The sequence below is a fragment of the Fistularia commersonii genome, chromosome 7 (assembly GCF_037954325.1).
Source record: "Fistularia commersonii isolate RoL2024-O1a breed Wild chromosome 7, RoL_Fcom_v1.0, whole genome shotgun sequence".
NCBI classification, from domain to species: Eukaryota; Metazoa; Chordata; class Actinopteri; order Syngnathiformes; family Fistulariidae; genus Fistularia; species Fistularia commersonii.
The window spans coordinates 3,690,066-3,761,344 of NC_141290.1; the positions used below are offsets into that span (position 1 = coordinate 3,690,066).

Below are 71,279 nucleotides of genomic sequence, written 5' to 3' on the forward strand. Positions count from 1 at the left end.
AATGGCTGAAGTGACCTCCCTGGCAGAAACATGGCGGAATAGGATTTAAGTTGCGCCGCGGTCGCCCTTGCCAACTGACTATATAAAGTACCACGCAGATCAATCTTTTATTTCATCCACTCACATTTTTCTAATAAAAGTCTAAACTTAGAGGCTCCATAAAGGAAGTGGCCGGTGTGACGTCACCCCGCTGATTTGTGGACTTTGACGGATGGATGTATTAAATCTGGGGGAGCCAAGTGTCGACGCCGATGTTTCTCGTGCCAAATTCCGGAACTACAACTACGGCGTCCGATGAGTCGATCCAGAAATGCAAAGTCTCCATAAATGCGGGCTGGTCGGGTAGCCGTCGGAGGCTAACCAAGAGGCTAGCGGCAAAGCAGGAAAGTTTTCTTTCCGTCACCTGACAATCAGGGGCCAATCACAGAGGTGAATATAGGCCCCGCCCCCAATGTGGACCAATCACAGGAAACCTGAACCTAATTGTTAGTGCCGTCTTACATTTCGGAGCATTTTTAACGGGGAAATGTAAAATTTGTTGTTGACCCAAATGTTGAGTTGTTGTTTGGGGGGGTTTTGATTCATACATTCATTTATATATCCGTTCATTATCTATATTGCTAATCCTGCTACATAGAGAGACATACCCTCTCATTTGGACGTTTGGACGATGCAGGGTCTCCAATAAACCTCCTCCATGTTTTTGGACTTTGGGAGGAACCTGGAGAACATGGGAACCCCCCCGTAGGAATCCAACTGGTAACCCAATTGCTACGCTATGAGGTGGAAGCGCTTACCGCCGCCGTACTTCCCATGTTTCGGAGAACGAATTTTTTTTTTCGGCCGACCAACGAAGCCACGGATCGAGGAAGTGACAAAAAAAAAAAAAAGATTGATCGTCGATTGCGACTGTGGATCACGATTTTGCTGGAAAACCACGCGACACACCTCGGGGAGGGGTGACTCAGGCCGGAGCCCCGTCACCGAGCCGGAAAGAAGCCCCCGCCCCCCCTCCCCCTTCGAAAGTACCTTAAGGAAACTTGGCTCCTCTCTTTGGAGTCATTTCAGATTCAATCGCACTTGATCAACTTGGACGGCGTCCTGCGGTATTTATAGAAACGTTAAACGTTATGCGGTTCTGAAGCCTGGAGACGGTCCAGGCCAACGGGTTTTTTTTTTTTTTTTTTTTTTTTCAGCCTCTGCGGCAAAGCGTGGCGTTTTCCGCTCAAAAAAAAAAAAAAAGGCGGCGCTGTAAGACGCTCGGGCCCTTAAAAGCATACCTTGTCACCGTCACATCATTTTGATTTTTAGAGGCACATTGTCTTCTTCTCTGTTTGCTCTCTTGTTCCACCTCTCTCCAAAAAGTACTCAACATCCATTCAAGAGCAACCGCCCCCTCCATCGGAAATTACCGCCAACCCCTGACCCGTGAACCTCTTCTCTCCTGTTACATCCGCGCAATCGAGACCACCGGTTAATGGCCTTCGGGGCAACGATTAATCTGATGTGCTTGTATTTTTTTTTTTTTTTTTTAAACCGGCCAGAAATGTGACGAAATCTCCCGAAACGCTAAAACGCAGTCGACAGTGTCCTTCACTCGTGGGAGCCGTTGTTGTCGCTGGATGGATCCCGGAGCTGGAGAGGCCATTAAGCAGCTCGGTGAATACATTACCGCCGAGCTTCCGGGTGTCGCGACCGACGCCCACGCCGGCGTCTGGTCGCAGCCGGACAGCCCTCTGTGCAAGGAACACTTTGGCCGAACCGCTGCTCGCTTGTTTTAATCACGTCAGGAACCAGAGGGATGCAACACGTTTTGGAGATAAAGTCAGACCCAGATGGTTTGGATGTCAAGGATGCCCAGGTCGGAACCGCCGTGAGCCATAGAGGAGGTTTATGGATGGAGGAAGAGGATTAGCTGTGGTGACCCTCGAAGGGAGCAGCCAAAAGAAGAAGAGGCACCAAATCACAAATAAGCTGTCATACAACGTCTACTGAAACATCTACGCCCGATATCTACAGAAACCTCGACCCGTGACGGGCAGTCAGTAGAGGCAGGAGAGGCCCGGGCCTCACCTGTCATCATGGAAAGAAAAAAATGCAAAATGAAAAAATAAATTTAATGGTTATATTTATTCAGTGATTTGTACTATAAAGTTATTTTCCACTTACCTTCACCATTTTTTTTTTTCGAAAGCGCTGAAAAAAAAATTCACGTTTACCTTTGAAATACGAAGAGACTTGCGGTGACACGGCAACTGCACAATGTTTATGCTAACTGTGCTGCCATGCTATGCACTGAGACCGTATTGCTGTCTCTGTGTATGTCACGATTAAAATTTCCAAACATTTTTATTATATGAACTAAATTTCCAAAGCTGATTTAGCTGATTTGTATAATGTTTTTCGTCAACAACTGTAACATGTTTCTTGTAATCATAAACCGACTGTGAAGAGACATTAGGTGAGGCACGCAGTGACGGTGCCTCACGGTAGGGGGCACCGCTGATCCCAGGAATCCTTCTTACTACTCGGCTACAGAATGATAGAATTAGCAATAGCAAGCTACAGTGAACAGTTAGCAAGTCAAGTGCAGCCATCCGGCTATTTTTTTGCCGATCTAATCCGGCTGTATAGCTCACAAATGGTGAGGGATGAATGTAAATCTCTTGGGCAGCTTCTCAACTTTTTGGCCCAGAAGGATCTCATCCAAACTGTTCCTGAGGCGACAAAGTTGCTCCGGCCGGCGGTCACCGTTCCGGTTACCACAGCATCGGTGGAGCGCTCATTCTCGGCACCGAAGAGACTCAAAACATACAGTCGGAACAGGACCGATCAAGGACGACTGTCTTCGCTGGAAGTGATTTCCATTGTGACAGAGAGACTTTTAAAACTGAAGAAAGATAAAGAAGACTTCTACAAGCAAGGTATCGATGCTTTCCTTCAAAAGGAGCGGCGCATGAACTTCATTTATAAGTAAAGGTAAGAGACGATAACGTTTTTTTACATGTGCTTTTTTTTTCTATGCTACAATTTGTTTATGTAAAGAATGCTGATATGATATTAAAAAAAAAAACACGTTACATTACATTACATTTCCATTTAGCAGACCCTTTTATCCAAATCATTACAAAAATAGCAATTCAATAACCAAAAATCCAAAGTACCAGTAGTTGTTATTCAGAAGTCACCACTCAAAACCATTCATTTCTTCTGTTTTTTTGTTTTTTTTGAAGGGGGGGTGGGGGGGGCTAACACATCAACTGCTGCCAATAAAATGGTGAATAAGTTACTCTGTCGAGTTCATATGTTTAGGAATCTGACTCGCCATGAACCTCACCCAGCTGGGGACTTTCTTGCTGTGAGGCGGAGGCGCTAACCGCTGCTAGCGTCATACCAAGCTTCTCTCTAGGTGTCTTTTTAAGTATTTGGTAGGACGTTCGGGGTGTGTATCCCCCGAATCACAGAAACCCAGCATTGCCCCGCGAGCAAGCGCTTGGCGATGGCAGCGCGGTTGCAGAAGCCTCGGATGGATCCAAGCTAAACGCCGGCGGCCTTCTGCCTGGACCAGTTTGGGTAGAAAGGGAGGGAATAGAAGCCAAAAGTGTGATAGTGACAGAGGGGGTTTGACGACTGGGACGGGCACAATGATATCTTTCTAGTAATAACAATAGCGCTAACGGCTACATGCTAATCGCTAACGTGATACATCGAATGTTTTAAACAGCCTCCTGCAGATTTAATTGACAGAATCTATCCCCCCCACCCCCGGCCTCCAGCCAGGGGTGACGCCGGACACTCGTGCAGCGCCACAGCCGAGCGTCACGATCAATACCGCCCGCCGCAATTAGCAGGCAGCCCAGACAGGCCCGACCGCAAAGGCGTTTCCTGGAAACGGGTGGTTGAATGCGCGGCGGACGGGCGCTGGAAGGGGAAGGGGTTGTACCTCTGATGACAAGCCATTCCCTGAGCGGACGCTTTTATTTATTTGTTTATTTATTTAACCATCAAAATGACATTTACTGCATTTTTGCATTAAATTGTGGGCTACAAGAGGGAGTTCCCCCTTGTCTACGGACGGGGTTAACTTTACAGGCCCTGGCAGGAGTTTGTGCATTTAGATGGGGCTATTTGTTCAAAATTATTATCAAAATTATATCAAAATCATGAATCATCTGTACTGTTTATCCTGCACTTAGGGATGCAGGGGGACTGGAGCCAATCACAGGTGACATTGGACGAGAGGCGGGGTTCACCCTGGACCAGTCATGGAGCCACATATGGAGACATACAACCATCCACCCTGTCATTCACGTCATAAATGGGCCAACAACCATTCAGTCATTCACGCGTCCAATGAACCTCCTGAGTTGTTGTTTTGGGAATTCAAATTCATTCATTTATTTATTCACTCTGTCACTCATTCATTCAGTATCCATATTGCTTGTCCTGACACATATATTGACAAACAATTAAAACATTAGCTTATTCTGACATATATAGAGACTTACAACCATTCACTCATCTGGAAAATTCAGGGTCTTCAATGAACTTTTTGGTTGTTTTTTTGGGGTTCAGATTAATTCATTTATTCATTCGTTCATTCATTCATTTATTCCTTCAACCATTCATTATCCACACACCTTCTGTCACATATAGAGACTTACAGCCATTCACTCATTCACACATCTGGACAATTCAGGGCCTCCAATGAACCGCCTGAGATGTTGTTTTTGGGATTAATTCATTCATTGTCCATATTGCATCATATATATTGTGATACAACCATTCACTCATTCACAGGTCTCCAATTTGGGGTCTCCAAAGAATTTTTTTTTTTTGGTGTTCAAATTCATTCATTCATTATCCATACCACTTATATAGACATACAGCCATTCACCCTCTCATTCACACATACGGACGTCTGGACGAATGCAGGGTCGGCAATGAACCTCCTCCTTGTTTTTGGATCGTGGAACCCAGAGAACCTCGAGGAACCTCCAACGGAGAACCTGAGACTCCAAACAGAAAGGCACCTGTCGGAATCCATCCTTCTTGCCGTGAGGCGGAGGCGCTAACCGCTGCTAGCGTCGCAACCTGATGAAACGCATCAAGTATTACAAACAGCGGGATTTCGTGCCGATTCAGACTGAGTATCACCCAAGAGGGCTCGCAGGATCGGATAAGTGTTATGTCAGCGAGATGTTCACTGAGCGGAAATTCACGGAAATCTGACTCCCGACGCGTCGCGTAACGAAAACGTTTCCCCCGAAGTGCGGAGCGTGACCGGGGGAACCACGACGACGACAACAACGATGACTCACAAATCGGAAGCCAGCCGAAAAAAAAAAAAAAAAAAAACCCTTCCTGACTTTGCTTTTATTTTTTTTTTTCCCATTTCCAGCATTCTTCTCCCACCACACAAGATCCAGTCCCGTTATTCTACAGCAATAATCCGGGGATGTTAGCAGCCGGCACGTCGGTCGCTACATGACAATGCTCTCATTTCTAAACGACTTCCTTCAAATTAATTTTTATTCCCGAACTGCTGTGTGTGCGATTAGTGCTTAAACCATCGCCCGAGAGCCAAAAGCAATGATTGGATGTCCGTTCCCCGTGATCAATGTTTCTTCGCTGACACTTGCAAGGGGAGGCGGGGTGGAGGGGATGACAAATGGCCGACGCTTCTGGTGCGATCATCAAAAGTCAAACATCTTCACGTTAGCGTATCGTCGTCGTCCCCCCCCCCCTCCGTCCTCCGACCCCCCGCCCCGATGAAGCGCTGTCATCCCCGCCGCCGATCAGATGAGAGCGAAGCCCCGTAAAAGCACATTAAGTGGATTTTTAAAGCGGAATCGGCACGGCGACGCGCAAAGCAAAATACTGTTAAATAGCGGAAAAATCTACTTCGCTATTACGAGATTGCTACGGCTAGCGAGGCGTGAGACGCGAGGTTCAGCCGGGGGTTAGCGGAGGATTAGCGCCAGTTAAAAACGGTGGTGTGTTTTAATTAACTCATTTGTTTGTTTGTTTCTCATGGGCGATGTTTTACTTGTGACTTGACATCACGCCCGGTTCCGGCCTCCGTCGGGTTCCAGGAGCCAGTCGGGGGTCAACGCATTTCCCCTTCCATGTAGCGAGTAATTGAATCTAGTCAGGACGGTTGATGTCCTGGATTTCTAATTCGAGCCCCATCGTGCCGAATCTGCGTCGAGAGTTACGTTCCCTGGTTCTCAGGTCCGATTAAAGGGTTGGCAGTTGTTTTGTTTTTGAAAATCGGTTTGCCTTCCATTCTGCGCATCTAGCCGCGATGCATCCGATCCAGCGCGCTTTTTTTTTTTTTTTTTTTTTTTTTTCCGGTTTAACCGTCATCCGAACACAGCGGAGCGGCAGAGATTATACATTTTAAGTGAAAAATCAACAAAACCAACGCGCGGAGACGTCGGTGTGGCTTCGTCTGGTGGAGTTAGCAAGGGGAAAGAGGCTAAAGCTAGCAGCAGAAGAAGAAGAAGCATCACTTCCTGTTCCCCTAAAGCAGGGGTCGGCAACCCGCAACACCCAAAGAGCCATTTGGACCCGGTTTCCTCGGAAAAGAAAACACTTGGAGCCGCAATTACTTTTTGACGTCTAAAATAAAGGTACCACTGTATATATTGCTTTTTATTACCTTTACACTTTGTATAAACAAGTGTGTAGTGTGTTGCTTCTGAAATTCACAAAGTATTACGGAAAAAAAATGAATTTTATTTATGTAATGAACTCATTTTGAGCTTTGGGCTTTCAGAGCGTTTAGCGGAGCCTTGACCTGAATTTCAAAAATAAATCGAGGAAAAAAATCACAGTGTCAGTAAACAATAAAAAATAAATATTTGCAAAATTATCTTCATAAATATTTATTTTACCTGGTTTATGGGACTTCTGCTCCTGAACTTCTGCGCACAGCATCTGCAATCGGGACTTTACCGGCTGGCGGGTATACTGGCTTCCGCCAGGGTGACGTTATTTTGAGCGGCGAAAAATAATAAGTATAATTTTATGTAATATTTCAAGATCACAATAATCTTCCAACTTGAAACTACAAGTTCAAAAAAGGAATTAAAACAAATGAAATACACTTCGATTGAATATTTATAATTTATTTTCCCAAGCCACTCGGAGCCGCAGTGTAAAGATGAGAGCCGACCCCTGCCCTAAAGCATACTTTATTAGATTTAATTTTTCTTTATTTTACAACCATTCTATATTTGGGGAAACTCTATCGCCTAATGCTTCATTGGACAGGTGGATTTGGTTTCTTGGGGATGCGTTTCCTTGCAACGACCGCCGAAAAAAATTATACATCCGAAAGACCCGGTAACTAGGTCGGTTTTGGACCATTAAAACATCTTTATGGGGGAATTTCGATTTCACGACTTCCTGTATTTTCTTATCCACTTCCTGTCAACTCTATTGAAATCCAGCTATTTTATTTTCAAACCCTCGTCTTCCTGTACATCCAGGTTTGTCTTCTGATCCTTACCCGTTTTCTCATGGTTATTTTTTTGTCTTACAACCATCATCCAAACATAGCAGAGCGTCATCGGCGCAGAGATTGTACATTTTAAGTTAAAAAATCTGACACCTAACTTGCACATACGCTGGTGCAGCACTGTTTGGCGGAGTTAGCAAGGGGAAAAAGGCTAAAGCTAGCAGCAGGAGAAGAAGAAGCATCACTTCCTGTTCAGCTTCTGATGCACACTTTATCAGATTTAATGTTTCTTTATTTTACGACCAACCTACATGTGGGAAAAACTACATCAATTATCGCCCAACATTTCATCGGAGTGATGGATTTCGTTTCTTGGGCGGCGGTGCGGGTGCGTTTCCTAGCAACAACCGGTGAGGAAAAATTAGAAAAACTCTAAACCCTGACAAAATAATGTGAAATTCCCCAACAGTTGAATCGCCATCTTACAGGGAAGATTATTCCTCACTCGGTTTCAGACCATCTTTTTCTTCACTTTCAGGACTTCCTGTATTCTCTTATCCACTTCCTGTCGGTTTTGGCTCCATTGAAACCCAGCTGTTTTATTTTCCATCCAACCAGGTTTGTCACGAAACTTCCTGGTCGCAAAGTTTTTCTTTTTTTCCCCCAAGGTCACAGGCACGACCTCGCGTCCGCTCCGCCGCCGTCCCCGAAAACAAATGAAACGCCATTTGGAGGATCTGGATCCCTGCAGGACGGGCGCCAAGGCGCGCTGACGCCGTTCCGACCTCTCACGGCGCCCCGAACATCAGACGGTGACACATTACATTACTTTTTCCTTTTAATTTTTCATTTTTTATACGTCTGTATCTCCGTTTTTTTAACGGAAAGCCAACTTACTCAGCCTTCTATTCATAGATGAGCGGAGGGTCCATCTATCCGGTGACTGATATTACTAAGTGCTCCTCAACCCCGCTGCTTTTTTCGCGAGAAAAAAAAAAAAAAAAAAAGCTTCTTCAGCCGTTCGCCCGACGAAATGCTGCATAGGCGCTTTCGTCAACGGCGGGCGAGTGACGCCGAGCGACTCTCACCGTCGCCCTCTTTCCCGGGCCGGGCTGGAGGGAAGCCAGTGACGACACACACACACACACACACACACACACACACACCTCATTTTTTCTCTGCTGGCTGTGTGACTGGACACCCCTGAACCGCCGTGGGATCACGCAGGCGCCGCTTTCCACGCCGTGACCGCCTCCTTCGCCCGTTAGCCTCGCCGCCGAGGTCCTCCAGACCGAGGAGGCTAAATTAAACCATTCTGGGCTACAAAGGCGTCGATTCAGAATCCTCGAACCCGCTGAGCGCCTGGGGGTTTTCCGTTTGCTCGGCCTCACCATATTTCACAGATCATGAGAAAATGCAATGGCCATGCATGGGCTGCAAAATCGAAAAAAAAAAAGCAAAACATACAAAAAAATCATCAAAGATGGCTTCAAATTAGAGGAAATTAGAGAAAAAAAATTAAATCAATATGTGGTATCATGTGATAAAGAAACAATACAATAGTACGAAAAGGGAGTGAGAAGTAATACAAATGAAGCAAGAAATTAATAAATTCATTTTATATATATTAATAAACTATATGATTAATTGATATGATTAATATGATTAATTAATTAATCATATATATCTATATATATATGATTCTCAGTCTAATTCTTAATTTCCTTCTCTTGAGGGCAATTAAACCTTTTGTCAGTTAACAGTACTTAATCTGAATGTAATGATTATGCTTTATATTCGGCGATTACAATAATTTTGCTCTACAGTAAAAAATTAAAAATTAAAAATTTAAAATTTAAAATTTAAAATTTAAAATTTAAAATTTAAAATTTAAAATTTAAAATTTAAAATTTAAAATTTAAAATTAAAATAAATTTTGAGGGTTACGTAGCTTTATTAGCTAACCATTCACCGAAAATAATGCATAGCAGGCACCGAGCTTTTATATCACCTGTTGCCATGAACCTGTAAGTTAGGTCGGAATCTTGCTCCTTTCTTTTAAATGCATTTTTCTTTCTGCTGTCTGTCTGCGACGCTTCTGCGGTCTCATCATTTGCTCGTCACCTTCCAAAAAAGCTCTCCAGTGAATTTTGTTTCCAGCTCATCTTTTTCAAGAGCTAGCTTGTGGTAGCTGATGTGTGAAATGGCGTGACAGAGTTCAGGGCGGCAGTAAGGCGAGAGCGGAAACAGTCGTTTCTTAAAATAAGATCCGGAAGGTCTACTGAATAAACTATAATTTGAACCAAGATAGTCTTTGCGGATTAGTGCCGGTGAATTTTTAACTCAAATTATCACTAGAGAGAACTGGACGTAAGCTAAGCTAAGTTGAATTTCCTTTTAGCATTATATTCCCTTGTTTTCTTTTCAAATCATAACAAAAAGTTATGTTATCTTGCAAGAACTCAGCTGAATCAAAACTAAAATAGTGAAAACAATCAGATCCGACCATTTTCGGGTCCTGGGGGGTTCTAGAAGAAGGCATGAAGGTCAAAGTCAAGAAAAATCTGCTTTATTGTCACTTTTTCTGCATGTGCTGGACATACAAATTAACAAAATAAGAATAATAATAATAATAAAGTGCAAATTAGCAGTAAAGCGCTCTGTTACATTAAACACTAAACGTTAAACTATGAGATGTGAAGTATAAAGTGCACGCAGATACAAACTGATATTTCAAGAATCAAGATTTTTAATTGTCATCGTGCAGGAACAGTGACATTTTGCAATGGGACCTCCCGCCTCAGCGCATGAACAGGTTTTTTTTATAAAAACAAAAATAAATAGACAAATTATTTACATAGCGCATCGCATTTGACGCCATGAATAGCTGCAGATTTTTTGTGTTTTGTTTTTATCTTTCCTTGCAAAGGTCAGCAGGTAGAACCATAACGATGGATGGTGCAATAGCGGCACGACGGTTTTCTCAGTGCAAAGTAGCAGCAGCGCAAAGCGGAAACGTTACGATATATTACCAGTCGAGATCGAGAGAGAGGGGGGAGAGTTCGGCATCCTGAGAGGAAGCGGTGACGGCAGCGTCCCCCCCCCCACCACCCCCGCGGCTCGAAAACCGAAATCCATGAATGACTGTTTCTCTACTCCCTAAAAAAAAAACCCCTCTGACCGCTCCTCCCCCCCCCCGCCATCCCGAACCGTCGGCGACCACGCTTGGACCCCGCCGCACGGTGACTCAGGCTGCTCTCCATTTGAAAAATTAAACGGGGGGCCGTTTGGCAGATTTAAATGAGGCACCCAGGAAAGAAGTGGGGAGGGTGGGAGAAGAAGGGGGGGGGGGCCTGCTGAGCTCAGCACAGGTCCTACAATCTCAATCACAAAGGAGGAGGTTGGCGCACTGATGTAATGGCCTGCCGCCGCCGCCGCCGCCGCCGCCGCCGCCTTGGCAGAAGAGGAGAGCTTGTCAGCACAGACCTACTAATCCCCCCCTCCTCCCCCCCCAATATCCCGCCTCGGATCAAGGGTACATCCGATACCGCTGGAGGAACGCCGGGCCTTCAGCGATTCCCGTTGATTCCAACGACCCACTGAGGGTTTTCCGTTTTTTTTTTTTTTTTTTCTAATTTTTTTTTTATTTTAACTCTCATTCGAAACAGGAAGTGCCTCCGAAACCGGAAAGCCTCCCCCCCCCCCCCCACCCTGCCCTCCCACCTCAGCAAAGTTTACGTTTATGCGATTTCAAATAAAGACGTGTCCTCTCGGGAAAGTCAGCTGCTTCTCTGGATCAGCATTTATTCCATTATTTGGATTCAAAGATGATTTATTTTTCTATTCACCAATTTTTCAGTGGCAGTGTGTTACATTTAAAGCCCGGTTTACCATATTTATAGGCAATTTGAAAGTTTACATCACTGAAACTTTATTTAATATTAATAATACTAATCCATTTTATTAAAGGCGTCTTATTCGACAGTCAAGGACATTGTACAGACAGATACATAAACACAAAATATAGCTGTAAAAGACAGAATAAAAATAAAAACAGTAAAAGACAAAGTGGTAAAAATCAAAAATGAAGTAAAAGTAACAGATCAGTTGGTGTCAGATGGAATAGGCCTGAGTAAAATCACTTTACATTAAAAAAAGGGTTAAATACCAAAAAGTACCATCGATGGAGAAGAAGACTTTTCACAACATTGCCGACTTACACCAGTTTCAGAGAGTGACAGGGTGAGTGTGAGAGTGACAGAGTTGTGTTATGTTATGATATGTTAGTTATGAAATGGGAGTGATAGAGTGAGTATCAGAATGACAGAGTGAGTATGAGAGTGATAAAGCGACTATGGGAGCGACAGGGTGACTATGAGAGTGACAGTAAGTATAAGAGTGGCAGAGTGAGTATGACAGTGACAGAGTGAGTATAAGAGTGACGGGGTGTCATGGTGCCCATTTTTTTAAGAATAAGGGGGATGTGCAGAATTACGGCAACTATAGAGGGAGGAAAGAGCAGTGGAAACTAGACTGAGAGCAGAAGTCAGCATTTGTGAACAGCAGTATGGTTTCATGCCTAGAAAGAGTACTACAGATGCAGTATTTGCGTTGAGAATGCTAAAAGAAAAGTACAGAGAAGGCCAGAGGGAGCTGCATTGTGTTTTTGTAAACTTAGAAAAAGCATATGACAGGGTGCCAAGAGGGGAGCTCTGGTATTGTATGAGGAAGTGTGGAGTGGCAGAGAAGTATGATAGACTGGTGCAGGACATGTATGCTAGCTGTGAGACACAGGTACGGTGTGCTGTAGGGGTAACAGAGAAGTTCAATTTGGAGGTGGGACTCCATCAGGGATCAGCTCTGAGCCCCTTCTTGTTCACAATGGTGAAGGACAGACTGACAGATGAGGTTAGACAAGAATCTCCATGTACCATGTTTGCAGATGACTTTGTGATCTGTAGTGAGAGCAGAGAAGGCTACAGGGAGTGGAGATCAAGAAGTTGGAGGATTTCAGGTTTCCAGAGCAGCAAAAGAGGTGAAGAGACGGGTCCAAGCAGTTTGGAATGGGTGGAGAAAAGTGTCAGGGGTACTATGTGATAGAAGACTATCAGTCAGAATGAAAGGAAAGGTGTACAAGACAGTGGTGAGACCAGCGATGATGTATGGACTAGAAACAGTCACAATGACAAAAAAACAGGAGGCGGAGCTGGAGGTCGCAGAGATGAAGATGCTGAGGTTTTCTTTGGGAGTGACCAGGATGGATAGGATCAGGAATGAGTCTATCAGAGGGACGGCACATGTTCGATGTTTTGGAGAAAAGGTCAGAGAAGCCAGACTGAGATGGTTTAACCATGTACGGAGGGATAGTGAATATATTGGTAGACAGATGCTGGAATTGGAGCTTCCAGGGAGGCAGTCATGGAGGAAGACCAAAGAGAAGATTATTTGAAGGTAGTTGGTGTGAGAGAGGAGGATGCAGAGAATAGGGTTAAATGGAGAGGATTGGTTCACTGTGGCGACCCCTGAAGGGAAAAACCAAAAGTAGAAGGGTCTATTATTGCATTGATCATCTTTGGGGTACAAAATAGTGATGACTGTAGTTTGATAAGATGCAAAACTATATTTAATGTTTATTCATTGGACTTAATATGGCTGCCCTTGCACAGCGTTCCATCATACTTTACTTTAAGAGAAAATAAAACAAATGCAATTTTAAACAGGATCATTAAATATAGCGTTTTATGCTACTAAGCTACTTTACAGCTACTTTTGGCAATGTGCTTGGCCTTTCCAGAAAATGCTCCTGAGCATGAGTGGGGAAGTTTGTGAAGTTTAGTGTGTGTGTGTGTGCGTGTGTGTGTGTGTGTGTGTGTGTGTGTGTGTGTGTGCGTGCGTGCGTCTGAAACAGCCGAGCGAAATCCGATTGAATTTTCAAGTGAAGTGGAAGCACAGAGCCGAGTCTGAGTGATCTCACCCAACTGCGATTCTGTATCTAACATTTACGTCAGTGTTGAATACTCACAGGAATTATCTTCTTTGTTTGTTTGTTGCATGCCAATTATCATTTTTCCCAGGAATGTGCAAAAAATAATTCATCCTCAAGATGTTTAACCAGCAGACGGCCACTTTAAAAAAAAAAAAAAATCAGAGTAGCAGTCAGCACTTCTGGAGTGATTAGAACTTCTATAGCGGTTAGCGCTTCTGCCACAGTTAGCGCTTCTCTAGTGGTTAGCGTTTCTGCAGTTGTTAGCGCTTCTGCAACAGTTAGCACCTTTGTAGCGGTTAGCGCTTCTCTAGCGGTTAGCGTTTCTGCAGTTGTTAGTGCTTCTGCAATGGTTAGTCCTTCTGTAGTTGATAGCTGTTCTGCAGTGGTTAGCGCTTCTGTAGCGGTTAGCGCTTCTGCAGCAGTTAGCACTTCTGCAGCAGTTACCCCTTCTGCCGCGATTAGCGTTTCTGACCTTTGCCCTTTTGGGATTACAATTGTATCGGAGGATTTAACGGTTCGGACATATCGTACTTCATCTGAAGTGCCAGTTGCGTTTGTTAGTCCCTCGACGTCTTTCGGATGCTTTGAGGTCTTCCTGAAAATTCAGAAAAACCCAAAGTCCGCTCATCTGGTTGGGTTAAAACTAAACATCTGTGATTCACAGGGAAAGCGGAGCGGGTCGGAGTCTCCAGAGGACACGGCTCTGACTCTTAAAGGTCAAGAGTCCCACGGCTTTTGGCTTCTCTCGAATGGAGCAGAGGACGGACAGACATATCGACTGAAGGTGCTCTGGCACAGAAATAACACGAGTGAATTATTAAACTTCTCTGCCTCCACTGACTTCAGCTTAAGATTTTCGTCTCTCCATAAAAGTGCAGACGTATGACTGGATCCCTTCATGGCTGGTAAGGCACTGACTTCATCATAATCAGATTTACAAACATAAGAACCCGACAGAGTAGTTTATTCACCATTTGATTTACAGCAATTAACAGGCACAAGCGCCCTCTGGCATGAGGCAGGAGAACTTCATGCCTCACCTACTGCCTCTTCACAGCCATTTTATGATCGCTCAGCACAAGCAACTATTAAAGCACATACAGTTGTTGACAAAAAAATGTAGTTCAGACAGCAAAAGCGAGAGAGAGAAGGAAATATATTCTTCGTGCAGAGCATGCCAGCAGTCAGCCATCATTGCGCAAGCTACGTTGAGGCTCAACAGTCTGCGGCCTCACTACACATCTCTTCTTAGTATTTGAACAGGTAATTTGAAAACCCAGCCATTTTGAATAAAAAAATAATCGCAAAATTGGTGAAGTTCAATGAAAAATACCTTTATAGTACAAAAACATAATAAATATAACAGTAAATACTATTTTTCATTTTACTTTTCTTTCTTTCCAAGATTTGCAAGTGAGGAACGGCCTCTCCTGCCTCCCCTGCCTGCATGTCACTGATTATAATATATTTCTATAATATATAACATATATAACAATAACTAGTCATACTTTTCACAAAAAAACAGCTGTTGCTTTAATATTTATTATGATCCATATGATGGATCCGTGTAGATCCATCACAGGGCCACAGAAAGAGACTTACAACCATTCACTCTCTCATTCACATGTCATCCAGATACTCAATTATTCACACTTCATGTAGAGGAAGTCAGAGCAATCATCCACTGTGCAGACATGTAAATGTTCATATATATATATATATATATATATATATATATATATATATCATATATGTATATATATATATAATATAAATATAATGTAACCAATGACGTAAAGTCAGGGGAGGCAGGAGAGGCCATGCCTCACTTGCCAATCTTGGAAAGAAAAAAATGTAAAAGGAAAAAAAGAATTAAATGGTTGTATTGATCGGTGATTTGCACAATAATAATAATAATAATAATAATAATACATACGATTTGTATAGCGCTTTTCACGGTACACAAAGACGCTTAACGGTATTTTTCATTGAACTTCACCAGTTTTAGATTGTTCTTTTCTTCAAAATGGCTGGATTTTCACATTTACCATTCAAATATTGAGAAGAGACGTGCAGTGAGGCTGCGGACTGTTGAGCCTCAACATGGATTGCGCAATGATGGCTGACTGCTGGCATGCTCTGTACTAAGACCCTATTGCTGTCTCTCTGTATGTCACCATTGAAATTTTTAAACATTTTTGCTATATCAACTACATTTTTTGTCAACAAATGTATTTGTGTTACTATTTTCTAGTGCTGAGAGATCATGAAACGGCTTCAACGAGCCACTAAGTGAGGCAAGCAGGTCTCCTGCCTCATGGCTTATTGGTAAATAGGCTCCTTTGTAGGACTCATATGTTTGCAAACCTGATTGTGATAAAATCAGTGCCTCACCAGCCATAAACCTCACCACATGTCACTGAATATAATATGTTATATACATCCGTCAAATATCAGCTTGTATCTGCAAGCGCTTTACACTTCATACCTCAGTTTAATGTTCACTGTTTCTTGTAACAGTGCATTTTACTGCTAATTTGCACGCTATTATCATTATTATTATCATAATAATAGTAATTATTATTATTATTATTATTATTATTATGCTAATTTCATGTCACCGTGGGATTGTGAGAAACGTCCTCTCCATTCCTCTGTATGTCGAGTACATGCAGAGAAATGGACACTATATCTAACTTTGACTTTGAATTTGATATAATTGTACATATAGTTATAGTGAACAATTTCATTACACTTGCAGCAACACTATTATTATATGGTTTTGAATGTTTATCTTGTCAAAGTTTACCTTAGAAACACGGGAGTTCCTCGTTTTTTGGTCCTTTCCTTCCAACCCCGCGTCTTCTTCCAATTTCCTGCCGCCGCCTGGTGTGCGTGTAGCGGTACTGCGGGTGATGGAGGCACCGAGAAGAACGAATAATCATGTTACACTTGTTCTTTATTTATTTCTATTTATTTTTTCTTAATTACTTTTCCATTTCTTAATGTATCTATCGATTTATTTTTTCTTCTTCCCTCAAATGGATTTGTTACAAAAAGTGCAATTTCACAATTGAACCATGATCAATTAGGGATTGTCCAGTCCTGTATTATGTTTGGCTCACTTTATTATGATACATCGTCTCAGTCTTGAAACGTGATTCTTTATTTATATATTGATTTATTCTATATTTAAATGTTTTTCAACGTATTTATCCGATTGTTTTTGACGCTGGTTGGTTCTCCACAGATACTGACAAAACGTGTTTGTTCCCCGCTTTTCTGCGCCTTCCGTCACGCAACATGGCAGATTATTGCGTGCTCATGCGTGATTCACCCACTAATTCACGCTAACGAAGACACGGACACACACACACACTCACACACGCCGATCCCGCCCACTTCCACCGAAGCGTGGACGAGCTGTCGCTGCGAATCCAACTTCACTGTGGACGACAAAAAACAAACAGTAAAACACACCTCGAAACCAAATCATTAACAAATCTATCTATCTATCTATCTATCTATCTATCTATCTATCTATCTATCTATCTATCTATTTTTTAAATTAATATTTCATAACTTTTCTAAATGTGGACTTTTTAGTTTTATTTATTTTCTTACTTTTAATTTTATCGTTTATTTTACTTTCTATTATCATTATTTTTATTAATTGTAAATTAATAATAATACTACTAATAATAATCTCTGTTTGGCTTTTCCCTTCGGTGATGTCCAAAGCAAATCATCCTTTCCAAAATAACAACAACAACAACAAAAACAACAACAACAACAACAATATAATAATAATAATAATCTTCTTCTTTCAGCTTTGCCCTTCAGGGTTCGCCACAGCGAATCAACCTTTTCCATAATAATAACAACAACAACAACAACAACAACAATGATGATACTGATAATAATAATTATCTTCTTTCAGCTTTTCCCTTCAGGGGTCACCACAGCGAATCGACCTTTTCCATAATAACGATAATAATAATAATAAACGTTATCATTAATTATGATATATTATAATATACAATAGTGATCATATATTATTAATATATCATTATTGTTATTATTATTGTTAAATCTATAATAGCATTTGAGGCCGATCGCTGAGTTCTTATCGGAGATCGACTGCTTTTGTCTGACGTCACATCCCAGGCTAATCAATCGAGTGAGGAAAACAGCAGCATCGGCGGCGACGGGCGGCACTTTCTGAGGCAGAGATGGTGAGTTTGTATGAAATTCTGCTTTTATCCGTCGGTCGGGCGCGGTGTGATTCTTGTAAGCACGGCGAAAAAGGACAACATGACGCCAGGTTTGTTTTAAACGATCAAAAGGATTACGCCACGGTGACAATTTGCTCTTGAAGCTAATGTTAGCAAGCTAATCTTTGGTTGCACTGTGAGTAAGCAAAACCTTTTGCAAGCTATTCCCGTTAGCGGAAGCTATACCGGTGTCATAGTCACATTAATTCGTTTCCGTCTTTTAGCTTTTTCTATTCTCGGATTTAGATACGTCTGTTGCCTGCTTCCCTTTGTCAAATAACGATAAGTGGTTTAGTTGTGCCCCTTTGACAATCAATTTCCATGACATCTAAATAGCTAGCATGCTAACGCACGGTAACTGCTAACTGATATTAGCAAGCGCAGGATGAATCCGCAGCAAGCGTCTTTCACTTTCGTTCTCTGAAATTCACAATCGTGCTGTAACGACATCGCCGTTGCGTTGCTGGTGTTGTCGTTGATTTTAATTCATTACCCATAACTCGTCCGTGATACTTTGATCGACTGACGGTCTGTGAGCGAGCATTACTTAGCTTTCTATTAGAATCCCGGCGCAGTCACCAAGCGTCACGTCCAGCAGTCATCCGCCTCCTTAAGGTTGATGCTCCCACCGGCTGCACCGCAAAGGTGCTGCACTCATAACTTATTTAGCCATGTCGGTAATCCAACCCCAAGCCCAGTGCTGGAAACAAGTCGATGAGCCTGTATCCGAGCAAAGCCCTGGCAATGCAAGACAGTTATGTAAGATCTGTGTTGGGTCCCTGTCCCTAAACTGTGAGGTGATCGTTTTGTTGTTGTTGTTGATTTGATTCTCAACGTTGCTTTGTTTTTTAATCCGCAGTTTCGCAACCAGTACGACAACGACGTGACAGTATGGAGCCCACAGGTATGTTGTGCTGCCTTTCCCTTTAAAATGTCCGATAATAATGAATCAAGACGTTTAGGTGTCAGGTGCCGCAGCTGCAAAGGCTTGATGTCCCGTTGTTTCTGTTCCCGTGTGTCGTCCAGGGCCGTATTCATCAAATTGAATACGCTATGGAGGCGGTGAAGCAAGGCTCCGCAACCGTCGGACTCAAATCCAGAACCCAGGCGGTCCTCGTTGCACTAAAGGTACATTTCTCTCACTGTTCATTTGTGCTGTGTCATTATTGTTGTTCTATTATCATTGCGTTGTTGTTAAACCATTTCTGTAATAGTTGCTTGCTTGCATTATCATTCAAAAGGATGTTTGGTGTAGGTACTGCAAAACCATAAAAATATTATGTTTAGGCTTATTGTGATCATGTATTAGCCCAGATGCTGGTGTCTAAACCATTTGATGCCCCTCAAATGTACATTATTTGGGAAAAAAAACTCAATCAATATTGTAAAACTACCTCTCCAAGCTGACCATTACAAAGATAAATCGTAATTCTTCTGCACGGAAGCTTGTTTGTTTTGAAAGCCTTACGTTACGCCCGAAAGTCCTCATTAAGATCACGCTGTTTCTCTCCGATACTTGTGCTTAAATGTCAATTATTCCGGTTGAGGACTTTTCAAAAAAGCAAACCGTGCATCAGAGGTGTGTCAATTTATTTGTGGATCGCCTCTGTAATTTTACAAATCAAAACAATGCCCTCCTTGACACCCCGTGCTGATACAGGCATACAGCCGTGTGTGTGTGTCACATGATTCCATGACGTGTGTGTGTGTGTGTGTGTGTGTGTGTTGGCAGAGAGCCCAGTCAGAACTAGCGGCCCACCAGAAGAAGATCCTCCATGTTGACAACCACATCGGCATCTCCATTGCCGGGCTGACTGCCGACGCCAGACTTTTATGGTGGGTGACGGACGCCTCTGGATTCAACTTTGACTAAGTATGTGTGATTAACATGCTCCTCACGCTTTGCTCCCAACAGTAATTTCATGCGGCAGGAGTGCCTGGACTCCAGATTTGTCTTTGACAGGCCCCTCCCGATATCGCGTCTCGTCCACCTCGTTGGCAGCAGTATCCTTTTTTTTTTTTTTTGGTTCGTTTTGTTTATCAATCATAATCTGCTAATCACGTGACCAGGCTCGATGGTAGAAGTCTGATTTATCTGCCGGTTAAGGTTAACTAAGCTTGAAAATGAAGTTTAAAGCAAGAAGGAGCTTAACTGACGCTTCAGAAACCCAAATCCCGACACAGAGGTATGGACGGAGGCCCTACGGCGTTGGACTCCTCATCGCCGGCTACGACGTAAGTCCCCACGCCGCAAATCAGAGAACGCCGCCGTCAGAACGTGGTTATTTTCAATGTAAAGGCAACCCATATTTCAAAGATAGTGGAACTGTGACTTCTAAGTGCATCGACTCAAGTTTTCCGAGATGCAAGCCTCTAATTCGACATTTGTTTTTTGCTTTGTGACACGCGCTGAGATCCGAGTTAGGAGCAAGCAGGATAAGAGCGGATGTAAACGCCGCTGTCTGTGAAGTGGCGTTTAAAAACAGCCGGACGTGCCGCTTGGTTGCCCCGTTAGAATGGTGGAAAAACATGTTGTCGACTCGTCGATCCGTGAAAAGACAAAGTTGCGTTCAGTGAGATACCGCGAGGGAAAGCATCATCTGTGAGAAGGAAGGTGACATTTACGGGGATTTGGTGCAGCAGGCGGACGAAGCATCGGAAGAGTCACTCAAAGCCGGTCGGGGACGGTTAAAAGTCGAGCGGCTTCACTCTGTCGCTAAATTGAGTTGAAAATAAAGTGTGCAATTTACATTTAGCAACACATTGTAGCACTAAATGTGCAGCAAGTTAAAAAGGGATAGAGCTAGAATGGGGAAAAAAAATCCCCCAACCTCCTCTGCCCCCACCCATCTTTGCCCAGTCTTCAAGTTAAGACACTTGATCAACCAGTTTATTCCTCTTTAGCGATTTTATTTTTTTACACATTATTTGTTATTTATGAAGTGCATTTTTTTAAAAAACGGGTGGGTTGGAACAGATCAGTTGCGTTTCGATACACGAGCTCGATCACAGAACAAATTGGACATGGAATTCAAGGTATTACTGTATCTCTGCGGGTAATCAGGATTCGCTGTTTGACAAATAAATATTTATATTTTTTAACTTCTTGAAGGACATGGGACCACACATCTTCCAGACCTGCCCGTCTGCAAACTACTTTGACTGCAAAGCCATGTCCATCGGGGCACGATCGCAGTCCGCCCGCACCTACCTGGAGAGATACATGGACAAGTTCGCAGACTGTGAGAACCTTTTTTTTTTTTTTTTTTTTTTTTTTTAAGAAGAAGAGCAAACTCCGAGATGTATTTCAATATCGAGAAACCCGCTGCCGTGTCGTCCCCAGGCAACCTGAACGAGCTGGTCCAGCACGGCCTCCGCGCTCTCAGAGAAACCCTCCCCACCGAGCAGGACCTCACCACCAAGGTACTCCGGCCTCCCGAGTTTGTTTTTAAGGTTTTTAAAAAAAAAAAACCTCCGATATACCGGTCGCCTCTGATCGACGCTGCGCAAACTTGCAGAACGTCTCCATCGGCCTCGTGGGGAAGGACATGGAGTTCACCATCTACGACGACGACGACGTCGCGCCGTTCCTGGAGGGGCTGGAGGAGAGGCCACAGAGGAAGGTACGTCCAGCATTTCTTCGGTTCCCGTATCAACCGTCAAATCGTAAAGCGCGTCTCGTCAGCCAGAGGGCGGAAAACAAAAAGATATATGGTCCAGTGAGCTGAGAGAACACTGGACGCCGACGTAGTTCACGGCATTTGCGACTCCTCAAGGTCAAATTAAGAGCCCAGTCCAAATACAATTGTTTTCTGGCTCAGCGTATTAGGTAAAGAAACTACATTACCCAGCATGCAAGCAGACATAAATGCTAGCCTTCCTCGCTAGCTTAGTTCTAGCTGGAGGTTGTTTTCGGCCTGAGACAAGCCGAAGCCCTGCACGCTAAAAAGCTTGTGTGCGTGTGTGTGTGCGCATCAGGTCGCCCCACCCGCAGACGAAGCCCCCGCTGGAGACGCCCCGGACGAGCCCATGGAGCACTGAGGCGGCCCACCATCTCCGACTCCCGACCCGAGAACGGCCCCGGGTGGAGGGAGAAGCGCGTCGTGACGCGCCACCCGCTGGAACAGCTATCCTGTCATATTCCAGAGAACATCAGTCCACGTGATGTTGCTTTTGTATGGGTAAAGTCGACCTTTATTCGAAGAATAAACTCCCTTTTTTTTGGAATTAAAGACGTGTTTTCACTGGCCTCGTGACATTTCGCCACCCTGAACAGGACGAGCAATATAGAGGATGAATGAATTCGGAAAGACGGTTTCTGAATGTGACTTTATTTCCAGGTTGCGCTGCCCCCAAAATTAAAACGCTCTTATTAATAAGTTTGAAACCATGTTTACGTTTAAATTCAGATGTTTCAAACTTGGCTAACGCCCTTAACACACAAGCAAATTATCCTATTAAATACATCCATTTGTGATGTCACAAATTCTCCTCACACACACACACACACACACAGCATGACAGCACCTCAGTCTCAATGTGCTGCTAAGTGACTGGTTACTTTCTTGACAGATGAGGCTTTCCACCTTCGCAAATCCTCTGGGATTGAAGTAATCGAGTACTCTCATGCTGTTACTACTACCTGAACAAATACTCCTCCCGGGTATTTGTTCCTTTTTTTTTTTAATTTATTTTTCTAAGCATTTTGATTCTTTACTCGTGCTGGTGGGTATAATTCACAGTCCTGCATTTTAGTTAAATCCTGCAATCTAATTTTAATTATTTGCATTCAGATAAATAATTATTCAGCCTGAATATATATATTTTTTAACACCGGGGGACCAGGGGGAAAAAAAGTAGTTACAAATTTGCATAATTTAAGCTTGAAACTAAATAAATAAATAATAATAAATATTACTTTAAAAAAAAAAAAAAAGGCTAGTCAGTAGATAAAATTAAAATGTGAAAATGCCTTGGCTCGTGTTTTAATGAGCCGTTAGTTTTTGAGTTTTTTTTTTTTTTTTTTTTTTTTTTTTTTTTTTTTTTTTTTAGTCCCGTCGGTCATCACTGCACCTCCCTCTTCGCTCTCCTCCTCCTGCTCCTCCGTCTGACGGACGGACCCGTCTCCGCCGCCGGGTCCTCCATCTTGTCCTGCTCCACGGCGGAGGTCACCCTCAGCGTGACCTCCAGCTCCTCGGCCACGACGGCCGGGTCGACCGCGCCTCCGCCCTCCGAGCTCCCCCGGTTCGCGTCGGCGTCCCCCTCGCTTCCGACGGGACCCCTCGAAAAGTCCGAACCCCCGTCGTCCGCCGCGGCCCCGGCGTGGGCGTCCGTCCGGGCCCCCGTCCGCGGCGCCGCGTCCTGCTGGTGCTGGCAGCAGCAGTGAGGAGGGTCCCAGTACTGCCGGGGCTCCTCCGGATAATCTAGTGGCGGGTGGAAATTGCAAAAATACGGGGAGTCATTAATGCGCACTTGGAAAAAAACACAAATGTGTAACGCCGACCTTCCCAGCAGTCGGGGGGTTTCTTCTCGGAGGGGATCCCCTCCACCAGCTGCCCTTCCTGCATCACCCGGGTGATCTCGGTCAGCTGCTGCAGGAGCTCCTCCTCCTGGTCGGCCATCACGCCCATCACCCTGTGGCAGGCGGAGAGGTCAGTGGCGACCACGATTCGATTTGACGTTGTCGGTGGTTTTGTTAGTTGCAGACGCATGTTTTAGCTTTTTACAGTCGGCTCTGTCTGAGTCGTTCCACATATACAGACATACAACCATTCAGCCGTTCACACTCTCATGTTGACATCAAACTCATCGCATAGTCCAGGGGTCGGCAACCGGCCGTGCCGAGTGGCTCGGGACAATAAATTCCAAGTACACTGCTCAAAAAAGTAAAAGGAACACTTAAAAAACACATCCTAGATCTAAATGAATGAAATATTCTTATGAAATACTTTGCTCTTTACACAGTTGAATGTGCTGACAACAAAATCACACAAAAATGATCAATGGAAATCAATTGTATCAACCCATGGAGGTCTGGATAAGAATCACACTCAAAATTAAAGTGTAAAAACAAACTCCAGGCTGATCCAACTTTGATGTAATGTCCTTAAAACAAGTCAAAATGAATCTGTGTTGCTTCCTGAGACACTGATTTCACACAAGTGTGATTGACTTGGAGTTACATTGTGTTGTTCAAGTGTTCCCTTTATTATTTTGAGCAGTATATTTAATTGAAGTGTATTTTATTTGTATTAGTTCTTTTTTTTTTCAAATTTTTGTTCTAATTTGGGAGATTATTGTGATCTTGAAATACTAAAAATTGAATTATATTTATTATTTTTCGACGCTCAAAATAAATGTCACACTCGCGGAAGTCGGTTTACTCGCCAAAACGCAGTTTGGAGGCAAACAGGTAAATTATAAAAATCTTTATATGTAATGAACTGTTCCTCTAAAAAATAAATGACGAATTAATATCAAAAATGAATTGATGAATTTACGCCCTAAAAATATTGTTGAGGTTAAAGAGAAGATCTTGTCACTGTGGGAAAATTTGCCACTAGATTTTATTAGAAGATGAATCGGTAGCATGTACAAGAGGAGGTATAACGTTTACAAGGCTATTGGTGGCTATTCTGGTTATTAAATAAATCTTTTTAATTTTGCCCAATTTTTTTTTTTTACCATAATTTTTGTGTTTTTTATAGAAATGAGAAAAGAAAATATCGTTTTAACAATGTCACAAGATGTTTTTTTCACCGAAAATTCATTTTGTTTTCAAATTTCGAAGCAAAATATCGCAAAGTTACTTTTTCATTTTTTTCCTTGCCCGTTTCTTTTTTTTTTTAAGACTCATTGTATAAAACCCCCAGATGCATGTGAGAAAAAACGCCCGGGCCGCACTAACACAAACATTTGATTTCAGGCAGGGGGGAACACAAAATAAATAAAACCTCAAGACCCACCTTTTCCAAACCACCTACAACACCTGAGACTTCTTTCCCAGTACTACCAAATCATAATCTTGTGTTTTCCCCCTTAATATTTACATTTACTGTAATCTCCCCTTTACTCCCACTCAGCCTCTCCCAATAACTGTAAAGCGTCTTTGAGTATCATGAAAAGCGCAACAGAAAACCTATGTATTATTATTATTATCATTATTGAAATATGGTTCCGAGGGCCGCGATGCTGAGACCCCTCGTTTACACAGGGTGTAAAAGTAAGAAAATGAATTAATTCCTCTTCCTTCAGCTGAAGGGAATATTCAAATGTTTGTACATTTTTAAGAACTTAAAACACTTGATAGCTTTAACACTTTATATTTTATTGTTTTTCTTATTCTCCCTCCTTCCTACTATTATCTATTATTGTTATGTTTTGCTTGCATTAACTCACCTATACTATAACAGTTACATCACTAGCTTCAGATGGCTTTTTGCTTCATGATCATAATAATTTATCATCTATTTTGATTACCTTTTCTGATAGTATTTTATGGTGTTGCATGTCTATATGATGTGAGAATGACAGGGTGAACAAGTGAATGGTAGCCATCCACATATGACCTCCTTCCTACTATTATCTATTATTGTTATGTTTTGCTTGAAACTCTGGCACAACAATTTCCTTCGGGATAACTAAAGTTGTTCTTATCTTATCTTATCTTATCTTATCTTATCTTATCTTATCTTATAAAGCAATAAATACAGTGGTACCTTTATTTTAGACGTCAAAAAGTAATTGCCGCTCCCAGTGTTTTCTTTTCCGTGGAAACTAGCTCTTAAAGGTTGCCGACCCCTGACATAGATATTCACCCTCTCATTCACATATCATGTAGAAACAACCATTCACCCTCTCATTCACGCATCACAGAGACACACAACCATTCGCTCTCATTCTGCTATCGTTATATCCAGGGATTTAACATCGACGTCGGTAACAACAGAAATGCAGCCGAGAGATATAAAAGCTGATCCGGATGCGAGCTGTTAAGATTTGATCGGATTTAGCGGATTCAGATCGATAAAACCCGAGCCGGGTGAACTGGACGTCCTGCAGGAGCGACGCTTCTTAGCGTCTCTACCGACAACAAACCGGGGAAAAGCTCCCGACGCTTTGGAGATAAAGCCCTCCTCCCACGCGCCTTCCGAACAGCGACAGCGATTCAACGCGCACTTGGTGGATCTCCGCGTCAGAACGTGGCGTCTCCAGACAAAGGAGCGTCACCTGCCCCGCCGATGAGATTACTGGAAGCGGACGAGACGGAAAACCGGTGGATGGCAGGGAGGAGCCCGCAACCTTCGCTGTTGGGGAAAAAAAAAAAAAACGGCGCCCACCTGTCAGGGCTCTGGTGGGCGTGGGAGACAATGTCCTCCATCACCAGCTCCGTCTCCCTCAGCTTCTCCTGCAGCTGGGCCAGCTGGAAGTCGGCTAGAGGAAAACAGAAAGGGAGGAAGAGGAGGTGAAGCTAATCAGATCAGCGTACGGGAAGGCGTCGCCTTAAGTTGCGAACAAAAAAAAAGCAACGTGATGGGATTATTTGTGACGTTTTGTAGCTTTTTTTTTTCCCCCTTAAAACAGTTGGGCCTCTTTGCAGCAACAACTCTGTGACTGGATGAGTCATTTTTGAACGTTTAGACTGACGTGAAAGGTAGAAATCTCCGATTGGTGTATGTGCTGGAGGTTTATTTTTATTTTATCTTTATTTAATGTATTCATTCATTCATTCGCGAGCCTATCCCGGCTGTAACTCGGCAAGAGGTGGGGGTCACCCTGGACCAATGTTCCCCCTAAGCTGCGCAATTGCGCACTACTCGCGCACAAAAAAACCTATCCAGAGCAGTGAACGCACTGCAAGTGATTTAGATATGTAACATTTTTTCTGTATCACTTTGCTACGTAACTCTGTGAGTGACTGATGTCCAGCCAATCATACGATGCGATGCAATCGCAGCCAATCACAGCGTTGCCAGTACTAGCTCAAATGCTCCGCCCATACACGCTATATAACAATAATAACAGTGTGGCGGAGTTAAGTGATGCTAATGCGAACATGCTAACCCCTTATCATGGCGAAACGAGCGGGCAGTTGGAACGGCTGTCTGAGTTTGTGCAAATAGAAGAACAAGCGGTGAAACTGGGTGAGATTTTTTTTTCTGCTCTGCAAAACATGTAGCGAAGCTAAAGTAGTTAGCGAGTGTTCTGATAGAAAAATACAAACTAAATGGAAGCTGTGATCCCAGGTGTGATACTGGTGCGTGGCCACGCAGCGTGCACATCTAATGTCGCTCACATTGGTCCTCAGTGTGCTCAGGGAGGTTGTCTGTATGCACAGACATATGAAAAATTAGAGGGAACATTGCCCTGGACGCATCCTACGTGGGTCACAGGGCCGAGTAAAGAGACATGCAATCATTCACCCTCTTATTTACATGTCATGTACAGACATGCAACCATTCACATTCACATCATTCAGATACAACCATTCACTCACTCATTCATATAAAATCATATAAAGCGATGCAACTCGTTTAAACATAGACATGCAAATATTCACCCTCTCACTCATCAAACATTAAATACAGATATGACACATTCGCTCATTCAGATGAGATATAGAGACATACAATCATTCACTCATTCATATCATATAGAGATCTATAAACATTCATTCAGGCGTCATGTAGAGACGTGCAACCGGTCACACATTCACAGCTCATACCAGCATAAACATTAAATCCGTTAATAATACATACAACTATTCACCCTCTTGTTTACACATTTGACATAATATATATTGAATATAGATTTCTAATCTATATATAATATATTTTCCTTTGGGTCTTAATTTTTCTGCCAAACGTGTCTATCTGAATGAGCCCAGATACTCACTGATCTTCCTCTTCATGTTCTCCGAGCGAATGGAGGGGAACCTGCTCTCCGACGGTTTCTGGTTGCCCTTCGACGTGATCTGACAGAACACACAGAATTAAAACAACAATAAGCAATTATATTGCGAACAGAAAACACACACACACGTATATATATACCGTAATTTCCCGACTATTGAGCGCGCCTCAATATAAGCCGCACCGGCTAGCCGATCGCTATCTCGGACTTCCTACTGCGCACTGAAACCGTCAAAGTCGTCTTCTTCGGTGTCGGAGTTGAACGGACTCAGTATTTCCCGCTCATTTCATCGGTCCGATGTGACGAGGATAAACGTTTTAGCGGCGTGAAGCTCGTTTGCGTCCCCCACCCAAAAAAGTCCATATATGAGCCGCATCGTTGTTTAGGTGAAAAAAGTCGCGGCTTATCGTCCGGAAATTACGGTATATATATTTATATACTGTATATATCAACCGGTGACGCCCTTAGCACAAATTAAACAAATTAATTAATGTGGGATTTAATTCAGTTTACAGTGTTGTGACTCAGACACCTGAATTCCCCTGCATATACAGCAGTGAGGTGCGGTGATGAGGCACTGACGTTTACCGTAGCTTGCTATTGCTATTTCTTTTATTCTGTAGCCGAATAGTAAGACGGATCCCTGGGATCAGCAGAGCCCCCTACCGTGAGGCACCGTCACTGCGTGCCTCACCTACTGTCTCTTTGCAATCGTTGATGAACAACATTATACACATCAGCTAAACTATGGAAATTTAGTTCATATATTAAAAGTGTTTGAAAATTTTAAAAGTAACATCCACAGAGACAGCAATACGGTCTCAGTGCATAGCATGGCAGCACAGTTAGCATAAACATTGTGCAATCCGTAGTCACCGCACGTCTCTTTTTCATATTTGTACGGTAAATGTGACTTTTCTTTTCGGCGATTTTGAAAAAAAACAATTTTTTAAATTGTTAAGTTAAGTGGAAGATAACTTTACGGTACAAATCACTGAGTAAATATAACATTTAATACATTTTTTAATACATTTTTCATTTTACATTTTTCTCTTTCCATGATGACAGATGAGGCCCGGCCTCCCCTGCCTCTACTGACTGCACGTCACAGACATACAGTACTACTAGACCTATATATATATACATATATATATATATGTATATATATATAGACTGCTCAAAAAAATAAAGGGAATACTAAAAAAGAAACCTAAATCTGAATGAATGACATATTCTCATTAACACCCTATGTTAGATAAGCTGCTTCTCAATATGGTGTTCATCTTTTTCCATAATGATGGAGGGATGGGAGTGGAGTCGTTCACCTTGAACAGGATGTAGAGGATGTAGAGCAGGATTCCGAAGCCGTACACGGGGATGATTTGCCCCGCCAGGTTGGACTTGCCCGCCGTCCCCGCCCCCGGACCGGCCCCCTTGGCCCTGGCGACGGCCTCGGCGTTGTGGGCCCTGGAGAAGCCGGAGGCGGCCGCCCTCTGACCCCGCCCCTCCGGCGCCACCTGGCGGTGCACCATGGGGGGAAAGTGGCCTGAGCCTGCCGAGAAAGAGCGTTTGACATTTTAGAATTGAAGAAGAACAGGATGTGCTTTTCATCGTCCCGTAACGGGGACATTTAAACTCCAACAGCGGAAAAGAAGGGCGTGCAGGAGATGTATTTCGGCTATAAACATCATAGGTTTAAAACAGTAGCATACAATGTATCGTAAATGATTTAGGAAAAACGTTGGCATGATGTCATTTTGGAATATTTATTTAAAAAAAATTGTAATTACTGCATGAAAAGGGGAGGTAAAAATAGATTTAAAAAAAAATGAACAGTAGGTGAGGCTGTACTTTCATTCCAACCCTGCAAAGTGTAGCATATTTATAGAGGCTATACTTTTATGCTAACCCTGCATTAAAGACATGCTAAAGGGTACAATTAGAGAGTAGAATTAAGGTGTATTTGAATATGGTAAACACAGGGGCTTCAAGGAGCAGTTGATGTTACAAAAAAACATAAATGAGCAAAAAAAAAAAAAGATACAACGACATAATTTCCATTTCCGACACGGACTAATCAACAACCCCACCACCAGCGTCCAAACCCCTCCCGCTGATCCGAACCCCCTCTTTCGGTCATAAGAATTAGAGTAAGAGTAAGATCAACTTTATTTATCCTGAAGGAAATTGTTGCGCCAGAGTTTCAAGTAAAATATAACAATAATAAATAATTGTAGGAAGGAGGTCATATGTGGATGGCTACCATTCACTTGTTCACCCTGTCATTCACATATCATATAGACATGCAACATCATAAAATACTATCAGAAAAGGTAATTAAAATAGATAGATAAATCGTTATGAACATTAAGCGAAAAGCCATTTGAAGCTAGTGATGTAACTGTTATAGTATAGGTGAGTTAACGCTAACCCTGCGCAATACATTTTTACATGTTTATAAATAGAAATGCGAATAGCCACTTCTGTAAATAATTTTACACTAAGTTAAAGAGATATTTATCTTCAAAAAGAAAATCCAGGCATTTAAACCAAAAAAACAGTGTCAGAATAAAAGTAGCATTAAGGCGTTTTTGGCGCCCCCTTCAGGGAGGATACTGTAAACGCAGGGACTATGACACGCAGGTGATGTTAAAAAAATATATATAAATGTGCAAAAAAAAAAAATAATAATAATTTCCATTCGACACATGGACTAATCGATGACCCCATCACGGAAACCGAGCCCCGCACACCCCGTTGCGGGGCCATCGTAGGAGGGGGCGGGGGGGGGGGGGGTGAGTGGGCGACCCGCACACCGAGGAAGGTGACGCACCGTCCGGCCGCTCGGCAGCATCCTTCCGCCCCCGGGAGAGCAGCATCTTCGGCAGCAGCAACGCGACGCAGAGGACGAGGCAAGTAGCGAGCGTCACCTTCTGGAACGTCGACATGGCCATGACGGCGGGAGGTCACCGGCACCGGCGGCCGGAGGAGCGGCGATGCGAGGCGGTTGCGACGACGCCGCGTCTCGTCCACATCGGGCTCCACTTCCTTGTTGGCCTCGGGAGCGGAAGTAGAGGCGGAAGTGCAATACCGCTTATGGCCACTAGATGGCGCCAAAGCGTCGCATGATCGATTTGAAACCAAGGCATCGGAATCTGAAACTGTGACACTAGTGTTTATTATCATATGTACAGTGTGGAAACGTGTTTCCCTGTACAATGAAATTTGCTGTTTGCAGTGCATTTGGATTGGAATTAATAAATAGGTTGTGTAAACTTGTGTAAAATTTTACACCCCGCGGCCACATTCGTCCCGTTTTGCTCTTTTATCCGGCCCGCCAAACTACTTTCTTTGAATATTGTAATAAGTATTTTGAATCAATATTGAATTTAGAAACTCCTTTTTTTCCTTTTGTTTAATTTCATATGGATGATTACATAAAAAATAAAGTCAGTACATTCATATGATTATGAATGGTTTTAAAGTTGAAATAAAATGCCAAAAAATTTAAATTGCACTTTTCATTTTGTGTAACTTACATGATACCAAGTTAACCTGCGCATCAAAATTAAAGTCCAAATTTTTCCTTTGTTTGAACATAAAGGAGAACAGGTAATTATAAAAATCTTGATATGTAATCATCTGTTCCTTTAAAAAATACATGACAAATAACCTGAGATTCATGAAGAAAAGTAAGTGCAATTTCAACAACCCTATGCCTCAGTTCTGTCTTTTCAGTTCACCGTGCATTTTGTCGTATTTGATTTGATTTGATTTGATTTGATTTCAGGCAGGGGGCCACAAAATATTGTTCCAAGGGCCACAATTGGCCCGCGGGCCGCAAGTCTGAGGCCCCTGATCTACAGGATAAAAATTAAAAAAAATAGACAAGTTGTTTACATAGTGGGAAGTTATATGCATGGCATGAAGGGTGATGTATGGTGTCGCATATGAACAGTGTTGGCAGTGCAACTAAAACATTAAGGACAGCTTGGTGTGCAACTCAGAAAGTGAAGGTGCAAGGAAGTGCAACCGAATATTCCTGATTCAATTCCGGCTCCTTAAATTATTAAGATATATTATGTATTGTTATTATTATTATTATTATTATTATTATTATTATTATTATTATTATTATTATTATTATTATTGTTATTATTATTATTATTATTATTATTATCTAAATGGCAGTAGTTGCATGTACAGTGCTGCATGTAAGGTGCAGGAAAAAAAAAATAAGTGTCAGATGCCATCAGACTCCCCAGATAACCCCAGATGAAAGAAATAAAATTAAATAAAAATTAGATGAGACGAACAGATAAGATAAGATAAGATAAGATAAGATAAGATAAGATAAGATAAGATAAGATAAGATAATGTCAAAAAAAGAAATAAATGTGAATGTAAATATAAATAGAAAGGCAGAAGACAGAAGGTAGCAAGACCAAAAAAATAGGACTTATTGGACAGCAGACAACACCACATCAGGGATGACAATGGGCAACATCAAGGAACAGTGAGGGTGAAAAATACACAACTCAAACTAAACAACAATACAAATGGAGTGACAAAGATAAATAGCAATGAATAAAATAAATGAACAAAAATAGGCAGGATGTGTGCAGGCTGGGAAAAAACAAGGATAGCAAAGTTTTAGGACATGACGTGAATGAGTGAGATTGTGGAATTGTGGAAGCAGCACAGGTGCACTCAGGCCGCTCAGAGTTGTAGAATAAATAAAAAAGACAATAAAATATAAGTAGTCTCAAGGTTTAAGATGATATGTTACAAGAGCAAAATTCAACCAGATGGGTAACAAGATGAGATGAGATGACATGGTGTTATTGCTTGTTGTCTAACAGAAAAATTGTGTTGAAAAATAGTGTGTGTGTGTGTGTGTGTGTGTGTGTGTGTGTGTGTGTGTGTGTGTTTTGTAGTATAACATTTCTCCTGCATCTTTAACTTTCCGCCTTAAAAAACAATTCCTTACTGTGAATGTTACAATCAACTTCCTTATAATCCTTGAATTATCATGTGTATCCTGTGTTTTTGTTTGTTAAATCAAAAATGACCATGTTTAAATCTAAAAAGGATAACAAGTCTTTTTCACTCCTTAAAAATATCATAATATGACACTTTTGAAAAGCTGTTTAGATGTCTCCTGTGGCATTTGAATTTTCTCTTCAAATTAATTATTTTGTTTGTTTCACTTAATAAACCCAAAGAAAATTAGTAATGCTAATGAATCAACCCTTTTTTTCGCCATAGCTGCAACAATCAACCCTTTTTCCAATCATAAATGAGTTGTTCATGTTATAGGCTTAATCATCCGTGTTTCGAGATCCAACACTCGCTGTATGATTTTTTTTTTTTTTTTTTTAAATAAATATGTTTGCTTTCTCCTTCACCCTGACAGATTCTCAGGTGAGGAGTAAGGTTAGGGTGTTTTTTTAATCTGCAACTTGACAGTTGGCTCTCACTAAATCTTACTCACACCTTCTGAAGTGCATCCAACTGCTTCCCTGGTCACGGTAAATCTTGGTAAAGATAGGAATGTAAACATTGTATGTTTTTATCAAGGAAAATGCTAGCAAAAGTCAGCAGAGAATGTGCAGAAGTGTAAAATGTATTTCAATTAATGAGAAAAGTTTGGTCAAAATATCAATATCTTATTTTTTCCTGTTTTTCCTCACTTTCTCATAGCTATTTTTATTCTTCTAATTTAATGCATTTTTCAAATGTTTGAGTAATTTATTTCGGCTAGATAAATTAGAGAAAATAATCATTTAGTTTGATTTATCTCTTTTGCTTCTTTTTTCCCCCTTGACACTTTCCAGCATTTTGCTGATCTGCAGAATGAAAAAAGTCATCATGAGTTTGTTGTTTTTTTCATCGATTTCATAGTCATTTCAAAATAATTTCTGCAAAATAAATCCTTTTTCTATCTTTAAATTCTCAGTTATTGATTTTGTTAAGATGCAGTACTTGCAATGACCACTGGGAGCGCTAGTGAGCCAATGTAAACTGAGCCTGCCTGCAGGAGACGAAGAAATAGAGGTTACTTGAAAATATTTGATACTTGAATCGGTAAAATATGCAGGATCATGTACAGTAGCTTCAAAGAAACTGAATCATCTCTTCCCAGTTTATACAAAGCATTAAATTTTTATGAGGCAAATACTCGTATAATTTAATCCCCCCCCCGTCCTGGTCGTGATCCCCGCCGCCGAACACGGAGGCCGACTCGTGTTTGAGATGGGAGTGAAAAGACACGGGAGGCCGAGCACAAGTCTAACACACTCGTGTCCCGTCGTCACGGCAAAGACAAGACAAAGACGGCGAGGAACAGTTGATCCTCCGCAAGCAGATCGTGTTTGCCGAGTGCTGCGGGGTTTTCCCGAGCGGAGCTAACCGCAGTAGACCGCTGGGTGTCTTCCAGAATATTTGCACATGTATTCTCATACATGATGGATTTCTTTTATCGGTGATGAGAAGACGGTGAAAAGGCTTCACCGTTAATATTAATTCCTTGTGTGTTTTGACGGATGTAAAAAAGCATGTATGATTGGTAGCGTGTGCTACTTGTTGACATCGGTAAACTCGCGCAGCGGGATTCAACATAATGAAAACTATTTTTCAAGAGGATACAAACACCAGCTGGAGACAGAGGCCAATGCAACCGTCCAGGAGACCTATTCATGTTTAATAACATAATATTGTTTTGCTTTGCAGTTGAAATGGAGGAAATTGTCTGTTAGCTAATTCCTCGCTTCTTGGCTGAACTAGCTCAGAAATCGCTATTTGTTTTAATGCTCTCTTTCTCTCTCAATCCGTCTATTTTCTCCAAAATTATCTTTGAGAACATATCATCATCTGGCAATGCAGAATATGATGTAAATCTCGTTATTACTGGATGTAAGGCAGAAAATAGCATGATATTTGATAATTGCCAGTTAGTGATTCTTGCCAGGTGTTAGCCATTGATATTTGTGGAGTTAAACTCTGGTGTTAAACACAAAAAAGTGTGTTTATTTCTTTATTTTATTATCAGATGTTTCAAGAGACTTTATAATGATGCAGCTCTTGTTGCTTCTTTTCTATTCACCCGTTTCTAATAATAAGCGATACATAGCTGCCGTTCAACAAATGGTTGTAAGCTGCCTAGCAGACAGTTAGCGGCGCCGGCTAATAACGTCACTTCATTTACGTTCGTCCATTTACGGTTAACGTGAGAAAATATGTTTCTTTCCCGGTCGCAATCGCCACATTCCAGGCAAGGTATTAATTCCCTGCGATAACATTTTTTTCCGTTGTGTATTAGATGACATGCTTCTCAAAACACGAAACTGAACAACAGGAAATAGCCTGTCGTGCTAGCTAAGCGCGTTAGCAAGCATCGTTGCTAGCTTGTTTTGCTATTTTATTGCCAAACTAGCCAAGCGCATTACCGGTACTGATGTTAGCTTGTTTGCTAATTTACTGTCAAGTTAGCTATGCGAGCTAGCAGCGCTAATGCAGTTCCGGTTCAGGGAAACTTTATAGTCTTAAAAACATCCGCCCTTTTTTTTTTTTTATTTCTTCACACATTTTAGGTAAAGCTTATTGCTGAAATCCTGTATTTTCATTTACTTGAGTTTTCATATTTCAACACTCAGAATTTCTTTGCTTTTCTTCATTTTGCTCAATAAAGGTCATAAGGCTAGAAGAATGAATTGCAGTCACAGGTGAGTTTTTGATACTTTATTTGTTTATATATATACACATATACATATATATACACTCACACATATATTTGTGTGTGTGTGTGTGTGTGTGTAAGTATGTATATATATATATATATATATATATATATAATAGAAATAGTTGTTCACAAACGGTGAATGAATGTCAGGGTTGGGGTTGTGTTGGTAAGAAAAACAAACGGTTATACAACAACACTGAGCCACAGCAAATGACTTTTGTGTCAAAAGGTTATTGTTTCTGTTGATATATTTCCTGATAATAGAGGTGCAGAGCTGTTTTTCTCTGGTTCTTGAAGGCCGGGTAGTTCCTGTCAGAAAAAACTTCCACCGTCTGGCAACATATTTCAATAAAACATTGTCAGGGAAAGATTGAATGCAACATAACTTGAAGTTTTATGTTTTTTAATTGTCTGTCATGAGAGAGTGCAGTATCCATAGAAACCCAAGACGGTTTTGCTGAGACTGTTTATTTCTGCTGTAAATTCAGGGAATTTAAGACAGGGGCTTGATTGGGGGGTTGGCTCACATTTGGTGTCTGCGCCAAGTGGCCACCCCTAAAACTGCAGTTTTTTATTTTTTCCCACCCTCGTTCCATTTGCCTTGCTCTCCAACCGCTCCGTAATCTCCCGCTGTTTGTTTTCGGTCCGCGCTGCTCCATCTCTCGTGCGTCTGTTGAGATGTCATTTTTCGCAATAAATGATCGCGCAGCTCCTTGCGATAAGAGTTCAAACTCAGGCTGCTGGAAAAGTGTCCCGTCCGTGGTTTTTCCACACCGGACTCAGTCTTTAATCGGGGATCGGGCCATGTTTTCACCACGGTCCAGTGGTCTCACCCTCGTCCAGTTCTTCATCTGCAGGGAGAACATATACGGTGTTAATATCGGCACATATAAACGTATATATATGTTTTTGTAACAACACTGTTACTGTATATTCAAGGTAACTCAATTTACAAAAGTCATCTGAATGTAATGATGTATTTCACATGCTCATTGACAGAAACACATCCAACAAAAATATTGTTCTTATTGTTTTTTTTAAAGCCTGAATTTATAAATACTGGCTGAGATTGCTGAGAGAATATAGCTTTAACTGCCTTTTGCAATTTGTGTTTTTCTCAATTTTAAATTGTTATGAAACAACAACTAATATGTCAGAGGTTTTTATTTGAAATACAACAGAAATTATATTAAATTTAAATTTCATTAGAAAAAATCAATAACCTTGAGCTGTCAATCAAAACCCTGCTGAATTATACATTGTAAAAAAAGAATTTCAGGAAAAGTGATTTTTTTTTTTTTTTTCAGATTTCTATTTTTTATTACTTCTTTAACTCGTTGTCTTTACCCCTGATCCTGGAAATCGGGTGCCCTGAAGGGCTGGAAGCAATCCCATAAATTTAAAGTATGATCTGATTAATAACCGGGTGTTTTGTCTGATATTAAAAAGTCATTGATATGTTGATTCACAGAAATTCTTGCTAAAACTCATACACAAATTAATCCCCGTTGAAAATATTCCCCATTAGGTGCCGTATTTCGCTCTGCTTGAGTAAACAGCGTTAGTTTTGAAATTTACTATTCATTTCTGTGAATACTTTTCTAATTAATACCGTTGGTTCTTTGTCAGTCTTCTGGCACTATTAGACTTAAACTGCCAATTAAGTTTTTGGGTTAGTTTTTTTTTTAATAATGTTGAATAGTCATGGGTTTTTGACATTTTCCACCTCATGGACGTTCATGTAAAAAAAAAAAAAAAAATATGGAAAAGGCGGCATTTAAAGTGCGAGTCTGCCGCTGATTGATTCCTCAGAGGGGAGAGCCATTCTTCAGGGATTCGCGGAAATCAATATTTAAGTGCATATTTGGAAAAATTTCAGATGTTGGAAGCCATGAAGGTAACAAATGATGGTGTCAGTTGCAGATTAGAAAGGAATAGGGGAACAGGATCTTGGCCTTTGTGGGATTGTGCTCTCTCCAAGTGCCCTTCTAGTCATGATTTGTTACCTCCGCTGTGTTATTCTTCACCTGTGACCGGGGACTCATTTATTTGTCTGTCAGTAGAACCACTTATAAACTGTTTGAATAAAATAAAAAGGAGAGCAGCATCATGTCGTGGAGCAGGGGTGAATCTGCATATCTTAAAAACAGCAGCGATTTATGTTTTGACCGCAGTCCGGATAAATTTACTCTCTGATATTTGTGTTCTTTTTTTTTGTTTGTTTTCTTTAATCCATAGTCATATTTCCTGGAACATTTAGCAATCGCATTTTGTCATTTTTTTTTTTTACTATAAAAAAAAATTAAATTAAGGTTGATTTATACTTCCTGTTCTTAATAAATACAGTTGATAGCCAAATTATTTAGCCACATTTAAGATCACGCTCGCACCTGGAGCAGCGGTCGAACCCTGGATTTTCTCTGCGTCGCGTTTCTAAACTCTTCAATTCCGGGATCTCTCGGATTCTGGGATCGATGTAACCCTCAGTTTATTCAACCAGTGGTATTAAGTAGTGATACCGATACGCTGAGTAACGTCACCGCGTCCGCATTGAGACATCCCAAAAATATAAACGGGATTTGACGTGAGCGTCGGCGTTTTTTTTCCCTTGCCGAGGTCTGACTCCCGCGTTCTTAATGTTATATATTTCTAAGGCTCTCCGAGGGTCAGGCATTAATACCAGTGGAATCAGTTCATGCTACATATTTGTCTCTAGACAAATAAACTCTGAATAAATGTGAGTTTGCTCTCCAGCCTTTTTACTAAAGATTTGGGTTTGTGGGAAACGGGAGAAAACTACACAACAGAGCAGACAGCGTTGACCCATATCTGCTCTCTAGACTGTCGGTCTTGCACTGCCGATAATTGAAAGTATTTATAGTCGCGGAGGAGGAACATTAAATCCAGATAAAACTATTTATTTTAGCAAATGTCCCCGAGTGGAGGATGAGTCACCCGGCTTTTTTTACAGGAAAAAAAAAAAAGATCGAGGTTTAGCCGTAAAAACGATGAAAAATCCGATTTGAAAAAGTAGATATTTCACAAACGGCACAAGACGAATGAACATTCAACACAGGGAAACAAGATTGAATCAGTGAAAATGTATTTATCATTTTATGGGACCTTTAGACATTGTGGAAAAAATAAAAATCTCTCTCCGTCGGCCTTGGCTAAGGATTGCGCTTTTGAGTTTTGGTTCAGATTTATGATTCGGGTCTAAGCGGCACTGACGCGCCAGGAAGGTCGCGATGCATTTATAGACAGACGATGTTTTTTGTTTTCTTTTTAAAAAGAAAAAAAAAAAAACGCTGGACGCCCTTTGTCCAAATGCGCAGCACAATTCACAAACCAGTGTGTTCCAAGAAGCTTTCCGAAAAATGTGACCGTTCGCCTCCAATAACATCTTTTATTCTGGAATAATAATCCGCCCGCCGCGGTTCGCAAGATCATTCCTAATGCTTTTCATATATTAAAAGAATAAGACAAGGAAAACATTTCGCTCCTCATTTCAACCGGTTTCAGAGTCGGTTAAATCAAATGCACTCCATTATTGCGCGAAATAGCGCTTTGACCCGTTGTCTCGAGTCAAGAGTGAGGGATCCATGAAGTAAATGCGCTGCTGGGTTTCATGGAAGCAAAGCGTCACCCGTCTAAGTATGTCTCTCAGACATCACCGAAAATATTATTGAAACGGGTATATTAAAAGACGTGTAGGCGCATATTTCACGATGGGCTAAAACCAAGGAAAACATTCTAATAAAAAGTGATGGTCTAGTGGTCGCATTTGTATCAAAGTCTTTGACAAAAGTTTGAAACAAATCTGCAACTGAATCCAACATCAACACAGTTGTTTGGGTCTCGGGAGAACGGTTATAAATAGAGTCGGGGCTTTTTCTTTTGTGGCCAATCAACATTCTCTGCAGCCATTTTATCAAAATTACAGATTCGAAGCCACATTTTTTTTTTTTCCAGAAGCCTCCCGTTTTAACGCACTCCAAACTAAACATATAAAACATCAGACATTTTTACGTTTTTTTTTTTTTTTTTTGTTGCGAGAAAGATTTGTTTGTTATTGCGAAACGGTGTGGGGGGGGGGGGGCGGGGGACGATCTGTTTTTAAGTTTCAGCATGAACATTTTAAAACCATGTAAAAGCAAGCCAAAGTAAACTTCCAAGCTAGTGTTGTGTGTGTGTGTGTGTATGTGTCTGTGTTTTTCTGAGGTGCATTTGTGCAGGCGGTATGGTAATGACAGGCCGGTGGCTGCGGCGAACGTCTCAGAACTTGGTCCGATCTTCAAGCTGTCATGATTGTTGGGATTGTGCGGTGCACTTGCTTTTCAACCCCCCCCCCAGTACCAACCATCTGCCTCTCACACACCCATCCAGAGGCTCCATGAAGGAAACACACACGTCCCCCAGGGGGGTTCCAGGCCGGTTCTAACCTGCGGGCGACCTCAACGTGTCCCCGGTGTCGGGTGACTGTTTTTCATCTCGCTGAGGGGGGTTTTTGGCGTGCAGCGCGGGGGAGCTGCAGGTGAACGGCGAGTCTTCGTCCGGCCGCCGTCTTTGTGTATTTGACTGCAGCAAGGCCGCGGGTTTTCCGTGTTGGCGGTCGAGAAAGCGGAGAAAAATAAAAAAATAAAAGCCCCGTGGACTTCGTGATCCCCCAGTCCTTAGCAGACGTTTATATGGAGGATTTTAAAGTGATTTATTTGTTGAATTTGGGATGGATTATTGCTCCGCTTCCTGTGCACGTTCAGGTCCCGTGTTTGTTTTTTTGGCCTTTACAGATTTTCACGTACTATTGAATTAATTTTTTTTATAACTTTAGCAGCGGATGCCTTAAGACAATCCTACACAATTTTAAAGTGTTATTTATAATAATAATAATAATAATATTTTATCCTTTATTAATCCCTTGCAGTTAGGGGTTCAGGGTCTTGCGCGACGAGCCGGGAACAGAACTGGAAATTTTTGTTTTCCTAAGACAATCGCTGTACTTCCTGGACCACACCGCCCATTCCAGAAAAAGAAAAATAGTACAGTGGCCCGTACGGGGATCGAACCCGCGACCTTGGCGTTATTAGCACCACGCTCTAACCAACTGAGCTAACCGGCCTGTTCCACCGTCACGCCCTTTAGCTGATCGGAACTGGATTTGTTGTTTGGCAGGTCTGACAGAGAAATCTAGTTAGAGAGTAACTTGCAGGTCACCATGGGTTATCTCAGATCGTTCAGAAGGGAGGCAGGGGGGCGCGAGCTTACGGGTTGCAGTGGTCAGATTCTACCACTAGAAGTCACTGGATCTGAAACACCAGCCCCTTAAAGGAAACCCAATGCAGATTCAATTAGTTTAAAAAATATATACATTTTCAGAATTTTTTTAAAACATTCTAAAAACATGTCTTTCTCTTACTGGAAAAGGACTAAAATATCTTTGTCTGACTGTTTTCAGTTGAGAATGTTTGAACATAAACAAAGACCCTCAACAAGTACCTCCTCAGCGCTATGTTTTGACTGGAAATGGGTATAAAGAGCATATATTATTGTTGATTGCCTGGCAATTGAAGCAACTTAATTTAGCTTATTGAGTTGGAACGCTGCTCGGTGACCTTCTAAATGTGCCAGTACGTTATTCTTTAAGTTTAAAATCCAGTCAAAGATATCGGAGTCAAAGATATTGGCCTCATTTACAAGCTAAATATTACAGGAAGTGTAATTTGCCAAGGATTATGGCGGGCAGATTCGGGTTGTGAAGGCTGATGCTAATGTCCGCAGCCGCCGGCTTAAAGTAACACGCCCGTGACATTTGGTCATATTTGGGATGAACTTGTCAATCCACTTTTATACCGTCCACATATCTCGGCACGGGGGTTTAATTCAGGCTGTCAGGGCGGCGGTCGCGCACCATAATTCATCATCATCAGACTATTACCTCTTACTGAGGCTGCCTCTCAGCGCTGCCATTAAGATGGGCTCCTTCATAGTCCAGCTGGCACAGGATCATGTTGTTCTTGAGGAAAAATCTGTCTCCCACGCAAAATCTGCAGCGAGAAATAAAAATATGGAACTGGGTCTCGGTTTCTCGCGTGAACCGAAGTGAATCGTGAAAAAGTCCCGGAGGAGCATTCGCAGGCGTATTTTCGGCGCACATCCACCGCTATGGTAATCAGAAAATTAATCTTGCATGATTGCCGCTTGATTAACTATCCAAGCGATATACAAAAGTCTTTAACCCCGCAGCCCCCCCCCCTCCCCCTCCCCCTCCATCCCCCCCAATTTAATTTCATCACGTTCTGATTACAACGCACAGCATAATGTGCACATAATGAAAAGTAAGTTCACCTTCCAGAACTCGCCGGTACACCTCACGGATAAGTCAACCGAGGCTGATCCCCACCTCCCCCGCGCACCCCCCAACCCCGGGCTAATACCCCGGCCCCCCCCCCACCCTAATCTTACCTCTGGCGGCAGAGCTGACAAGCGAAGCAGTCTAAATGGTAGACGTTGTCTCTGGCTCTCATCACCATCTCAAAGGCAGGGATCAGCTTACTGCAGGCGGCACAGTTCCCCGTCACCCCGAAGAGCCTGCGGAAGACAAGGCAGACCTGTAGTCCCGGGCGCAACCAGACGCGTTCCGAAAAAAAGACAAAAAAAAAAAAGGCTTTTATTCTTTTATTTTTCTCGAAATTACTTCATACCTCGAGCTTCCGTGCAGAAGCACATCAGTCGCGGAGACAGAGATCACCTGTCACCTAAATGTCAGTTTATATCGAGGATGTTTCTTTGAAATAACAGATGTGTGTGTGTGTGTGTGTCCTGCTCTTGTTACTCTTTTTTTTTTTTTTTTTTTTTTTTTTTACAAGCGAGTGCTTGAAGGTCAACCAATTACATTTTGCGGCGACCGTTTTATTCGACGACATTTGAACTATGTCCTCGAACGAAACCCCTCGTCTTTTTTTCTTTTTTTTTTTTTTTTTTTTTTTTTTTGCTTCTTGTTTTTTGTTTTTTAAAAAAAGTGGCGGCTCCGCGCCGAAACCAGCTGCGGATGGCCCGCCTCACCTCGCGTTCACCTCGGAAAAGAATGAACTAAAAGGCTTCCCAAAGAGCCAGACACGCACCCGAGATGAGTGGCCGCTGCCGATTTCCATATCCTATTAAGAGGCCAGATAGGGGAAGAAAAAAAAAAAAAAAAAGGAGTTTTGGGAGGAACCATTATGACATCCACTGAGAGACGGAGAAAAGCGTCACACATGAGTTTCCAAGAGCTCCGGTCTGACGAGAAATGAAAAAAAAAAAAGGGGGTGGAAAAAAAAAAAGACCCATCGTCAAATGAGTGACCAACATGGGAACAAAAGCGAGTCCTCATTAACAGAACGTTCTGATCTAACAAGCCCGAGTCCTGAGCAGGCACCTGGTGGGGTTTTTTTTTTTTTTTTTTTTTTTTTTTTTTCCTTCCCCCTTAACGAGGGTACGAAGCTCAATGCTAATTCTCTACTAATGGTCCAATTAAAAGAAATCACATGGTTTTAATCCCGCTCTTCAAAGGCTTTTGGTCTGCACCCTCGCAATGATGAGGAAAACAGGAGGCAATCTAGCCAATTTAACTGTCAAAAGGGGTTTTGGTCTCTTAAGTGCAGCACGGCTAATGAGAGACTTAGCCCCAACCAAATCCAGCTGGATTGTACATGAGACTAACACATGAGTTCAGCAATGTGGCCGAGATATCAGGAGTTCTCCGGCTGACCCGACACCAGACGTCGTTAGTTCAGGCAAAAGAATCGGGGGTATGTGACTCTCAGAAGGGCCTGTCCGAGCCAACTTTACGTCTCAAGTCATAGGTTTGCTTTCAAACCCCGTCTAAAAAACGTTTTTTGGTTTTTTTTTACGACGCAGATGCTCAAATATTCCCTGTCTCGCTGGCGGCAGACGTTCAAGCCACCTGAAAACATTTATCTCTATTCCGGATCACACTTTATTATCTGTTTCTTTATATACTGGGTAATAACGCAGTACAGCTATATTAAACTTTTCTGGTATCAACCAGTAGAAGCAACTGGAGGCATAATTACAAATCTAGCTAAGAACTCGTCAGATATAACTTTGCACTTAAGACCTTAAAACACTTTACAGCCTTGACTTGTTACTTTGACACTTTATAGTTTTATTTGTATTTCTTCTTCTCCCCCCTTTTTTATACTGTCAAACAATTTCCTACTATTATTTATTATTGTTATGTTTTACTTGAAACTCTGGCACAACAATTTCCTTCGGGATAGATAAAGTTATTCTTATTCTTATCCTTAACTACAGTTGTGTCATCCAGTTAACACGGATCACGCCGCACTAAATTAAATTATGTCTTTATTTGCTTTAATAATACAAATGTACTGCATTGTTTTGGTATTTTCTATCTCTTTCGTACGTACTGATATAAATCATTTAAAATAGCGACAGATGCGTTATTAGCAGCGGTGGTACAATTAGATGTAATCGAGTTCATTGAGAAAATCTCAAAAAACTATTCATTGAAATCATTTGAAATAGCAACAGAAAAACCAAAAATAAAAGGGTATTTTAAGCATTGATGTGGAATTAGCTAGAAGAGTTGCATCGTCATGTTTTAATAGAGAAAATCTAAAAAAAAATCTATTCATTGACTCGCCATGTCATTTTTTGCACCCGTGTTTTTATTTAAAATAGCTACAGATAAACTAAAAAAAAAAGGGTACTTTTCGCATTGACGGTGTAATTAGCTAGAAATATAGCATCTTCTTGTTTTACTAGACAAAATCTAAAAAAAATAAATCAATTCATTGACTTGTCACGTTCCGCACCCCTGTTTATATGTGAGATATCACACATGGCACGAAAACATTTGAAGTCCCATCACTCCCAGTTTGTCAGTGGGGGGAAGGAGGCCCAAGGTCAACGTTGTCACGTATGATTTGTGTGCAGACGGTACAAAAAGACCATCTTTCCTCTGGCAGGAGAAAACAAAACAACGCCGATGTCGGGCCTTCAGAAACGTCTACGAGAGGCTTTTGGAAATTCAGAGATGAAACCCTTTTCAAGCAGCGTTTACCGTCACGGGTTTCTGTGTTGCGGTGATGGTCTGAAGCTGCGGACGTTCGTCGTGCTGATCGCAGTCTGACGGGAAATAAAACTCATCCTTTAAGTGTAGCGTAACGGATTACTGTTAAATACTACTTTTAAAAAGATAAATGTAAACGTGGAGGTGAAAATGTGGCTACTTTTGAATATAACCCCAAGTCACAATCACTGCGCGGTGATTTCTTGGTGATTTATTGCTCACCTACTTAATTATTTTCATTTATTTCATTTAATTTATTGATTTGAAACGCTCCGCTCAAGTTTACACGTTCTCTTTTCTTAATTTCCAGTGAATACCTTGGAAATATTTTCGGTAATCTCTGCTTATTTTTTCAACCTGACCATGAATCTACTCCTCCCCTCGAGCTGACAAGTCATGCAACATTGAGAGAAAAAGAAGTGGCCTAATTTGGAAACCAGATTGTCAGAAAAAAAAAAAAAAAAAAGGATAAAAAATGCCGAGGTCCTTTGTAGGGAATTGTGTGACTCAGTGGGAAGACAAAAGTAAATCTGTCACGATGGAGAGCTGACAGTGACATTTATGGGATGCAGCTGAAAGCGAAGAGATTTCCACTAATTTGAAAGTTCACCTAAAAAGGTTTCGCGGGGAAGCACGTTAAAAGTTCCAGGTGTCGAGGGAGCAGGAGACGCTCGCCGTCAGAAAGCAGCGCGTCAGGATATAAATGCCATAAAGTGCCATAAATCCTCCCTCCGAAAAGCGAGAAAACTGTGGCTTAGACAAAGAAAATTCAAAATAAAGAACCTATAACCGAAACTCAAAGTGAAACCGAAACCAAGAGTATAATTAACTGTCCAGCGCATCGGTTTGAAAAGTATATTTTCATTTGATGTCACGTTTTAAGACGTGGAGTGACTCGCAGCTGTCAATTAGCTTAGCATATGTGGAGCGACGTGCGGTCAAATTAGCTTAGCATATGTGACTTGAGGCCTCGATGGACACGTGGTAAAACCAGTTAAAACCGGTCTGCCTCCGCCAGAGTTCTCCGATTATAAACATTTTTTACGGCCGAGGTGTTAAATCGGGCAATTATCTGTTTTGCGAGGGTCCACAGTACTTCATGGCTGGTTGTCACGGCCTGGAAGTTACTAGTCCTCTTACAAAGGACTTGTTTGGGCAAGTCATTTGGCTAGTGAACCCAAATGCGAAGCTGTGCGAGGGACACTTTCTAGGGCCGGCCCCTTAGCTGCTCAATGTTGTTAGCATCTTTTGGGCTAACATGCTAGGCAAAGTTGTTACAACGTTTTTACCAAATCGATTCATCTCGTGGCTACCAAATACCATATTTTGCGTGAATTTCTGGAAATCTGGAAATTCTGCCCCAAGAAAGCAGCTTGGTAATTTTACAAAGTAACTTCAAAGGTTTTATTGGACTGTGGCTTCTTCACTGAGGCATAAAAGGTTGAAACTCGAAAAAAAAAAAAAAAAAAAAAAAAAAAAGACTGGGAAACTCCACCGTATATAACCTTCAGCCTTTTGTGCATTTCTTAAAGTTCAGTCACAAATTTCATTTTTTTCGATTTTACCTGTTTTATGCTGTTTTATCTTGCAGTCATTTTAGTGCTCATGATCGGATTTGATTTGTGATGCTCGTGCATTTGAGTTTTAAGAAACTGAAGTCAAACTCCCATCTCGTCAACTTTTACTCTGTAAACCGGCAGGTTTACAAGTTTCATCTTGCTTCCGCTCTTCACCCTAAAGTAGCCTTTAAAACACAGCGAATTCCCTGGCTTTTGGCACCTCATGCTAAGCTAACCGTTGGCTGTTTAGACGGTAGACTAAGGACTGGAATTTAATCTTCCAACAGTATCTGGGCAAGAACACAAACAAGACAGTTTTCAGACATGTCCCACAAACAGATTAACTTTCGTGATTTTTTTTTTTTTTTTTTCCTTTTCTTTTTTCCTCCGGTCACATTCTTCACTCCCCCAACTCCCCCCCAATGTGCGACAAGTCGTTTGTTGTGCTCTTTAAATTTCCCCACGGCTAATTAGGATAAGTAGGACCTAAATAAGCCCCAAAAAAACTAATCACCGCCTTTGAGCATGAAGTAGATTTCACCAAATATTTGTCCTCGTATGGGGACAATGGCTGTATTTCACCCCCTGGGCTGGCGAGTGCCTTTTATTATGAAACGGATTGCCATAAATAGTGTTACTACAACTGGATCACAATATATTATGAATATATATAGTAGTAAATCCTTTATTTGGGTTTAAAATGGTTGCATTTGGTCAAACGCTGCTCAAATTTGTAATCGTGCAGCTTAGCGCGGCTACATTATGGACATTTTAATGGATCCAGGTAGATTTTATGCTGCTGAAATGTTTTTTTTTTGTTTTTTTTTTTTTGCTAACGATGTCAATCCCTATAAAGGAGTACCTGAGAACGCCTGTCATTTCACCATTAAATATTTACCACTGTGGCGAATTTTTAAAAATGGATTCTTTGCGTTGCTAGGCTAACTGTTTTCCCATTTCCACCTGGGGCATTGGTCTCGAACAGACCTGGGCGTTTTACGGCCCGTTTTGTTTTTTTTATCCGGCATGCTAAATTATTTTCTCTGAATATTTTAACAAGTACTGTCAATCAATATTGAATTTAGAAACTTATTCCATTGTAATTTTCTTCCAAAAAAATGTCGGTCTGTACATTTATATTATCATTAATGATTTTAAAATGGAAATAAAATGACAAAAAATTGAAATATTTAAAACGCAATTTTCATTTTGTTCACCTCGCATAAAAATTAAATAAGAAATGTGGCCAGCCAGCCAAAATAATTGGCCACCACTGGTCTAGAATATCCCCGAATCATTCACGCAAAAAAAAAAGAAAAAGAAAAATGAAATCTAAAAAGGCTTCCTTGAATTTACATAGAGCATGTCATCCTTCTTTAGGGAGCAGACGCATGCAAGCGGCAGAAATGCAAAGTAATAACACGTGTAATGACTTAATGCCTTATTTATGATATGATGTCTTCCTGCCTTTTAAGGTAAAACCAAGTGGCTTGACAGCGAAGCAAGATTACTGCTGAAGTAGTAATTTACTACGACGGGTATTTTCAGCGGACGTAAATCTCCGCTCCCTTCGCGGTCGTTATCATCATCTATATAATTTTTTTCGGAGCCCGTTTGATCCAGTTTACCTAGTTTGCGCTTTGATTTGCGGCTCTCTGATCCGCGCCGACTCTCCATAAGGAGAACCCCTTACGGCCGCGTGGGTTTTTTTTTTTTTTTTTTACATTTTCTCTTTTCATCCGTCAGCGCTTCCACCTGCGACGGCGCTCGGCAGTACCTCAGGTAGTCCCTGCGGCAGAGGATGAGGTTGGCCCGGGTGTAGAGGGTGGAGCCGAGCCGGCCCAGGCGGCAATCGCAGCAGGCGCACTTCAGACAGTCCTCGTGCCAGTACCTGTCCAGCGCCTGCAGCATGAAGCGATCGCGGATCTTCCCGTTGCAGCCGGCGCAGCCCCGTGGCTTCTCTCTGGATTGGAGGGACACGAGAGACACACCTGGGAGGCAGGTAGACGCGGGACACGGAAAGAACACGTTACAAACATCGGGGAACCAATAGCGACCGAGAGGGGGGGGTCACATGACATCCAGGTTAAAGTGATGAAATGAATTCCAAACTATTCTTATGGTTCAGGTGTGAGGATCGGCTACCCGAGAACAACTTTTCTTTTTAACCCCCGTTTCGTAAAGCGATCGTCCGATAAGCCGGAACCGCTCTTAAACACATTGGCATTTTGAGTAAATCGATAAAAATCACACCTGGTTCTTCCAGGTACGACACGAATATGCTAGCGTAAGTAACAACGTGAAAAAAAGGCTTTTGCAAGAAATGCCAAACGACTAAGAAGGCAGTTTGGGCGGTTAATTCACAAGGTTTTCGTAAAGCAATCGTCCGATAAACCGGAACTGCTCTTAAACACATCAACACGTTGAGTAAATAGATAAAAATCATGCCGGGTTCGTCCAGGTACGACACGAATATGCTAGCGTAAGTAACAATGTGGAAAAAAAATGCTTTTGCAAGAAATGCCAAACGACTAAGAAGGCAGTTTGGGCAGTTAATTCACAAGGTTTTCGTAAAGCAATCGTCCGATAAGCCGGAACCGGTCTTAAACACATCGACACTTTGATAAAAATCACGCCCGGTTTCGTCCAGCTCCTACACGAATATGCTAGCGTAGGTAACAACGTGAAAAAAAAAAGCGCTTTCGCAAGAAATGCCAAACGTCTAAGAAGGCAGTTTGGGCGATTAATTCACAAGGTTTCTGCCGCAAAAGCCCGGGAAACACTTCAGCACAAGTGCACAATCTCTGATCCGCCTTTATTTCCTGTTCATAGCAGCACAAAAAAAAAAAAAAAATGGTAATAATCCAGCATAAGAATCCAGCACTCACTCTCCTCCTTGTCCAGCACCATCCTTCTCGCCAATGACAATCCAAACTACGGGAAAGGGGGAAAACAAGAAGGGAGAGAGAGAGAGAGAGAGAGAGAGAGAAAAAAAAAAAAAACGCTGCTCCCTCTCCTCCTGCGTGAGGGGAAACGCTCGGCGGCAACAATCGAGCGGGCGGAGAGGGTGGAGGGTCGGAAAAAAAACAGGGAGCGGAGTCACCGAAATCACACCGTCAACACGGAGTCGCTCAAACTTCAGCTCGGCTCCTCGTGATCCCGGAAGAAAAGCACGAGAAAGAAAGCGAGAGAGAGGGGGAGGAAAGAGGGAGGAGGGGAGGGGAGGGTCCCCGGCATTCGGTACCACCTTGCCGGTAGGAGAGAATAATGATGTCCTGAAACGAGAGGAACCGGAGCTTCTTATCTCGGCTGATGTCAGAGCAGAAGCATTCCTGTATCTGCGGAGGCTGGTCCTCTCAATGACTGCTTCCCCCCTTCTGCTCCCTCCCTCTCTCTCTATCTATCTCTCTCTCCCTCTCGTGCTAATTATATAAAGTCATTATGCTCGGATCTGATAGTAACCGCCGCCGCCGCCACCTCCTCCTCCTCCTCCTCTTCCTCCTCCCTCTCCTCCTCCTCCCTCTCCGAATCAATTATTCAATAGACAGTCACACACCAGGACAGCCGGGGCCTGAGGTGTTTTAGAATGAGCTTATTCAACTCCAAGGACACCAATTATCTCCAGGGCGCCCGCTAGTCAAAGCTGCGGCGTTTTTTTTTTTTTTTTTTTTTTTTTTTTTTTTTTGCAGCTCGGCACGCTCGTAAGGCTTATATATATATATATATATATATATAGATGTATTTATATATGGATTCATCATATTTGAGATTCTGTTGTTATGTGTGTTGAAGCCGCGATGGATGTATACGGCGCAGGAAGCGGCGGTGTTAAGAGTCCGTTTCTGTCCCCGAGGGCTTATTATCAGACCTGGATACCCCACCAATTCCCCTCCCTTACTCCGGTCAATTGGGGTCCAGTGTGCGCACACACACACACACACACACACACATGCGCGCACACAGACATTGGTTTGTGAATCCCCCAAGTGGTCGTCACTCGAAATGCACATTAACTGCATTAACTGAACAAATTGTTTAGCCTTCGCTGCTTTCGAATAGCCGTTTTAATCGAGACACCTTTAAGTACCGGTTTTCAAATGATAATTGTAATTATCAGTAAGGAATTATCTTGATGGTTATGGTAAAAAGTAATGCATTAGTGCAGGTGAAGATCTTTATTCGGTATTTCAGAAATGTTTGGCCTTTAACTAAGATTATAGATGAACTAATCCTGATTCTATCAAGGTGTTTTTTTTATTGAATAAATGAGCTCTGCAGAATAAAATCGGATTATGTTTAGTATCAATGTTTATTATCATTAAGACTTTGTTCTGCTTCAAAGTGATTCATGATTCAAAACTATTGCAAAGATTTTATATATTTTTTTATTTATTATTAGGATCATTATAATTATTTTATTATCTTTTTCCGTCAACAAGCAAGTCCATTTTACTGCCCCTTTTTTGGAATTTGTTATTATTACATCTTATTATTATTATTATTATTATTATCATTATCATTATTATTATTATTGTCTTTTTCAGTCAACAAGCAAGGCCATTTTACCACCCCTTTTTTGGAATATGTCATTATTATATCATTTTATTATTATTATTATCTTTTTTTGTCAACAAGAAAGTCCATTTTACCACCCCTTCTTTGGAATATGTCATTATTACATCTTATTATCATTATTATTATTATTATTGTCTTTTTCTGTCAACAAGCAAGGCCATTTTACCACCCCTTTTTTGGAATATGTCATTATTACATCATTTTATTATTATTATTATTATTATTATTATTATCCTGTCAACAAGCAAGTCCATTTTACAGCCCCTTTCTCGGAATATGTCATTATTATGTCTTCTTTTTTAATATTATCATTCCATGTGATTTAACAGGCGTACGGGTTTCGTTCAGTTCCCAAGTAATTATCTTTTTATTTATTCGACTCGTTTTCGTGGGACAACTTATTCACCTAATAGTTTGCTCGGACAAATAACACAGCACCAGATTAAACGCTGCAAAGGCATCACGTGACTCGTAAGCAAATCCGATCCATAAGAACCCTCGATTACAATTAATGACTTTCTTTTTTCTCATTTCCGAGGAGACCGTGAACTCAGCGCGGGTTAATTGATAAGGCGCTAAAAATTGCCAACTCAGACGAATAGATTGGAATTGAAGCCGAGGCGAGTCGACCCCGTCCCTCCCTTCCTCCCCCCCGAAGGCTGCGTAAAGTAACTGTAAATCTCCAGGGGATTATATAATCAGATATGGCGGGATTAAAGAAAAGCAGCTACACGTTCAGCGTTTAGCGAAACCTGCCACTCCGAGTCCCGGTAGGATATTTAAAGGTAATAAAGTCGAACCAATAAGAAGCGGACGGTCCATGCTGGCTAGCGGTATTGATCGATTGATTAGCCCGGCGGCCCATCGATTACCGGTAGTGTCCCGCGATGATGTAACTTTGTTATGTCGGCTTTAAACGCGTCTTTTTTAAACAAAAACAATAACAACATACACAAATAAGCACAGAAGCTATGCTATGGAAATGCTTTTGTGTCATTTCTACTTGATTGAATGGATCTTTTGGCGGAAATAATATGGACTAATATATTATGGAAATATTTTTTCAAAAATTATTTGATGGGAATTTTTGATTTCTAGATCATTTCGGTTATATTTAAATTTGAGGACACGTGGTGTGATCTTTGAAAATGTAAAAAAAACTATATTTTTCAAACACATTTTATATTTCTTCATAACAATTCTAATAATTTTTAATCATTTTCAGGAACATTATTTCAAATAGAGTTCTTATGTTATTTTGCTTTATTTGCTGCGCTCTTTAAGCCAACTTTTAAATAATGTTTTGGATTTTTCGTGACAACACCAGATTTGCTTTTCACCCCGTCTCGATCGCAGCTTAAAAAAAAAAACGGCAAAACGTCCTCCGGAGTTTTTTTTTTTTTTTTATTGATTTTTCTGTTTATTGATTTTTTTTTTCTTTCCTTTTTTTTTTTTTTTTTTTTTTAATTCACAAGATGCCGAACAGCACCGGCAGACCCACTTCAATCTACGAGTCCGTGTATTATACGAAAAATATTAGGTCGTATGAATAATGCATGAAATGAAAATAGCCTTGAATCCCGGTGCGAAGTCCCTGACTACCCTCCGAGTCGACGTATGCGGGATTTAGGTGTCAAAAAATCCCGGCAAGTACGGAAAGGTCATTACTTATATATTGAGCGCCGTTGATTTATTCTCAGTCCCCTTTAGATAGATTATTGGAACATTATTTTCCATCGTGGGTTTCAAGGCCGGCGCATAAACAAACCTGCAGCCCGCTTCCAAACAGATCATCCGGCCCTAAATCCTCCTCATTAGACGCTGTGGCGTAAACAACTGTTCTAACATGGCCCCTGGATCAGGTCACACTAATTAACCAGCGCCATCGACCGACTATTCTCTCATTATCCGCCCTCTCATCTGATCGCATATAGGCCGTCAAGACAGCTAACGATCAACAGACTAATTAATCAGCTGATGAGGTGCGAGTGAAGCTCCGGGTTCCCCTCTTCATCCGCGAGACACATGGGAGCTAATTACCTCAATTATTAATGCATCTAATTAAATAGTTTCTCTGGGTAATCACGCTTACCGATCGTCCCCCGTATCAGCCGGCGTGATAAATGGATCCGAGAGGGGAAAGGGGGGGTGTTAGACGCCTCTCGTCATTATTGTGGCATACATCAACGCCGGCGTGACGGACGGCCTCGGACCAAACATTACCGAGGCCTATTCTCAGGCCGCGCCAAACCCCCCCCCCCCCCCCCCCTTCTACCCCCGGCTCACATTAGGCTAATTGCGCTAAAAGCGGTTTGCGGCTGACATAAAAGGTGAGCCGCGGTCCGGCGCTAATTAGCAGCCACTGAAAATAGGAGATGTTTTTTTTTTTTTTTCTCTTGTTTTTTTTTTTTTTACGTTTTTTTTTCCGGCCATCTGCCGCGGCTCGCCCCCGAAGCCCCGCGTCCTCTGTGTGAAAAGGGCAAAGACAAATATAGGGGATGTTTAGCGGCGGATACAATGATGCCGCGAGAGAGGGGAGATTTTTTTTTAATTTTTTTTTTTTTGTTTGTTTTTAAACACATTAACTGATGAGTCAAACACAAGATCTCAAAAGAAATATTAAATCCCGTTTCTACCATCATATTCTCACATTTCGCAATGCGGCCTCGTATCGGTATCGGTGTGTGTTTTCCCGTGTGGAAACTTTACAGATCGATATGTTATACATAATAGATGCCATCAGTTGGTTTTGTCCATATTCCCAGCCGGACGCCGGCGTTGCTCAGGTGTCGGATCCGGGTTGTCACGTCGATGTCAGGAGACGTTCAGTTTTATTTAGATACTCAGAGCGGCGGATGTTTTTAAACCATGTTGGCGTGAAGTTTAACGAACATAGTGAAATGCGGCGTTTCTTTACATCATCGGATCATTAATCCAGCATTGATATGAAGCGTCGGCCTCGAGTCTTTCCGACATTAAACGATCGTCCGACTCGGGCTGTTGTTGTCGCAGACTGTTGAACGCCGCGCTGCGTCGGAATTGGTGTGACATTTAAGCGCCGCCGCTCAATTACCGACCGATTTATCGTCGTCAAGAGTCGCAGGACGGCGGCTATCGGCGTCCTCTCGGCTCCGAAACCCCGGGTATCGGGGAGGTTTCTTGAATTCATTTTAACTGTGACCCAGAATAACGCAGAGCTTATTTCTTTCCCCGTCAGCGTTTTTCATTAACTAAATGATCTTTCAACTGAATCCTGAGACCTATGAATTAACATGGAATTCATTAAGAATAAGAGCAGAGCTAGAAAAAAAAAAAGTCCTTTTCTGTCCTTGTTTTACTCAAAATTCTGATGCTTTTCATCGAGCGTTGGACGGGATGCTTCTCTTTTTTGGTTTCTAAATGGCAGCGATTTAACCACGTTGGAGCAGAATATCAATTTTATATTTGTATTTTAATTTCTATCAGGATGTTAACCAGCGGGGCTAATGAGGCAGCGGTGTAGTAAATCCAGCAGCAGCAGCACAGATAGCGAGTGGGGGCAGCTAACATATTAATAATCTCTAAATTGACCCAATCAGTCATTCTCCTGTCATTTTTAATTCTAGCACACTTGCAAATCAGGCCGTTTCGTACTAAATCGGCGCTACTAATATTCTGATATGACCAAAAATGCCGGACCGGTGCGATACATTTAGTCGATATGCATTTGTACTTTCCCTGCTCTGTCTGGTTTTGTTTTTTGTTATTTTCCCGCCGCTGTCCTCATATATACGAAGAAGGGTTTTTACGGGCAACAGAAATACTGATCTGGTGCACGCCCCGTTTTACGGTTTAGGGTTCACAGTTCGGTAGTTTTTCTCAGGGACTTGAAACGCAGCTGCTTCCGTTGCTATTATAAACAATGGTTTGCTGAACAGTCTATGGCTTTGCCTTCCTTAAAATAGTACAGTTCCTGTTTGCGAGACCCAGGATGACAGTCAGCCCGTGCAAAACAAACACCCAGATGTGGTTTGTGTAGGTTTTTTTAACAGTTCTGTTTTGCACCCCTCGGTTTCTGGTTTAGGGTTGTTTTTTTTTATTTTCAATTCGGTTCATCCGGACGGCGCCTATGAGGACGCCGCAGGGCCTTCTGTGACCCCCTTCTCAGCTTGGCAAAATGAGAAACCTTTCCGCCCGTCTCTCCAGACAGGAAGCAGATGTAGTAACCGAAAACAGGGCGGAGGCGGATCAAACAGCCGTGACACACGTACGTTTGCTGTGTGGTACGAGCTAGCAACGCGCGATACAGTCAATGCTAAAGATGCTGTGTGGTACGAGCTAGCAACGCGTGATAGAGTCAATGCTAAAGATACTGTGTGATACAGTCAATGCTAAAGATGCTGTGTGATACTAGCTAGCAAGGCATGATAGAGTCAATGCCAAAGATGCTGTGTGGTACTAGATAGCAACGGGGGATACAGTCAATGCTAAAGATGCTGTGTGATACAGTCAGTGCTAAAGATGCTGTGTGATACTAGCTAGCAACGGGGGATACAGTCAATGCTAAAGATGCTGTGTGATGCAGTCAATGCTAAAGATGCTGTGTGATACTAGCTAGCAAGGCATGATAGAGTCAATGCCAAAGATGCTGTGTGGTACTAGATAGCAACGGGGGATACAGTCAATGCTAAAGATGCTGTGTGATACAGTCAGTGCTAAAGATGCTGTGTGATACTAGCTAGCAACGGGGGATACAGTCAATGCTAAAGATGCTGTGTGATGCAGTCAATGCTAAAGATGCTGTGTGATACTAGCTCGCAACGCGTGATACAGTTAATGCTAAAGATGCTGTGTGGTACTAGCTAGCAATGCGTGATGGAGTCAATGCTAAAGATGCTGTTTGGTACGAGCTAGCAACGCGTGATACAGTTACTGCTAAAGATGCTGTGTGATACTAGCTAGCAACACGGGATACAGTTAATGCTAAAGATGCTGTGTGGTACGAGCTACCAACGCGTGATAGAGTCAATGCTAAAGATGCTGTGTGGTGCTAGTTAGCAACATGTGATACAGTTAATGCTAAAGATGCTGTGTGATACTAGCTAGCAACACATTATACAGTCAATGCTAATGATGCTGTTTGATACTAGCTAGCAACACATTATACAGTCAATGCTAAAGATGCTGTATGGTGCTAGCTAGCAATGCGTGATATAGTTAATGCTAATGGTGCTGTATGATACTAATTAGCAACACGTGATACAGTCAATGCTAAAGATGCTGTGTGATACAGTCAATGCTAAAGATGCTGTGTGATACTAGCTAGCAGCGGGGGATACAGTCAATGCCAAAGATGCTGTGTGATGCAGTCAATGCTAAAGATGCTGTGTGATACTAGCTCGCAACGCGTGATACAGTTAATGCTAAAGATGCTGTGTGGTACTAGCTAGCAACACGTGATGGAGTCAATGCTAAAGATGCTGTTTGGTGCGAGCTAGCAACGCGTGATACAGTTACTGCTAAAGATGCTGTGTGATACTAGCTAGCAACACGGCATACAGTTAATGCTAAAGATGCTGTGTGGTACGAGCCACCAACGCGTGATAGAGTCAATGCTAAAGATGCTGTGTGGTGCTAGTTAGCAACACGTGATACAGTTAATGCTAAAGATGCTGTGTGATACTAGCGAGCAACACATTATACAGTCAATGCTACAGATGCTGTATGGTGCTAGGTAGCAACGCGTGATATAGTTAATGCTAATGATGCTGTGTGATACTAGCTAGCAACGCGTGATACAGTCAACGCTAAAGATGCTGTGTGCTAAAGATGCTAAAGATCTTTAGCTGAAGATGCTAGCAACGCGTGATACAGTTATGCTAAAGATGCTATGTGGTACTAGCTACCAACGCGTGATACCGTTAATGCTAAAGATGCTGTGTGGTGCTAGCTCGCAACCCACACCTATGAATTTACTGTGTTTACTAGAACATCATGGATGGATGAGCCTCTCTGTAAAAGTGGCTCTGTTAGCCAAATGGCTAATTTTCAACTATGCATTAGAGTTGTTTTTTTTCCCCCCCAACACGCCCTCGTACCGGTTCAATATATGCAATCTCAGACCGAGAGTGATTATTGATTGAAAACTGCTGTCAGAGCCCCCGCGTGTGATCAGAACTCCCTGTAAAAGCGCCGCCGACAGGGAGTGCGGCTGATAAGGAGGCCCGGTCTCTCTCGCCGCCGCCGCCCAAATTTTAATGCACTCCAACTGGACGAGGGGCTGGTCTGCACTCAATCAGTCCCACGGATCACGTGTTTTGCTGTCCGCTAACCCCCCCCTCCCATGAAAAGTTGTTTTAGTCCATTCTGGGCTCAGTAAAAGAGAGTAAAATAACACTCCAAAGTTAATTTGAACATTTTAACCTAAGCCTCGCAAACAAAGAGGTTTACAAGGGGGGGATTGAGCTGAGCTCCTGAGGTTCGGCCACGGGTGTCGGGTGGCGTGCTAAGTCAGTGTTTACATTTTGAAGGTGCCTTTGAGCAAGGCACGTGGCCCTCATTTGGTTTTCCGGGAGGTTGTTATGGGTAGTTTTTTAGGGGGGGGATTGTTGCCCGGAGGTTCCAGGAGGGACCTCATTAGCCCGGTTCGCTCAAAAGAGGAAGACGGCGCCTCAATGTCAGACAGGTTGTTTTCGAAAAATACAAATCCGGTCAATATTCCAATCCAGGGGCGAATCGTAGATGCGTTCCCGTTCGTCCTACTTTTTCAGATTCCTCCCAGCCATTTGGAATCAGCATAAAACGAAACATCTGCAATGAAAAAAAGGGGTCAAAAAAAACTTTTGAGAAATATTTTAACAGAAGTAGTTTTTTGTCTTCCCTGTGCAGCGGGTGACTGCCAACCGGTCCACCGCAACCCTGAACGCGGGATAAGCGGTTTAGATAACCAACGACATACGCGTCCATTTTTGTTTTGACAGTAATTTCAAGCCAATATCAGTGAATATGTTGGCCTTCCACATTGTCAAACAGTTTCTCGTCCTTCAGCGCCGCGGGCGACCTCGGTTGAAACGTGGAAAGCCACATGGGGAAGCTCACAAAAAAGACTGATGAGCTCCTTGGCGGCTGGAAGTATATTCTGTACAGATGACATGGCAGAAAAATGAAAATTTCTACTTCATTCCCCGGCAAATGAGTTCAATTTCACATCTATTTAATTGTGTATGTATTCCCAGACACCATGCCATTTTGTCATTCTAGATGTATTCAATTTCTTTCAATTTTTTTCTTGTGAATTCTATAGGTATTTTTCTTTTAGCATATTTTTTTCTTCATATTTTTGTTAACAATCAGATAGTTAAATATGAATCAGATTGTTAATATGGTATTTTTTTTTCTGTTTTGATTTTTCTAAGCTGCACCTTTAGAATTATATTTTCAATTATGGGACGGCGCTGATATCGATCTATTTATATATATAATGTATATAATATAATCTTATATTTAATTATTTTATAATATTATATATATTTTATAATATTTTATATTTTATAATATATAATATGTATAATATTTTATAAATTTTATAATATATTATTTAATTATTTCCATTTTTTTTTTTTTTTCACCCCCTCTGGATTTTTTTTTTTTTTTCCATTGATTTTAATCCTTTGGTTCTTCCAGCCTTTCCAGATTTCACTGGACTTAACAGCTGGTTAAAATAGGCATTTCACGGGGTTGTGATTCTCAAAAAAAAAAAAAAAAAAAAAAAATCAAGTATCCAAGATTTTTCCAGCCATTTCTTTCACAATCTAAGCTTCTGGGGAAAAGTCTTTTGGGGACAAAATGCATCACATGACCGTGTAATTACACGGTTTGGCCACTATGTCAAATTGGTTTCCAGCTCTTCCTTGGGGATTGTACAGGGAGCGGGAGTATGGTGGTACAGAGCGAAGCTGAGGTGTGTGTGTGTGTGTGTGTGTGTCATCTGTATTTCTGATTCACAACAATGCCCGAGCACAGAAGATCACTTGTGTCCGACTCCGATCCGCCGGTTCCTTTACACGTTGGGTTTTAGAGATCGAAAAAGAATTCTGAAGTTCAAAGAAAAAAAAAAAAAAGGGGGGGAGGGGGTCTTATTGAAGGTCAGGAGCTGAGGTCAGACTAGACCCGCGGGGGGGGGGGGGGGATCGCCATTAAGGTTTGGGTTTCGGCGCTGATCATGTGTGGCCGTCTCGGAAGGCGTCGGTGGGAGGCCGCGGCCACCCGCCGGGACCAAGTCAAGTTACCGCGACGCTCGTGTTAACAAGTCCCGTTGTTAAATTCCAGGTGCGGCAGGCACTCGACTAGTTAACTGGACAACATGTGGACAAGCCCGTCACCCCGGGATTTAACGGGCTTGTTTACTCCAGACACTGAAACGCAGTCTTTTGCACTCTGTTAAATTATGTTTAAAGAACGTACTTAATTGTTACGTCTCTATATGGTGAGTGAATGAGAGGGAATTGTATGTTTATGTGTCGGATGAATGGTTGTATGTTGTCATATGATGGGTGAATAGTTGTGTGTCTATATTGCATATGAATGAATGAATCGTGTGTGTGTGTGTGTGTGTGTGTGTGTGTGTGTGTGTGTGTGTGTGTGTGTGTGTCTAAGTTGCACGGTGACAGATCCTGCCTCTCGCCCAATCACAGCGGACATAGGCTACGTCTCCCCGCTGCTGTTCAAGCAATGTCAGTTATGAATGAATGAATGTTTGTTTTCGTAAATGTTAATTTTATCGGCTGACGTGAGTAATTTTTGTTTACGCACGTGAATATTTTTTTTTTTATGTTTAGCTATGCTGCCTTTTTTTTTTTTTTTTTTTCAAAAAAAGGCCATTTTATTCTCCGTCTACCCTTCTTTAATTCAATTTTTTAAACTCTTTCCCTAAAGTTCAGGGACCTCTGCAGACTTGCAGGGTATTTCTAAGCAATGGGATGTAAATAATTAAAATCCCCCATCCCATCCGCCCCTCCTCACTGTGAAAATTGATTTTTTTTTTTTTTTTTTTTTTTTTTTTTAATCTATTTATTTTTTTCTTTGTTAAGTGTCCAAAACATCATTACCGTTCTGAAGAGGTGACAAAGCCGGTCGAGGCTGTCAGGGTCCCATCGATCTCCCGGTTCTCCTCCCGTCATGGTCTGGAGTTTCGGACTTTCTTTCGCATTTTCCCCGTTTTGCTTCGAAGAGTCCCCGCCTGGATCCGCATCCTGTTTTATTTTAGCCGCCCCCGCGTCCCCCCCGCCCCTCGTGCTACTTAGCGCTCGTGTCGACCACCTGGCTCGCCGGGTTTCCGTCCAATCAGCAGCCTGCCTGCTCTCACGCTGCACACCTGGCTCTCGAAGCGTAATTAGTTCATCGCTCAGCCCCGGAGTGTCGTTTCCCGTCGAGCTCCTCGTCTGGATGGAAATGTATTCCTTGTTTTTGATTTTCATGCCTTTATTTATTTATTTATTTATTTATTTATTTATTATTTAGTTTGTTTTCATTCCAGCGTCCCATTTCTGGATAATAAGACCTCATCCAGACTGCAAACCCGAATCTATTTTTATTTTATTTTATTTTTTTACTTTACCCTCAAAAAATGCGGACCAACGGAATCCCAACCGCGTCGGTCTCGTTAAATCGCTCAAAGGGACTCGATCGACCGGCGTTTGTAGCTAGCCTAGCTTCAGAATCTCCCCAGCAGGACGAGGACGGGGTTTCTGTCCGAAGGCGAGGTGATGTTTCCGTGTCCTTACTGATCCACTTTATCTTTAAGACCTTAAATCCCACAGTGACATAAAATTAACAAAATAATATTAACAACAGAGTGCAAATTAGCAGTCAAGCACACTATTACATTAAACTATGAGGTATATTTATTTAAATGTATTCAAAGCTAAACATTTAGCATTGAACACTTGCATATGAGGACTATTTATTACATTGTGCAAAAATAGAGAATTTATCTTAAACTATACTCCCTGGTGATGGCGGAAGTTTTTTTGTTTTTTTTTTGATAGCTTTAACCTTGACAATTTATATTTTATTGTATTTCTTATTCTCCCTCCTTCCTACTATTATCTATTGTTGTTATGTTTTTGCCTGAAACTCTGGCACAACAATTTTCCTTCGGGATAAATAAAGTTGTTCTTATCTTATCTTAACTTAAATCTCTTCCGAGGCACCATGTAGCCCTCACGATAATCAGACCGGATTTATACGGGAAGAAACTTGGACAGGTGAATGACGAGCGCGTTAACCGCCGTTTGTGCTATGGCTTCCTTATGTTTCACCGTGCTTCTTTCCAGAAAAGAAATTGAAAAAAACGCTACCCACATCTGCACCAGAGGACATTTTCCCATCTCGGTAATTGACACATATGCACTCGGTTCCAAAGATGTAGTTTGGTCAGAACCAAAAAATGCATTGAGGTCTGATTTTCCACCCCGAGCCAAAATACGCCGAATATGTCGTGTAAGGGTTCGACGGCCCTGCTGCCGCCGCCGCCGCCGCCGCCGCTGGAAGATCCAAGTGTCTTGAAAAGAAAAAAAAAAAAAAAAAAAAACCCAAAACAAAACGTGAGTGCGGCTTATGGCAGGAAATCACATTTTAGCGTAAAAGGATACGACCGGGTGATTATTGCAACATATGAAAAAGATTACCTTTTTTTTTTTTCTTCTTCTCCAAGAAAAGATCCTTTTTCTTTAAATCCTTACTTACATTCAGTGTTTAATGAAACCAGATGATCCAGATGTGTCTCGTGAAAAATATTTAATTGCTGAGATCATGGCGCTTACTAAATGATGGCGTATCCCCCCGTCGCCGCCCCCGCCCGGTGACTCTGATTGTATTTCTTTGCAAAAAAAAAAAAAAATCCATTTGCAGGATTTATTTTTGTGCGTGCAGTAGAGAACTAGACACCTGTCCACTGCTAATTAGCTTAGCGCCACGAATTGTTGTCAGCGGGGGGTTAATAAACTGCCCTCATTAAAAAGACAAGTTAACGGTCGAAACTGTCGCCAAGGTGTTTCTGGCTTGCGGTCGAAAACGTTCTTATTCATGTTGTCGTATCAACGTTCAAGGGTGCTGCGGAGGAGGTCCGCGTATTTATTTTTTAACAAATTGCAAAAGGGTTTTTTTCGAGTCAATGCTGGAAACATCTGGTCGTTTTAAATGTGAAAGTTTACAGGTCAAAATGTGAGTAGAGCGCCCCCTGCTGACCCACACGGGGAAAAGATAAATCAGCCTCTACAGAAACACAATGGATTTAAATTATTCTAAGCAGGGGCTTTTAACCGCCCTCTTCTTCTTCTTCTTAAATAAGCCTTTGAGCAGCAAAAGCAAATTAAACCGAAGGGAATCGCTTGGCAGGAGAGCCTGAGCCGAAAAAATCTCAGCTCCTCCGCTTTTTTTTTTTTTTTTCTTCTTCTTTCTTTTCCGTCTTTTTTTTTTTTTTTTTTTTTTTTTTTTAATTAATCCGTGCAGCTTGATAAGCATTTTTAATTTGTCACAGAATAATTAATTAATGTGCCGTGACACCTCTAATTAGGATGTACCTTTCTGAGGATGATGGGGCATCCAAAAAAAAAAAAAAAAAACATCCGCCATCACCGGGGATTATAGTTTAAGATAAATTCTCTATTTTTGCACAATGTAATAAATAGTCCTCATATGCAAGTGTTCAATGCTAAATGTTTAGCTTTGAATACATTTAAATAGATATACCTCATAGTTTAATGTAACAGTGCGCTTGACTGCTAATTTGCACTCTGTTGTTAATATTATTTTGTTAATTTTATGTCACCGTGGGATTTCGAGAAACGTCTTCTCAATTATAAAATAATTGGAGAAAAAAAAGCAGACTTCGACTCAAGAATAAGAATAAGAACAACTTTATTTATCCCGAAGGAAATTGTTGTGCCAGAGTTTCAAGTAAAACATAACAATAATAAACAATAGTAGGAAATTGTATAAACAGAATTGTATAACAGAATAAGAAATACAAATAAAAATATGGTGTCGAAGTAACAAGTCAATATACAGCCCGGTCCCAAACAAGCAAGGTGGAATTGAAAACGCGTCTGAAACCAACCGCGGATCACGGAAAGGTCACGGAAGCGATCGTTTCGATAGGCCTCGAACTAAACCGCATTAACGGCGGGTAATTTCACGGCGTGCGGGGAAAAAAAAAAAACGGCCACCAAATCCATTTCTAAGGAGATTCGAGTGTTTGGAAACTATCCAATCTGCTGTCAGTCTTCCTGAACCGCAGTTTTTTTTAAGATTGGAGTGAGGATGTGCTCACCAGCTGTGAGATTAAGGGGAACTGATCGATGGCCTTCCTGATTGGCTCTCGCCGCGTCCCGGCAGCATCCAATCCCCCTCGGTCCGGATGGTCGTCCTCGGCGGAGTCAAAACCAATTCTTCTGCCACGCGGGGGCCGAATAAGATCGCTGACCTGAAGCTACGAGGGGGCCACGCTTGGAGGTTCCGTCGCCATCTGTCCGCCCGCCGCCGCCGCCGCCGCCGGAGCGAGAGGCGGGAGCGGGATGGAGGGATTGAAATAAAACACTTGGTTACGTTTTTAACGCCGCGTATTAACGTTTAGCGGTCCAGAATGACTCCGCGGGTATATTAATGGCAGCTCCACGCAGCCCGAGGTGATTCCGCGACGCTTTTTCCCCCCCGCGTGAAAATTACCCGTCAATCTCGGCCGGTGGGCGTGACGTTCGACCCGCTCTCCGTCGCCGGAGATCTTTTTTCTTTCTCACGGCGAATTGCCGCCGCCGCCGCCGCCGCTGCACGCGTTAAATGCATGACTTCCTTTGTGACAGGGGATTTTTTTTTTTTTTTTTTTTTTCCGATCAGTCTGTCGTGAAGAAGAAGAAATATGTGAAAGGATTCAAAAGATGTTATGAGACTTTTAAAAAAAAAATTTCTTAAGTCACATCTGTTTTTTTGTTGTTTTTTTGATCCATCTTTTGTGAAGAAGAAGAAACGTGAAAGGATTCAAAAGATGTTACAAGACTTTTTAAAAAAAATTTCTTAAGTCACATCTGTTTTTTTTTTGTTTTTTTTTATCCGTCTTTCGTAAAAAGAAATATGTGAAAGGAAACAAAAGATGTTACAAGACTTTTTACATTTTTTTTCTGAAGTCACATGTGTTTTTTTGTTGTTTTTTTTTTATCAGTCTGTCGTGAAGAAGAAATATGTGAAAGGATTCAAAAGATGTTACAAGACTTTTAAAAAAATTTTTTCTTAAGTCACATCTGTTTTTTTGTTGTTTTTTTTATCCGTCTTTTGTGAAGAAAAAGAAATATGTGAAAGGAAACAAACTATGTTACAAGACTTTTTAAATTTTTTTTCTTAAGTCACAACTCTTTTTTTTGATCCATCTGTCGTGAAGAAGAAGAAATTTGTGAAAAGAAACAAAAGATGTTACAAGACTTTTTACATTTTATTTTCCAAAGTCACATCTGTTTTTTTGTTTTTTTTTTGATCCATCTGTCGTGAAGAAGAAGAAATGTGAAAGGAAACAAAAGATGTTACAAGACTTTTAAAATGTTTTTTTCTTAAGTCACATCTGTTTATTTTTGTTTTGTTTTTTTCGATCCCTCTTTCCTGAAGAAGAAGAAATATGTGAAAGGAAACAAAAGATCAAAAGATGTTACAAGACTTTTTAATTTTTTTTTCTGAAGTCACATCTGTTTTTTTTTTGTTTTTTTTTGATCAGTCTTTCGTGAAGAAGAAGAAATTTGTGAAAGGAAACAAAAGATGTTACAAGACTTTTTAAGATTTTTTTCTTAAGTCACATCTGTTTTTTTATTTTTTTTGATCCGTCTGTCGTAAAGAAGAAGAAATTTATGAAAGGAAACAAGATGTTACAAGACTTTTAAAATTTTTTTTCTTAAGTCACATCTGTTTTTTTTTGATCCGTCTTTCATGAAAAAGAAATATGTCAAAGGAAACAGAAGATGTTACAAGACTTTACATTTTTTTCTGAAGTCACATCTGTTTGTTTTTTTTTGATCAGTCTTTCGTGAAGAAGAAGAAATTTGTGAAAAAAAACAAAAGATGTTACAAGACTTTTTACATTTTTTTTGAAGTTACATCTGTTTTGTTTTTTTTTGTTGTTTTTTTTAACCCAAGACCCATTGCCTCCTTCTTTGAATAGAGCTTCACGTGATAAATATTTATGCTAAAACTGCGACCTCGCCGTCAGAATCAGAATCAGAAATTCTTTATTCGCTAATAGTTTTCACGTACAGTTGGTGCAGGAATTTAGTTTTCATTTTCATGTACAATTAGTGTAAGAATACAGGTGTTTGCTGCGGTGTAGCGGTGCCAAGTGGGAAATATAGAATAATTTAAAAAATATAGAGAAAAAAAAATGAATAAAACTTATAATAAAATAAAAAAATTTAAAAGGCTAGAAAAAAAAATCAAATACTTTCATTACACATTCTATTGTGTAATGTCCTATTTTAATATTTTGAGCTGTTTTTAGTGCAAAGATTTAATTTTCACTTTACCGTGAACTGCTTTCCATTCACACTATTGAGTAATTACTCCTACTCAGATTTTTAAAATTCAATATAATACGCTCAATTTACAAAAACTCAGGAACCGTTTATGTATTTATATTTGCGGGAGTCCTGTTTTTAGGGATAATCATACTTTGTTTTAGACTTCGCTGTTTCCAGAAACCTCAATGTATATTTACTTTTGAGGCTAATAAACCATTCCTGTCTGTGTATCCAGCTCTCGCTGGGGGAGAAAAAAAAAAAACGGCTAAGTAAATAAATAAAAAGATTAAGAGAAACGTCACATTCCTGATGGTAAATTGTGCGTGAGATCAGGCCGGTTCCGCAGGAAAGCTGCCGCCATCTAGTGGAAAAATCGGCGTCCAGAAGGCCGAGGAGACTCCTCTTGTTTTGTTTTTTTTTTTTTTTTCATCCCCCTTTTTCTCACTTCTTTTGCTTCGGAAAGCGGCTATTTTTAGTGATTACACAGGAAATTCCTCATCCCCGGAGGCGAAAGGGAGGGAAAAAAATGAAAAAAAAAAAAAAAAAAAACGCCTCCTCACGGACGCCTGATTAAACCCCAGCTGCCCCGTCTGAACCGCTCAAAAAAACCGCCGTCTTATTAACTCGTGTTTAACTTTAATTTCCTCCCCAAAAGCCCTTGTTTTTGCAGTATTTTCCAGAAGGAACATTCATTTACAAAACACCGATTTACTTTTTCTTTTTTTTTTTTTTTTTCTTTTTAAAGTGCTTTACAGCGCATTCTTCGGCGATGGTATCACGGTTACATAACCGAATGTAAGAAGAATAACAAGGGAAAAAATTAAAACAAGTTCATGCCCGTAATCGGTATGTTTTCAGATGGTTTTATTAGATTTGAGCGTTCGTATGGTTCTTGCCCCGGATTTTGGCAGAAATGCTTTTCAGGGGGGGAAAAGTAATAATAATAGTAGCGTCGCTATTAGATTTTCATGTTCGTTTACACAGAACACGTCATGTTCTCAACCGGAATTTTTTTTTTTTTTTTCTTATTTCAGTTTTCACGAGCCGGGAAAACGGATCGCTCGTCGCCAACGGACACCCGGAACGCTGACGTAGGTAAGTTTTGTTTTTTTTTAAACTCGATAAAGGGTTCCGTTGGTCGATGTCGTCCGTCATTTTTTTACCCATTCGCCGTTTTTTTTTCGGCATTTTGACATATAGTCAAAAAAAAACGTTCACTCGTTCACACATCTGGAAAATTTAGGGTCTCCAATGAACCAAAGAAGGTTATTTAGGTGGATTTTAGGGGCTCCCGTCCAAATATTCAAATACTTCACGGCCCAGTGAACCCACACACCCCTGGCGGTTATTTAATCGTTCCCACCGCGAGGAACCCGGGAAGGCGGGGGTTTAATGAGGAAAGTGCGATGTTTGGTAAATATGTCGGTTCTGGGGAAAACGACTTGGCGGCGGTAACGTTTTTCTCGCCGACGGAGAAGGAAACAAAGAATCTGCACCTGCTGCTGCGACCCCTTTTTTTTTTTTTTTTTTTTTGTTTTTTTTATGCATCACGTTAAAAAATGCAATCGGGGGGAGGAAACCACTACAAAAACATGGACGTAGAATTAAGTTTTATTAAATGCACTTTTTCAAACTTTTGGACTCTTTTTGGAAGGGAAAAAAAAAAGGCGTGAATGCATTTAAAGACCTGAAATCTGATTGTTTTCTTAACATTCTCATTCCGACGGTGTCGTTTCAAGAGAAATGAAAACAAGTCTCGCCCACCGATGTTTGGTTTTTTTTTTTTGATATGTCGCACTCTTATCACCTTATCATCACTCACCAAATTCCACTTTTAGCCTTCCGAATCGAAGCGAAAAAACAACATGCATCGGAAAATAGCGAATTTGGAGTCACAACGGAGCGGGAAAAATCATCCAAAATCGCTGAACTGGCCTATAAATATATTAAAACGGCGTTACGTGGAAAGTTTGTGATAAATTATCGGAAAAATTCTATCGGAAGCAGAAACGGTATGAAAATGCCAAACCAACGTTTTCGACGTGTTTATCGGAATTGAATTATAAAAAAAAAAAAAGGAGACTATGAGGCCGGAGTTGAATTTTTTTTTTTGGTTCGGATTTCTCGATAAAACACACACATTCGGGATGGGGGGGAACTTTTAAACGGGTCAAATCGGGGAGATTGGAAGTCGGCCCGGCTTCAAACCGACTTCCTCCTCTTGCCGAACACGTTGTTAATGAGCTTGGCCATGGACTTGGAGCCGCTGTAGCGGCGCCGGTCGGCGCGCTGCTTCAGCTGCTCCATCACCTGCCGGATGAGCTGCGTGAAGAGGCCGGCGATCTCCTGGTAGCTCTCGGCCGCCGACACCTCCTGGAAAGCGCAGCGGCTCTCCTGCGCCAGCCGGCGGGCCTCTTCCTCACACACCTGCCGGGCGTGGCAGAGGTCCTGCTTGTTCCCCAGCAGACACACCGGGACCCCCGCCTCCCTAACACACACACACACACACACACACACACTTTTTAAAAAAAAATAAATACATTTTGCGCCGCGTTTTAATTCTCGTTATTTCAGTAGCTTGAATGATAAATGAGATGACGAAATTATAGATGGTGCTCGTTTTTTAAAAGGTTTTTTTTTTCCTTGCTTTACAAGTCAAATGAGTAAAAAAAAAAAAAAAGAAATAAATAATAATTTAATGAATTTCAACCTTTGAGGCATTTTTTTTAGATTACATAAGTAAAAAAAATAAGAAAAAAATAATAATTTAATGAATTTCAACCTTTGAGGCATTTTTTTTAGATTACAAAAAAAAAAATTTTGCGTTGCGTTTTAATTCTCGTTATTTCAGTAGCTTGAATGATAAATGAGATGATGAAATTATAGATGGTGCTCGTTTTTAAAAGTTTTTTTTTTTTCCTTGCTTTACAAGTCAAATGAGTAAAAAAAATGAGAAAAAAAAATAATTTAATGAATTTCAACCTTTGAGGCATTTTTTTTTAGATTACAAAAGTAAAAAAAATAAGAAAAAAATAATAATTTAATGAATTTCAACCTTTGAGGCATTTTTTTTTTAGATTACAAAAAAAAAAATGTTTGCGCCGCGTTTTAATTCTTGTTATTTCAGTAGCTTGAATGATAAATGAGATGACGAAATTATAGATGGTGCACGTTTTTAAAAGTTTTTTTTTTCCTTGCTTTAGAAGTCAAATGAGTAAAAAAAAAAAAAAAGAAAAAAAAATAATTTTATGAATTTCAACCTTTGAGGCTTTTTTTTTAGATTACAAAAAAAAAAATGTTTGCGCCGCGTTTTAATTCTCGTTATTTCAGTAGCTTGAATGATAAATGAGATGGCGAAATTATAGATGGTGCTCGTTTTTAAAAGTTTTTTTTTTTTCCTTGCTTTACAAATCAAATGAGTAAAAAAAATAAGAAAAAAATTATAGTTTAATGAATTTCAACCTTTGAGGCATTTTTTTTTTTAGATTGAATTGAATACATTCATTATATTTATTTTATAATTTTTTTTTTTTTTCTACTTCTTTTCTACTTCCAGCGCTGTCTCGGGCGGCTGCCTGCCAGAGTTTCTCTTCACCTTAGTGTCTCTTTTTCCTAAATTCTCTACTTCTATTTTTCTATTACTTCTTCTGGCTCAACAATTTCCTTCGGGATTAATAAAGTTGTCCTCATCTCATCTCATCTCAAAAGTTAACCGAGAAATGATTTATTTTAGGTCTTTAATTTTCCAATTTGGTCACAATCTATTCCAGTTTATCACTTTTTTTCTAATGAATTTAAAAATAAACAGTTTAGAATAATTGTTTTTTTTGTTGTTTTTTTAAAGGGAATTAACATTTATTGAGGTTTTTTTTTTAAATTTTTTTTTATTGATTTCATAAATTAAAGCTCAGGATTTCCAATTTCGCTCAATCAGCTTTATTTGTGCGTGTCAGGGGGGGAAAAAAAATAAGAAAATTGAAATCCTAATCAAAAAAGCGCGCTGATCATCGGACACCTCCGAGATCATGGTCTCAGCCGGCAGGATTTCCCGAGACTCAGGTTCCCGTCCTACTTTCCCCCCGGTGAGGCTGAGCAGGGATCTCGGTTTGGAGCGGCCCTGACAAACACAGCTGACAAACGAGCCGCCGCCGCCGCGCCGCCAACCTTCGCCGGCCTCAAGTGTCTGCCGGAAACCGGGCCAGACGTCACGGCAACACCGAGGTGCTGGAGATTAATAGGGGAAATGTAGGGCGACGGGGCGGCCGGCGTACCTGCTGAGCCTCACCGGATCCTGGGGGGAACAAACTCCGGAGAGCAGGTTTTAAATTAAATATGGGGATTCAAGTCCCACAGCAACACTAATAACCTCTATATTTTTTTTAATGTAATCTGACCTTTTAAAAGTATTATGAATCTATATTTTTTTGAGAAATGTCACAAGTTTTTTTCTTGTTTTGTTTTTTTTTTGTTTTGTTTTTTTTCAGAGTTTTAGTTTTTCTGCTATTTAAAAATAAAAAAAATATTTTCACTGATCCGCTTTTTACAGATTTTTTATAATTTTTGCAGTGTGTTTAAAAACCCATTCTTTTCTCAGCCTGAGCTCTGGAAAACAGGTTGTAAATTAAATATGGGAATTCAAGTCCCACAGCAACACTAATAAACTCTGCATTTTTTTAATGTAATCTGACCTTTTAAAAATATAATAAATCCATATTTTTTTGCAAAATGTCATGAAAATGCCTTTTTTTTTTTTCTTTTTTGTCAGATTTTTTGTTTTTCTGCTATTTAAAAAAAAAAAAAACATTTTCACTGATCCACTTTTTACAGATTTGATCATTTTGGATTTTGTTTTTTCAGATTTTTATCATTTTTGCTTCAGTGTGTTTAAAAACCCATTCCCTTCTCAGCCTGAGCTCTGGAAAACAGTTTTTTTTAACTAAATATGGGGATTCGAGTCCAACAGCAACAATAATAACTTTTTCCTCTACATTTTTTTATGTAATCTGACCTTTTAAAAATTTTATAAATCTATGTAAAATTCCATGTTTTTTTTTTTATTTTATTTTCAGAGTTTAAGTTTTTCTGCTATTTAAAAATAAAAAATACATTTTTACTGATCCGCTTTTTACAGATTTGATCATTTTGGATTTTGTTTATTCAGATTTTTATAAATTTTGTTTCAGTGTGTTTACAAAAAACACGTTATTTTCTTAGCCTGAGCTCTAGAAAACAGGTTTTTATTTAAATAAGTCCTGCATTTTTTAATGCAATCTGGCCTTTTAGAAATATTTTAATTGTATATATTTTTTGCAAAATGTCATGGAAATGCCATTTATATATATATATATATATATATATATATATTTTTTTTTTTTTTTTTTTTTTTTAGTTCTCGTTTTTCTGGTAATTCTGAAATTACCTTTAAATACTTAAAATTAATATAACTTAATATAATAATATTAATATTACTTTTAATGTTAATTTAATGTATTATAGTAACATAATCTGACCTTTTAAGTATAACATTTACATTTTAGTTTACAAAAAATGTTCTTACAAATCATCATATAAACTTTTGGGTTATTTTTTTCAGATTTTTTTTTTCTTATATTTTTTGCCTCAGTGAGTTTAAAATGTAAATACTGTGACAGTATTTACATACAGTACATCATGTACATACATAATATTTACATACAATACTGATCCACTTGTCTTTTTCCAGAAAGACCTTTTTTTCAATTTCAAATTTTGCTTCAGTGTGTTTAAAATATAATACTGACCGACTTAAAAGGTCAATATTCCTGACCTTTTAAGTAGTTGATTTATCTTTTTATTTTATAACATATACTATACATATATATACATATATAAATATATATATTTATATTTATATATATATATTTATATATCAGTTTATAAGTGCCAGTGAAATGGCTCAACAAAAGACCTACAGAGGCTTTCATAAGTTATCGTCACTCTTGAAAAATACATAAACTTTATAAAAGGTTAGGTCATACTGTTGACATTACATTGAAAACACACTGAAGCAAAATTTTAATTGAAAAAAAAAGGTCTTTCTGGAAAAAAAAAAAACCTCAAATATTCAACAAACGGATCAGTGAAAATGGTATAATTAGCTTTT

General features: G+C 40.9%; 4 protein-coding genes, 1 long non-coding RNA gene and 1 other non-coding gene across 7 annotated transcripts in view; 1 reads left to right on the forward strand and 5 right to left on the reverse strand.

Annotated features, from left to right (window-relative positions):
• Positions 1-11,109: 11,109 nt before the first annotated feature.
• LOC147232381 (uncharacterized) lies at positions 11,110-18,551 on the reverse strand. 2 transcript variants are annotated; one of them, XR_015106349.1, is made up of 4 exons: positions 18,273-18,551; positions 16,835-16,897; positions 16,261-16,357; positions 11,110-14,046 (listed from the first exon to the last, which is right to left on the reverse strand). It is a non-coding gene; the product is annotated as an uncharacterized LOC147232381 (long non-coding RNA). The 2 variants fall into 2 exon arrangements; XR_015106348.1 differs by lacking the exon at positions 18,273-18,551 and having other exon boundaries at positions 16,835-17,345.
• psma1 (proteasome 20S subunit alpha 1) lies at positions 17,588-21,957 on the forward strand. Its single transcript, XM_086149207.1, has 10 exons — positions 17,588-17,686; positions 18,585-18,629; positions 18,752-18,853; positions 19,458-19,561; positions 19,641-19,729; positions 19,890-19,960; positions 20,838-20,967; positions 21,069-21,148; positions 21,244-21,348; positions 21,704-21,957. The coding sequence occupies exons 1-10, from the start codon at positions 17,684-17,686 to the stop codon at positions 21,764-21,766; spliced, it is 792 nt and encodes a 263-aa protein (XP_086005333.1). The 5' UTR covers positions 17,588-17,683; the 3' UTR covers positions 21,767-21,957.
• An 86-nt stretch (positions 21,958-22,043) lies between these two features.
• Positions 22,044-30,715, reverse strand: ric3b (RIC3 acetylcholine receptor chaperone b). Its single transcript, XM_086149206.1, has 6 exons — positions 30,471-30,715; positions 28,963-29,189; positions 27,620-27,698; positions 26,065-26,158; positions 23,229-23,359; positions 22,044-23,148 (listed from the first exon to the last, which is right to left on the reverse strand). Exons 1-6 carry the CDS (start codon positions 30,589-30,591, stop codon positions 22,790-22,792), a joined length of 1,011 nt encoding a protein of 336 aa, XP_086005332.1. The 5' UTR covers positions 30,592-30,715; the 3' UTR covers positions 22,044-22,789.
• Positions 30,716-35,362: 4,647 nt separating this feature from the next.
• LOC147232384 (rhombotin-1-like) lies at positions 35,363-49,369 on the reverse strand. The gene is made up of 5 exons (XM_086149208.1): positions 48,920-49,369; positions 47,809-48,022; positions 41,841-41,966; positions 41,314-41,422; positions 35,363-36,229 (listed from the first exon to the last, which is right to left on the reverse strand). Exons 1-4 carry the CDS (start codon positions 48,939-48,941, stop codon positions 41,317-41,319), a joined length of 468 nt encoding a protein of 155 aa, XP_086005334.1. The 5' UTR covers positions 48,942-49,369; the 3' UTR covers positions 35,363-36,229; positions 41,314-41,316.
• trnai-aau (transfer RNA isoleucine (anticodon AAU)) lies at positions 40,424-40,497 on the reverse strand. The gene has a single exon. It is a non-coding gene; the product is annotated as a tRNA-Ile (tRNA).
• A 16,774-nt stretch (positions 49,370-66,143) lies between the features above and the next one.
• rerglb (RERG/RAS-like b) overlaps positions 66,144-71,279 on the reverse strand; it is an 11,885-nt gene continuing 6,749 nt past the window's right edge. The window contains exon 5 of the mRNA XM_086149209.1: positions 66,144-67,625. Coding sequence (XP_086005335.1) covers positions 67,340-67,625 — 286 coding nt within the window. The 3' untranslated portion in view covers positions 66,144-67,339. The remainder of the gene's footprint in view (positions 67,626-71,279) is intronic.

Excerpts from the sequence above, each read along its gene's own strand:
- LOC147232384 (XM_086149208.1), bottom strand. The coding sequence starts at position 48,941 with ATGGTGCTGGACAAGGAGGAGA. Across the intron at positions 48,023-48,919 it reads GGTGCTGGACAAGGAGGAGA|GTGTGTCTCTCGTGTCCCTC; the intron begins GTGAGTGCTGGA and ends CCTGCCTCCCAG. Across the intron at positions 41,967-47,808 it reads TGCCGCAGGGACTACCTGAG|GCTCTTCGGGGTGACGGGGA; the intron begins GTACTGCCGAGC and ends TGTCTTCCGCAG.
- ric3b (XM_086149206.1), bottom strand. The coding sequence starts at position 30,591 with ATGGCCATGTCGACGTTCCAGAAGGTGACGCTCGCTACTTGCCTCGTC. Across the intron at positions 26,159-27,619 it reads GAACATGAAGAGGAAGATCA|CCGACTTCCAGCTGGCCCAG; the intron begins GTGAGTATCTGG and ends GTTTTCCTCTAG. Across the intron at positions 23,149-23,228 it reads ACCCCCCGACTGCTGGGAAG|ATTATCCGGAGGAGCCCCGG; the intron begins GTCGGCGTTACA and ends ACCCGCCACTAG.
- psma1 (XM_086149207.1), top strand. Across the intron at positions 19,562-19,640 it reads GCCGACGCCAGACTTTTATG|TAATTTCATGCGGCAGGAGT; the intron begins GTGGGTGACGGA and ends TGCTCCCAACAG. Across the intron at positions 20,968-21,068 it reads CATGGACAAGTTCGCAGACT|GCAACCTGAACGAGCTGGTC; the intron begins GTGAGAACCTTT and ends TGTCGTCCCCAG.